This window comes from Gossypium hirsutum, chromosome A10, assembly GCF_007990345.1.
Source record: "Gossypium hirsutum isolate 1008001.06 chromosome A10, Gossypium_hirsutum_v2.1, whole genome shotgun sequence".
Taxonomy (NCBI): domain Eukaryota; kingdom Viridiplantae; phylum Streptophyta; class Magnoliopsida; order Malvales; family Malvaceae; genus Gossypium; species Gossypium hirsutum.
The window spans coordinates 31,470,120-31,526,024 of NC_053433.1; the positions used below are offsets into that span (position 1 = coordinate 31,470,120).

The 55,905-nt window shown below is 37.0% G+C and overlaps 1 non-coding gene across 1 annotated transcript; it reads right to left on the reverse strand.

Annotated features, from left to right (window-relative positions):
- Positions 1–18,859: 18,859 nt before the first annotated feature.
- On the reverse strand, positions 18,860–18,966 carry LOC121208879 (small nucleolar RNA R71). The gene has a single exon (XR_005904003.1). It is a non-coding gene; the product is annotated as a small nucleolar RNA R71 (small nucleolar RNA).
- Between the last annotated feature and the right edge of the window lie 36,939 nt (positions 18,967–55,905).

Consider the following 55,905-nt stretch of genomic DNA (forward strand, 5'->3'; position numbering starts at 1 on the left):
GCGTTTGGCTTGGCTGTGTGACCTAACTCAATGAGTTACACGGGTGAGGAAACGGGCTAGGACACGACTGTGTGTCCCTATTTCAATTGTTACACGGCTTGAGACATGGGCGTGTGTCTCAGCCATGTGAGTCGCATGGCCTGGACAAATGGCCGTGTGACCCCTGCAGTCCAAATTTCTAACTTTTTCTTAAACTTTTCAAATAATTCTAATTTAGTCTTGAATCATTTCTAAGGTATTTCTAGGGCTCGATTAAAGGATGACATGTATGTAAATGATTATTTTATAAAGTTTTTATGAAAATGTATGAAATGTATGTTTAAATGTTTTGTTTGTACGGTAATGCTCTATAACCCTATTCCGGCGATGGATACAGGTTAGGGGTGTTATAAATCTTCGCATGGAAATTTAAGTTACATATGACTACATTTAGCAGCGAATTGTATCCACTAATGAAACTTAAATTGTTTGGTGTTAAGGATCTGCCAAAAGATCTTATACAATTGTATTGGTGTATCCATGTGTAAGTTGTTTTTATTACTAAGTTTTGTAATAGCCCAGCTAAAATTTCACTTCTTGAAAACTTTGTTCGAAAGTCTATTATTTATCCTTGGAACTTACTAGGTTTGTTTTGAACTTACTTAGTTTTCTATATCACTTTAGGACCTATACAGAAATTGGAATTTGAAGGGATTCAACCAATCAGCGAACTCTTTTGTGAGCCATTCTTCGTTATGCTATAACATATATATCAATTCGGGGTGGCCTGTGGTTTTATTTTCTTGTTTTGGATCATGTAAAAGTAGATTTGAACTTCTTTAATCCAATCGTCAATGTATAATAAATTATGGCTATACGCCAATTTACCAAGTCTTAATTTATGCGAGTTAAATTTGCTCTTATTTTCTTCGATCTATGCTTCATTTCTTTTAATCTGCTAAGTGACCAATTGAACGTATGCTTTCAAATTTTTCTTTGATTTTGGTTTAAAAATGCTACTCCCCCAAATGTTTTAAGATTGATTTATTAAAATCGTATTGATTTACTTAATTACCAAAACCAATGTCTTGTTCATTACGAAATGATTTTTGTTTTTTGGTAACACCACCATTTGGCGATTAGGCGCCGATGTGAGGTATTATAGTTTTATTGGTATCAAAGCTTCAATTTAGCCGATTTTCGGAAGACTAAATTTAGTAGCAGGCCTCGATATACATGTTTCAAGTTTCTAGCTAGTCCTTTATTGAAATGCTATGTTGAGGTTGTGTTTTGTAGTTAATCTTGATCTGGATGTTGTCAAATTCTTGAGCTACCATCGATGAAGAAATAAAGAGCAATACTCCTTCACAATCTAGAGGTCTTGACCCCTCAACGAGTAGGGGAGCTATAAGTGCTGAACCTCGTGAAGCCTTGTTGGGGATGATGGGGCAGTGGTTTGACTGATTTGTAAATACTGCTCCCTCCTCCATAGCTCAAAGACCTGTTGAAGTGGCACAACCAGTGGCTCCTACACCTCCTACTCCAATGGTGAACCTATCTCGAGGAGATCTTGTAAAAGATATTTGGAAAAGTAGAGCTAAAGAGTTCCATGGAAGAAAATATGATGATCCTGTTGTGGTGGAGAGCTAACTCTCAAGAGTTTGCCGGGTAATGGAAGAAATGTAATGCACCCCATCCGACAACCTCTATGATGCTGTCTATTTGTTTGAAGAAGAGGCTTACTAGTGGTGGCACACTGTGATAAGCATCACCTTCCGATAGAAGGTGAATTGTGAAATCTTTCTAAAAATTTTTTATGAGAAGTACATTAATCGACTCTTCATTGAACAAATGAAGAAGGAGTTTTTAGAACTCAGGTAAGGGAAGATGATAGTCTTGGAGTATAAATGCAAATTCATTAGGTTGAGCAAGTATACCCAAAAGATGGTATTGATAGATGATGACCTTTTGTTTAGGTTTGAATGAGGCTTAAATAAAGAGCTTAGAGTGTTGTTGTGGGGCAACTGGCTCCATTTTGACGACTGGATTTAGGAGGCTTAAAAATGTAAAGAGCTTTTCTCAAGCACCTCTTAGAGTTTTTCAGACTGTTGAATTCCAACGAGATCTAAGTGTTCGTCGAGCCACTTCTATGGCGAGCATTGGGGGTTTCAAGAAGGCAAAGACTCTTATTTGCAACATCTGTAGGTGGAGTCATGTTGGGACTTCTTAGAAAGTGGCGGGTATATGTTATGATTGCAGATCGCTTGATCATTTTGTGAGAGATTACCCAAACAAATGTGGTGGAAATTCCGCAAAGCCCAACCTGAAAGGAAATCGGGAATAATCATGAACTCGTTTTTTAGATCAGGACTACCATGAATCCTAGTTCAAAGTCCATAAATAGAGCCTAGGTAATGTGAGCCAAAGAAGATGCAGAGGCTCTAGATGTGATAACTGTAATTTTACTTTATTTGGCATTGGTATTCATGCATTGATTGATCTGGGTTCAACTTATTCATATATTTGCACTAGGTTTGTAGATGCCAAGAGTTTCAAAGTAGTCCTTACCAAGACAAGTGTGATGGTTACCAACCCTCTAGGTCATAGTATTGTTGTTAATAGAGTAATTCAGGACTGTCTGCTAGAATTTGGCAGACACATATTTTTGGCAGATTTGTTATTGTTGAGTTTTCATGAGTTTGATGCCATTTTAGGCTTGGATTAGTTGGCTAGACTTGATACGATTATTGATTTCCATGAAAAAGGTTTGTGATTGGTAGCTAAAACAAAATGCTTATTTCTGGAGTAAGATGCGACATTAGAAACCATGTGATTTTTGTTATCACATCTCAGAGACTGATTTAAGAGGCGAGGATGCCTACTTGGTTTACATTATAGACCCAACAATAGTAAAGAAGGATATCGATCGAGTCCTAGTTGCAAGTGAATTCCAGACGTGTTTCCAGAAGAATTATTAGATGTTCTACTTGATAAGGTTGTGGAGTTTTCAATTGAATTCGCACCCAATACTACTCCTATTTCATGTGCTCCCTATTGAATAACGCCTCTTGAAGTGATAGATTTGAAGTGTAACAGCCTGGTTTTAGCTTAAATCAAAATAGTGGTTTCAGGACTACAAATTTGATGTCGTAAAATTATTTTAATATTATTTTTGGTGTTTATGGCATGAAATTAGATATGTGTGAAAGTTTCGTGTGCTAATTTTATCGTTTAAGTGGTCAATTTGAGAAAATGATTAAATCGCGTAAAATGCAAAAGTTGCATTCTATTTGATAAAAGTGCCCAACTGCTATGATTTCTTAAATGTGCGGTCCTTATGGTATGATTAGAACATGGTTAATGGAGTTTGTCATAAATGACCAACCATTATGTGTTTTATTAATGTATTAATAAAGGTTATTTTTGTAATTGTAAAATTAAGTTTAATTAAACAAAATCAAAACAAAAGATGATTCATTCATTCATCTTTTAAATCAAAAATAGAAAGAAAATAAGGGATAGGAAGCTTTCATGTATTCAGCACTTGTGTGGCTTAATTGATGTATGTTTCGAGCTCGATTTTTGATGATTTTTACATTTTTGTGATCGTTACTTTGAGTATTAGCTAGCCCGTACCTTAATTTTTGAGTTTGTTAGTGATTTTGGAAAATTCCATTGATGGATCCATGAGTTTTATGATGTTTGATGATGAATTATGAAAGCTTGGTGTTTAATATACATGTTTTGTAAAGTGATTTTGATAAAAATGCAATTAGGGATTAAATTAAGAAAAGTGTAAATTGAGGGGTTAAATTGTGAAATAAATGAAAAATATGGGTTGTTAGGGACTTATAGAGAATTCGGCCAAGCATGGGTCTTATTGAATTTTGAGTAATTTGTGTTTTTATGAAATAGGGACTAAATTGTTAAAATGTGAAAGTTTAGGGCCAAAATGCAAATTGGCTAAAATTATGTGTTTGTGGATTAAATTGAATGAATTGGTGATTAAATGGGTTAATTTTGAATACATATAGATAAAGAAAGAAAGAACTCAGATTTAGATCAGGGAAAATCGAAGGTTATTGTGTAATCGATCCGAGTCGTCAATTCCGAGTACGAGGTAAGTTCGTACGTGATAGATATTGCTACAATTATGTTTTTAATGCTTTAATATTTCATAAATTATATAAATGAGACAATGGTTGTGTACGACGATGAATCAACTATGTTGGCACTCAGTGTGCATTTCGAGATAGCTTCAGCTGTATATAGCATTTAGAGTTCGAATTGGAATAGCTTTGGCTATATATGGCACTAAGTGTGTGATACTGAGATAACTTCAGTTTAATGTGATGGAACTAAGTGTGCAATATCGTTATAGCTTCGACTAATCATTTTTGCACTATGTGTGCGAGTTCCTTGAGTATTGAAAGATTTCTTGATGGATTAACGTATTGAATAAAGAGGTGAAAATATAATAAATAAATATGGGAGAGTACAGGTACGTACGATACCTATGTGGTAGTTAATACTATGTGTATGAAGCTTGATGGATTTGTATATATATGATAAATGGTCATGGATTACAATTGAGTGATGAAATGAGACTTATTAAGTGTTTATTAATTGATAATTTTATGAACTGTCAAGTTTATTTAGTACGAACTTACTAAGCTATGAAGCTTACTGTGTGTTATTTGTCTGTGTTTTATAGAGTATCAAAGCTAACTCAGACTCGGGGATCATCGGAAACATCATCACACTATCGATCTACTCATTGGTACTTTTGAAACTTTGTATATGTGGAATATGGCATGTGGGCTACAGTCATTTTGGTATGTTTTTGAGTCATGATATTAGCCATGAGATTTGGCTTATAATTGTTGGTGTATATGGCCATTTGATTTGGCTTGAATTATATGTTTGATAAGTGATATATGTAATGTATATAAGTTATCATGTGTTTTGGCATGTTTATCATGGTTGTTGATATGGCTAGGTGGATGTTCATTTGATTAATTATTAATTGATGTATTAGTGCTTGAGGAATGGTATATTTTGGCATGATTTGTGGATAAAGAAATGGTATGTTTGAGAAACATGAATTGGGTGATAGAAAGGTGAGAAAATTCATTTAGGAGTTATGCGAGTTTGATAATTGTGGCATGTTGATTTGGTATGTTTTGAATATGGAATTTAGTAGTTGAATTGGTTGATGATAGATAGCATGATATGTGATTGAATTGGCATATTTTGGCTGACTATATATGTGTTGATATGATACCATTTTGATGGCTAGGTGTGCATGAGAAAAAAGGTGGCAAATTAGCTTTACAAATGGCCTATTTTTGTCCATACGAGTAGAGACACGGCGTGTGTCTCAGCCGTGTGTGACACACGGTCATGCTGCACGGCCGTGTGTCCCTGGGGTACCCTTTCAAATTAAGTCATTATACCCTATAGTTTTGACACTGCCTAGACACACGGACATGTCTATTGGCCGTGTGTGACACACGGGCTGGCACATGGGCATGTGGCCAGCCGTGTGACCAAGTCAATAACCTCCCTAATTTTCCCACGTCCTGGCACACGGGCGTGTCCTCGACCATGTGATGCAAGTTAGTATGTATGTCCTGTTTTCACATGGTTTGTAACACAGACGTGTTTGGTAGCCGTGTGAGGCACACGGCCTGTTCACATGGGCATGTGACCCTTAAATGTTGTATTTTATTTTAAGTTTCCCAACGTTTGCATATGTGATCGGTTTAGTCCCTAACCTTCTTTAAAGCATGATTTAAGGTCTCGTAGACCTATTTAAGGGACATTGTGTATGTGATTGAATGTTATTTGATAATGAATGTTTATTAAGTTGTGAAATGTTAGTTAAATTTTGTGTTTGATCGATAATACCTCTTAACCCTAATCTGGTGATGGATATGGGTTAGGGCTATTACATGAAGACTCAACTTCAAGAGTTGTTAGAAAAGGGTTTCATCAAACCCAGTGTCTCTTCACGGGGTGCGTCAATATTGTTTGTGAAGAAGAAGGATAGGACACTCCAATTGTGCATAGATTATCGTCAGTTGAATAAGGTAACCATCAAGAATAAGTATCCACTACCAAGGATCAAAGACTGTTTGATCAACTGAAAGGTGCTAAGGTATTTTCCAAGATTGTTCTTCGATCCAGATATTATCAAGACAACATTAAGGGCGACGATGTTCCAATGAACATATTCCGCACTCGTTACGAGCATTATGAGTTCTTGGTAATGCCTTTTGGCTTGACTAATACTCTTGTGGTACTTATGGATTTGGTGAATAGGTTTTTTTATCCCTATTTGGATTGATTTGTGGTTGACTTCATTGATGATATTTGGTCTACTACAAGAGTTAAGCTAAGCATAAAGAACACCTGTAGATGGTATTAAATGTTCTTAGAGAGAATCAACTTTTTGCCAAATTCAGCAAGTGTGAGTTTTGGTTATGCAATATGGAAAGGTCATCACTTATTTGTCATGTCAACTTAAACCACATGAAAAGAACTATCAAACACATGATCTAGAATTGGCCGCCCTTGTGCTTATACTAAAAATTTGGAGGCAGCACTTGTATGGGGAGAAGTGTCATATGTTCTCAGACCATAAGAGTCTAAAGTATTTGCTTACTCAAAAAGATTTGAACCTACGATAGTGACATTGGATGAATTAATAAAGGACTATGAGTTGATGATTTAATACCATCGAGGAAAAAGAAATGTGGTGGTGGATCCGCTGAGTAGAAAATATGTTGCAGCATTGGCTTCTTTGAGCACCAACTTCACCTGGGGGATGGCGAATCACTTCTTGTGTAACTGATGGTACGACCTATCTTTCTTTCCCAGATTGGAGTCATAATCAAAGGGTACAACATGTGGTGAGATTAAATAGCAGATAGAGTCTAGTGATTCGAAAAGTTTTTGCCTTAGTGAGGGAGGCTAACTACAATTTATGGGGAGATTGTACATTCCTCAAGGGGATGAATTAGGATAAAAAATTATAAAAGAGGCTCATTAGGGACCATTTTCACTTCATCCAGGAAGAATCAAGATGTATCGTGATCTGAAAATTCTATATTGGTGGCCGGGGATGAAAAGGGAAATATCTGAGTTCATAGCGAAATGTCTAACTTGCCAGAGAGTGAAAGTGGTGCACTAGGTTCATTCAGGAAAGCTTTACCCATCGGAAATTCCAGAATAGAAATGGGACAAGGTTACTGTGGATTTTGTTTCTGGTTTACCTCTCAGTGTGACAGGTGATCGTGGATAGGCTTACCAAATCGGTTCACTTTATAGCTATTCGTATGAACTATTCCTCAGAAAAACCCGCGGAGATTTATATCTCACAGATAGTTTGCCTGCATGGCATCACTCATATATCATATTTGACCAATATCCGAGGTTCACATCTAGGTTTTGGAAGCAACTACAAGAATCCTTGGGAACAAAACTTTGTTTCAACATAGCCTTCCATCCACAAATGGATGGTCAGTTTGAGAGAGTGATACAAGTCTCAGAAGACATGCTTAAGAGCTATGTGATTGATTTCAAAATAAACTGGGAAAGATATATGCCATTGGTTGAATTCACCTACAATAATAACCGTAATGCTTACCTCGACATGTCTCTAGTTGAGGCTTTGTATAGAAGGAAGTGTAGGTCTCCAATATGCTAGATGGAGCTTAGTGAAAGAAAACTAGTTGGCACCAATATAGTTCGTGAGATAGAAGGAAAAGTTCTAATTGTTAGGAATCAATTGAAGGTTGCTTAGGATTGCAAAAAGTCTTATGCAAGTCATAAGAGGAAGGATGTTTCCTATGAGGTTGGCAATAAATTTTTTCTTAGAGTCTCACCCTAGAAGAGGGTTATCCATTTTGGATTGAAGGGCAAGCTTAGTCTGCGATTTATCGGACCTGATGGGGTCTTAGAGTGGGTGGGGCTTGTAGTGTATCGTCTAGTGCTACTGCCAGGGTTGTTAAAGGTCCACACCATTTTCCATGTATGATGTTGAGGAAATATCATTTAGATTCGGACCATGTGGTGCAACTGGAAACCTTAGAAGTAGGGTCGGATCTATCTTATAAAGAAGAACCTATCCAACTTTTGGATAAGGAAGTGAAAGATCTAAGGAACAAAATGATTCCTTTGGTGAAGGTCCTTTGGGGAAATCATAAAGTAGAAGAGGCCATATGTGAAAGAAAAGGCGTTACAAAAGAGCAATACCCTTATCTTTTCGTAGGTAAGAAATTTCGAGGACAAAATTTTCTAAGGGTGGGTGAGTTGTCACACCCCAAGTCTTACAATTCATATTTTTGACTAGTTGATGCGGTGGCATAATCTTGTAAGTTAGTCCGTCTAATAAGCAAGATTAGACCGATTTTGGGTGGAATCATTTGGCGAATTATTTCACTTTGATTCACCATCTAATAGACTTTTGTTTATCTAGTATTAGCAAAATCAACCTTGCATTTAATGCCCCAAACCTGATCTGATGAATCAGATCCAAATCTAGGGTGTTACTACTCAAGTACATATGTAACTCATTCAATTATACAAATTTAGATTTTATTACAATTGTTTAATTATAAATTTCTCTAAGAAAAAACATAAGTGTGAATAATATGAGAATTCAATTGGTATACACAGAGAATTTATTTACAACTATGATTGAATTGCTATCCTAGTCTATTGTAATTGTTTCATGTAAAAGACTTCTAGAAAATAACTCAGACTCGAACATGCCAACAAACTTGCTTTGTATGCATAATAGCCTGATACACCACTCCTTTAGTATAGCCTTGGCATCATCGCTCCTGGTGAAAACCCAAATCAATCTACCTGTAATGTAACACATAGGAGTAAGTTCATGAGAACTTAGTGAGATAAGTACCAATTACCTGAATGGTTTTTACACGTTGTATCTGGAAATTCAATTAACTGTCTCATTGTTCTTTATTCTTCAACTTGTCTCTGGAAAATACGTCCCTAAAGTTCCACTCTTCATACCATAGATGTCACATCTAATTCTGGAATCATGCCTTTCACAACTAATTTTGGAATCATGCCTTACCCTCCAAATCTTCGATACATAACTCACTTTATTCACTCTGCACTTTAGTGATTCCTTAACCATCCCCATTCCAAAGACCCATACAAACATAATACTGTTATTCTTATATTCATACCCTAAGCCATCATTTCTTCACAATCCATGAATGATTTTGTACATAGGTAGAATAAACATTCTTAATTATACGATTTGATCATTATTGGAAGACACCCTTTTTTCCTCTAATAATTATAGACAAATAACCTTCTTCAGTTTACCAAATGTAGCCCTTACTCAGATTTGTTCTTCAAGTGTAACTCGCCTATACTTTGAGTTCTCCACATGCTCTAGCACATTCCAGTTTCTCTATTCTTATCATAAGATCATGCAAGATCTGCCCCAACAACTCATATGGAGCTCACCATAAAGAAAACTCATTAGATTATCTTATCAAAAGTATAACATGGTATGCTAGAAGGGTTTTTTCCTTCAAAGTTTGTTATGCCTACCACTCTTTCACAGTTTTCCATAAATAATATCTCTTTAGAGTTCACCGGGAATTCCAATTCTTTTTTTTAGGGTCCGCTATAGTGGCATTTCTCTTAAATGGTTGCCATAAGGGCACATTCTTCTATGTGCGCCACAAAGGCAATCCTTTCTTTATTTGATACAAGGGCTTTCCTTTCCTTAAATCACAAGAAAGGCTTCCATTTCATAGATATCCATAAAGGCTTCCTTTTTTGGTGTGTTCACAATAGGGATTTGCCTAGACTCACATTTCGTGAGGTTTGCCCATCATCGTCCTAGGTCGCGCAGAGAACCCTATTAGGTAATAACCTTCCTTTAGTTATTTTCAACAATGCCATAGCCCACCAGCTCTGGTCTTACACAGTATGGTCTTCCTATATGATGACATAGCCCAGCTATGGTCTTACACGATATGGTGCCATGACCATGGGGTTTCCTTTCAAAGATCGTGTTTAAAGTCTCGATGGACTCCTTTTAGACTCCAACTCAGTAAATAGACACAAACACTTAACAGACCTTTCATGTATTAGCACCAAACTTGACATACATCTCATATTACACATTCTAGACATGTTCTTATAGTCATATCTTCTACTCTAGATTCCTTATCACATACTCTATACTTATCAAATTCTTACAAATTATGCATGCAAATGTAATCCAACATTCATATCTCAACATGCTCATCATACCGTTCTTTTATAATATCAGTTCGTGGTTCATACGATTCTTCACAGGAGTATCTAGAATAAACGAGTATACACATGAGTCAGCTTTAGGACTTATTTGAAAACTTCAGATAGTTACATGGACTTTAGATCCAACACTCAATCAAGGACTGTAGCAATCATTGCCTTATAAAATAGATAATCACCATTAAAACCCATACAAATAACCTTTACAATCATTTCAAACCTAGATGGCCCCCATACAAGGCCTCACTTCTCTATTCACTCTTACAGATCTACTTAGAGCCAGAGAGCTTACCTTAGCATGGAAATATTACTGATAAATCTAGGGTCTCTGATCCAACTTAAAAGGATACTTCTGATTCCCCTAGCATTAGATTTCATTATTTTGAATAAGGGAAGAAGATGACTCTTGTTAATCAAACTGAAAGACCTATTAAAATAGTCTAAGTCTTTATTGGAACTTGACAAATGTCACATCACTACTGAATTGTCTTATCAAAGTTCACAACTTCCAAGAAACCTAATTGAGTATTTCCCTTTATCTTTAACTATCCTAGTTCACGTTCGATTAGCTCTTAACCAGCTTACCTTGTAATGTAACTTGCATAGCTCTATTGGAAAACAATGCACCATACCTTTGACATGGACTCAACCCTTAATACTGATTCACTTGACAACATATTTATTCCAACAAACCATAACAACCTTGCATGGAGCCCTCATCATCTTAAAGACATAATAGTATCCCCCCACTCTATATGCTAGAAAAGGGGCACTTGGGCGAATACCACTCCACTAATCATACTGCTAAAAGACTACGCCAGACTTGTACCCACCAGAGTTGGGGCGTTAAAATGCATGTGTGTGATATCAAACTAAAATGATAAAAACAATATATTCATGAATGGTTGTGAATGGACACTCTTGGCACATAAGCTCCATATCTTGAATAGTGGAAGGGGAGAAATGGTGGAAACTATTGAGATGTGATGGAATATATGTATCGAGATTATGATATGAAATGAGATTTACCTCTGGTAAGGAATGTAAATGAAAACCACAAATGAAGAATGCCCCGACCTTGCGGAGAAACATGTAAGTGTTCGAATTAACAAGGAGGACTTGTGGAGGTTTGGTTGGATATATGAAATATTTTTTCATTTGATCATTACTATGATCTTCCGAGTGATTTGTGGGTCAAAATCTAATGCAAGGAAGGGGTCCACGAACAATATATGTAAAGCATGTAAGTGTTGCGTAAGTTAATGCACGTAAATAGTGATTAGATGAATGGTTATCCGCATGTTTTGTTCTAACATTGTATAGTATCCGCTTATGAACTAACTTGGTTGTGGTATAAAATTGATGTGTTTGGTGAATTGGAATAACTAACATACGAATGGAAATTTAAGTTATGGATGACTGCATTTAGCGATGGATAGTATCCGCCACTGAACCTTAGATTGTTTGGTGTTAAGGATCCGTCAACAAATCTTATACATATGTATTGGTGTATCCGTGTATAAGTTGTTGGTATTACTAAGTTTAGTAAAAGCCTAGATAAAATTTCACTTCTTGAAATTTTTTTTCAAAATTCTATTATTTATCCTCAAAACTCACTAAGTTCGTTATGAACTTACTTAGTTTCCCTTATCATTTCAGGACCTATAGAGAAAGTGGACCTTGAAGGGACTCAACAAGCCAGCGAACTCTTTTGTGAGCCATTTTTTGTTCTATTGTAATATGTATATTGAGTCAAGGTGGCCTGTGGTCTTTGTCACATCCCAAATGTAACACCCCTTACCCGTATTCGATGCCGGAATAGGGTACGAGGCAGTACGGGCTTAAACACAAGCATTCATACAAAATCGAGACATGAATTTCTTTCCAAATTTAAAACTTTTCATTATAGTCATATCGTCCCTATTATGGGCCTACGAGGCCAAAACATACATAGCAAGTGATTCGGGACTAAATCGAGAACCTTCAAAACTTTTACAATACTTAGAAAAGTTTTCATGTTTTGGAGAGTTACACGCCCGCGTGGGTAGGCCGCGTGATCACACACACCCGTGTGGCTTGGGACACGCCCATGTCCTCAGTCTGTGTAACTCTCTGATTATGACGTCATCAACAAAATTAGGTCACACGGTCACAGTACATGCTCATGTGCTTAGGCCGTGTGGCGAATTGAGTTCTCGAAATTAAGTGCAGACTTCACACGGCCGGGGCACACGCCCATGTCCCAAGGCAAGTGTCCTCCACACGGCTGAGACACATGATCGTGTCTCTGCTCGTGTGTTTACTACTGGGCATTCTGTTTTGCATTAATTAGGGTACAGGGGACACACGGCCGGGCCACACGCCTATGAGGTGGACCGTGTGCCACACAAGGCCTAGACACATGCTCGTGTGTCTACTCGTGTGGACAATTATTGAGGCTATTTTCCAAGCCAATTGCCACCTTTAATTGCAGATACTCAAACATGACTTCAATAACACCCCCACTTGACATAAATTTCATGTGCTTAAACCTTTATGAATATAGCTCATGCATAAAAACTTCTCATCATATTGTACTTGATTAGACTCCATATCATGGAAAACCAAGTTTACCAACACACACATATACAAATAAATAATATTCCCTAGATTGCATGCATGCATTATCATATTAACTTATTCACACACCAAACTACTACCATAGGCCATATCATAATGGCATTGGCACATACATGCATAATTGAATTGGCTTACAACCTTATATTCATGACGAGCCACATCTCATGGCCTTATACAAAATAAATCAAATATCATCATAAGCCAATACATTTGGCTAAATCAATATGACATATAACAAAAAGACCAAGTCCTTATACATGCCATACTCAAAATACTTAAATTCATTATACTTCAAAAGATTAGTTTGATAGTGTGAATCGAGCTCCGACATCCTTCGATCCTTAGCTAGCTTGACGATACTATAAGAAAAATGGAAAAGAAAGGGAGTAAGCTTAAAGCTTAGTAAGTTTGCATGTAAATATTAACAACATTAACCATGCATCATTATAAACAAAACTTAATATAATTTATCACAATGTCATCAAGTATCATAGATATACTTTAACTCATGTCATTTACATAGTGAACAATAAACTCAAGATCATAATTCATTCATTCACTTCTTACTGAAGTTTTATCATTTCGTAATCTCAATAACTTCAAGCTTGGCGTACATACTGTACCCTTTCAACATGATCATATCTCGTCATTTCTTTGACCAATCCTTAGACTACTCATTGAACCACTTGGAATACTATGGATACTCGAAATTTTCATACACACAATAAGATACCAATGGCATGTCTTAGACATGGTCTTACATGGTATCTCACATCGATGCCATATCCCAGATATGGTCTTATACGAAATCTCATTTCGATGCCATGTCCCAGACGTGGTCTTACACGAAATCTCATATTAATGCCATATCCTAGATATGGTCTTACAAGATGACACATACTGATGCCGACGCCATATCCCAGATATGGTCTTACACGGGATCTCATCAACCCAAATGTCAAGATATTTGTACCCTAAGTATTCCTAAGGTTCAACCGGCTTTCGTCATCTCAAATCCTTGTCAGACAACATCAAAAATATTCACCAATACAAATACACAATTCATGCAACCTTAAATGTTAAATACATAAATAAATGCTGTATCAATTACACACAAACTTACCTCGGTACAAAATATGGACAATTAATTCGATTTAGTCCAAGATCTTGCTCTTTCCCCAATCTAGGCCCGGATTCCGTTTTTCTTGATCTATAATAGAAAATCACTTATTTAATGATCACATTATTTAATAGCAGCCCATAAATCATATTTTGGAAAAATTAACATTTTGCCCTTAAACTTTCACATATTTACAAATTAGTCCCTAGGCTCGTAAAATGAAATGTACTCTTTTTCTTTATTACCCAAGCCTAGCTGAACCTAACACATACTCATAACAGCCCACATTTTCCTTAAATTCATATTTTTACTACTCATTTTTACAACTTTTACAAAAAGGTCCTTTTAGGGGTTTTCATGAAAAAATCACTTAGTAAAAGATGTTTATCATGCATCAAACTTTCATATTCCTCCATTAAACACCAAAATACATGCATGACAAACATGGGTCAGTTTTTGAACATGAACCCTAGCTGAAAATAATGGTAGAAATAGCTAGATCAAGCTTCAAGGATCTCAAAAACATAAAGAACATAAAAAACGGGGCTAGGATGTACTTACTTTCAAGCTTGAAAAGTTGAAGAAAAACCCTAGCTATGGTCCTTAGAAATTTTGGCACACCCTTGAAGAAGATTGACAAGATTTTCATTTCATTTTCCCTTTTAATTCTTTTATTTACCAAATGACAAAAATGCCCTTAAGGCCTTTCTTTAAAATTTTACCCATGCATGCCCATTTTTGTCCATAAAAATAGAAATTGGGCAAATTGCTATTTAAGGACCTCTAATTAATAATCTAAAGCCATTTCATACTTAAAGCTTCTAGAATCTCTAATTTTGGAACTTTTGCAATTTAGTCCTAAAATTCAAATTGGACACTTATTCACAAAATTTCTTAATGAAACTTTTACAAAATCATGAAATCATGCCATAGACCTCAAAATAATCATAAAATAAATATTTCTACTTTGGATTTGTGGTCTCTAAACCACTATTCCGACTAGGCCCAAAATCGAAATGTTACAACTCTTCCCTTTAGGTATTTTCGTCCTTAAAAATCTTACCGGTAAAAAGATTTGGGTTTTGGCTTCTCGTTGATTCCTCGGGTTCTCATGTGGTCTTCAACCCCATGTTGTTTCCATAACACTTTTACAAGGGCAATACTTTTATTTCTTAATTGTTTGACCTCCCAAGCTAAAATTTTAACCGGTTCCTCACCATAAGTCATATTCGGTCGTATTTCCACCTTTGTAGGTGAAATCACGTATGAAGGGTCAGAAAGGAAACAATGTAACATAGACACATGGAACACATCGTGAATCTTTTTCAACTAGGATGGTAGGGCTAACTGATAAACAACCGGCCCTATTCTTTCGGTGATCTCATACGGTCCTATAAAACGAGGACTCAACTTTCCTTTTCTACCAAATCTCAAAACCTTTTTCCACGGAGACACTTTCAAGAATACCTTATCATCGACTTGAAACTCAATCTCTTTCCATTTCAAAACCATATAGGATTTCTGTCTATCTGAAGCAGCTTTCAAACAATCACGAATTATCTTCACTTTCTCTTCAATTTCTTTGACCAAGTCAACCCCGTGAATCTAATTTTCTCTGAGTTCAGTCAAACACACAGGTGTCCGATAGTTACGCCCATATAATGCCTCATAGGGCACCATTTTCAAACTCTTCTGATAACTGTTGTTGTAGGCAAACTCTACCAACGGTAAGTACTTTTCCCAACTGCCTTGAAATTCAAGAACACAACACTGGAGCATGTATTCAAGTATCTGTATTACTCTCTCTACCTGACCATCAATTTGTGGATGGAAAGCAGTACTAAAATTCAACTTTGTACCTAAAGCTTCTTGTAGCTTTTTCCAAAACCGTGATATGAATCTCAGATCCCTATCCAAAATAATCGACAAAGGTACTCCATAAAGTCTCACAATTTCAGAAACAAACAGCTCGGCTAGCTTATTGAGTGTGTAGTCAGTACATACAGGAATAAAGTGAGTCGATTTCATTAATAGATCAACTACGACCCAAACAACATCTTTCTTTCTCGGTGACAACAACAATCCCATCATAAAATCCATAGTAATCCAGTCCCATTTCCATTCGAGAACCATCTTAGGCTGAAGTAAACCCAAAGGTACTTGGTGCTCAGCTTTCACTTTCTGACAAATTAAACATTTCAAAACAAACTCTGAGATGTATCTTTTCATACCCGGCCACCAATTCAATCTCCTCAAGTCATTATACATCTTGGTACTACCCGGATGGATTGATATACAACTACTATGTGCCTCGCGAAGAATTTTCCCAATAAGCTCGTCATCTCTTTGGAATATCAAACAACCATCGGAACCAATTCAAAAATTTGATTTAACACTCGACTCATATTGAGCTCTCTTGGTTTGCAAATCATTGTCACCTTTTTGTTGTTCACAGATCTCTTGGAGAAACGCTGGTCTAGCTTTCAACTCTGCTAGCATTAAACCATCATCAGACACAGTCAACTGAGTATTGATAGCTCTCAAGGAAAATAAGGATTTCCTACTCAAGGTATCGACAACCACGTTCGCCTTACCCAGATGATAGTCAACTACCAACTCATAATCTTTTATCAACTAGTCAATTACCAACTCATAATCTTTTATCAACTCTAGCCACCTCCGTTGCTAAAAATTCAAATATTTTTGTGTCATCAAGTACTTTAGACTTTTGTGATCGGAGAATACCCAACACTTCTTGATAAACTGTAATTTATACATATTTTTATCCCATGTTTAGCACATTTATGGATGGTTTCTCCTTAGATTTGGTAAATTCGATGCTCCTAATTCTTTAATTTCATGTTTTATACTTAGGTGAGCACAGGAGAGTAAAAAGAGCGAGAAACGGGCAGAAAACAGTGAAAATGGACCCACATGGGAAATCAACATGGCCTGGACTTTCTCACACGGGTAAGCCACACGGTCGTGTCCATTTGGCAGGATCGAAGCACGACTTACACAGGTAGACTAGACGCCCGTGCCGATTTAACAGCCTTGACCACGGGCTGGAGCAATCGCACACGGGCATGTCCATGTCGAGCCCAAGTATAGTCTTATTCGGAAAAGGCCACTTTTAAGGGCTCTTAGGCATTCTAAAGTCTATTTAAACACCTGAGGAGGCACTTAGAAGGGAGACACGGAGTAGGAGGCAAGGAATTACTCAAGGGAAGCCGATTGATCCATCTCAGAAGCGGGATTCATCGTCAAGACTGAAGATCTCCCTTCAATTTTCATTTAGGGGTTTTGGGTTTTCTTGATGTTTTGCATTCATTATTCTTCTGATATGTTTTCTTTTATAATTATGAACTAAACCCCCTAAATACCTAAGGGGAATGAAACTTAAGACGGATCTTGTTATTATTATCTGAATTGTATGATAAATATTTGACTTGTTCTGAATTATGTGTTCTTAATTCTTGTCTTAATATTCCAGGATATTGATTCAAGTTAATGCGCTTATTCAGAGAAGCAAAAGTCCCTATCTAAGAGTAAATTTGTCATAATTAAACGGAGTTGATTGCACGCCTAGAGATAGGGTGACAAGATTTTGCCAGATTAGGGTGAAACCTAATAAGAGGATCCATAGATCGAGTTAATGCAACACTAGGGCGTTAATTAGAAAGAGATTTCAATTAATCAACCTAGGGTTAGATGTTATTAGTCTTGAGAGAGATAATAATATAACTTAGGGATTTCTACGGTTAAGTCAAATGAATAAATCGTCTGATTTAGAGTCAAATAACAAGTGAAGTCTAGGTGGATTTTTCCTTGGGTATTGTCTTAATCAATCGAGTTTTCCCAAAAGCTTTTCCCTAATTTTCTCTCTGTGCACTCTTAGTTTAGTTAATTAGTTTAGACAAACAAATCCCTTAATTTTTAGGCTAGATAATGAAAAGAAAGTAATTACTAGTACTCTTGATTCCTTTGGGTTCGACAATCTGGTCTTGCTAAAGCTATACTACTGTTCGATAGGTATACTTGCCTTCATCGTGATAATAGTTAGTTTCAAGAACGATTGATTATAAATTTTTAAAACCTATCGCAAAATATCACGTACCAAGTTTTTGGCACCGTTGCCGTGGAACTAAGATATTAGGAACACTCGATTTTTATTACTTTAGCCATTTTACTTTATTTGCAATTTAATTTTTTATTTCTTTTCTAATTTTTCTTTTATTCGCTCCTGGTAGGTTTTTATAGTATATGACTAGAAGAAAACCGTCGGGACCATTACTATTTGATAGTGAGATCGATCGCACAGTTCGCAGAAATCGAAGAGAAATAAAGCAAAGCTTAAGAACACAGAGGAAGAGCAAGAGGACGATATTCACACCATAACCGAGGAGATGGCTGAAAACCAGGAAAATCTGCTACCTCCTATGACTGCTGCTAATCAGGATCCTGCTCCGCGTGCTATGTATGATTATGCTAAACCTATTTAACATGAACTGAATCAAGCATAGTTAGGCCTGCTGTTGCTGCAAATAATTTTGAACTGAAACCTAACACCATTCAAATGATCCAACAGTTTGTTCAGTTTGATGTTTGCAGGACGATGACCCAAACACTCATTTGGCGAATTTCTTAGAGTTTTACGACACTTTTAAAATCAATGGCATTTCTGATGATGCCATTCACCTTTGGTTATTCCCTTTTTCATTGAGGAACAAAGCTAAACAGTGGTTGAACTCGTTACCACGAGGGTCAATCACTGCTTGGGAACAAATGACCGAAAAATTTTTATTAAAATATTTTCTGTCGACTAAAACAACTAAATTACGTAATGATATCTCTTCTTTTATGCAGATGAATTTAGAAACACTCTATGATGCATGGGAGAGATACAAGGACCTTTTAAGAAGATGCCCTCACCATGGGTTACCACTCTGACTATAGGTTCAAACGTTTCACAATGGCCTATGGCCTGAATCCTTCGACTAGACAGATAATTGACGCAGCTGCTGGAGGAACTATCATTATGAATTTATAGAAGAGATGTCACTGAATAATTATCAGTGGCAAGTCATGAGGACAAAGCCAACGAAAACAACTGGCATTTTTAACGTCGATTTAGTCACCATGCTCTCTAATAAGGTAGAACTTTTGAATAGAAAAATTGACGGTTTTCTTAGTTCTTCATAGGTTCACCCAGTAATGCAGTGCGAAGCAAGTGGAGGTGGATCAAGCAATTCAGAATACCCACCTTATGGCTACAACATAGGGAACGAGAAGTTAAATTACATGGGTAATAATCCTCACATGGGTAATAATCCTCAATCTCAAAATAATCCTTATAGTAACAAGTACAATGCAGGTTGGAGGAACCACCCAAATTTTTCATGGGGAGGCCAAGGAAATCAGAGACCACCACCACCTTCAGGCTTCCAACAACCACCGTACCAACAAGAGAAAAAACTGAACCTTGAGGAGATGCTAAAAAATCTCATCTCTGTGTCAGAAACTCGTTTTTAGAATACCGAGATAGCACTTAAGAATCAATAAGCGTCGATTCAAGGGCTCGAAACTCAGATAGGATAGCTCACCAAATTAATATTTGAACGACCACAAGGTAGCCTGCCGAGTAACATGAACCTAACCCAAGGGAACAACTCAACGTAATTACCATTCATAGTTGCACCTGAACCAGAACCGAGGCAAGAGACTGTGGTAAGTAAAGGTAAAGGTGAGGTGGACCACAATGACCAAAAACAGGTAAGTAAAGAGTACAAACCACGTGTACCATACCCAAATGCGACAAGGAAAGACCACTCAGATGAACAATTCGGTAAATTCCTTAAACTTTTAAAGAAATTCAATATTAACTTACCATTTATTGAAGCTCTTTCGCAGATGCCGAACACAGTCAAATTCTTAAAGGAGCTTTTAATAAATAAATGGAAGTTGGATGAGGCGTCGTATGTGGAACTAAATGCGGTTTGCTCAGCCATACTACAAAATAAGCTGGCCAACAAATTAAAAGATCCAGGGAGTTCTACGATTCCTTGTTTAATTGATAGCTTAAATGTTAATAATGCTTTGGTTGATTTAAGGGCTAGTATCAATGTCATGCCTTATAAAATGTTTAAACAACTAGGTCTTGGGAAACCCAAACAAACTAGGATGAGTATTCAATTAGCCGATAAAATAATTAGATTTCCTAAGGGTATTATTGAAGATGTACTCGTTAAAATTGACAAATTTATATTCCCAGTTGATTTCGTTGTTCTAGACATTGAGGAGGACAGTAACGTTCTTTTAATTTTAGGGAGACCCTTTTTAGCAACTGCTAGAACAATAATTGATGTTAGCACAGGTGAACTCACACTTCGTGTGGAAGACGAAACAATCACCCTTCAAGCTCGTAATTCGAGTAACACATTGAAAATTGAAGGTGGTTGTATAAATTATACTATTATAACTGATCATGTGGTGAAACCGTCCTGGCAGGAAACACGTTCAAAGAACACACCTGAGCCATGTTCGAATAACGACAAAGGACCTATCTATGAAGAACGAAGGCTACAAATTGAGGAACTAGATGAATGGCGGACACATAAACCGATGACACATGATAAATCAAAACCACGCCATGACGAGCTCAATATCTCACCAAAACAACTTAAGGTTGGAGACAAAGTACTGCTAGAGGCAGCAGACCCTCGCATTGCCACTTCTGAACCTAACGGAGCAATCCCTCTTACGGTACTCAGTATTTTCCCATATGGTATAGTCGAGGTAATTCATCCCAAATTCGGCACTTTTAAGGTTAACAATACTCGTCTTAAACTTTATGTTGATAAAGCTGATAGCAGGGATGAGGAGTATAAACTCCTCGCACCACCATGACCATGCAACAGAAAGGTAAGTTGAGCTTAGACTATAAAAAAGTGCTTCTCGGGAGGTAACCTGAGCACTAACGATTTTAACCTCTTTAAAATTTTATTTTTTAACATTTAATCACTAACTGAGTCATTGAAACACAGGTTTTCTAATCCATACGGCCGGGCACACAGGTGTGCCTTAGGTCGTGCTCACACCACGAGAGGAGACACGACCGTGCGATACTGCCGTGTGAAAACAGAGCAAAAATGTTTCCCCAACACAGGATCCGCCAAGTTGCCACGGCCGCATGAAATGGGCGTGGGCAATCCTGCCAAATTAAAGCGAGCTTGCGGCACGACCGTGCCCATCGATCGTGGTCGAGCCTGTCAAAATAACATGAGCGTGCGCTTGCATACACGGGCGTGGGAGAAGCAAAAGAAGAATGACACAGCCGTGCAACATGGCCGTGTACACCAATGTGCCCAATTTCGAAAACCACGAAACGCATGGGCTGAAATGAGGGCACATGGGCGTGCCCATGGCCATGTGCCTCAATTTCTTTATAAACACCTATTATTTATTTTATTTTTATCTTTATATTTTGAAATTACTTTTTATTTCCTTTTAATACTATTTTATCTTGAGATTTTATAATTTTTATTCGGCTATTTCTTTACGAGTAATTAGGCTTCTTTATATTTCCTAAAAAGTTCCTGATTCTATCACAGTTATAAAGAGCTCCAAAGCTCATCATCACTTAGGAACTAAAAACTCCACTGGAAAAGGTTCTCCACGACTGCCATGTCCTGCTCGACCACGACCATAGCTACTACCAGATATAATATTCTTTTGGCGCAGGACTTATGGACTAATGAACCTCTACCATCACCGGAGTATCCTCCTCCACTCTCATCATTGTCTTGGCCGATTATTCTCTATAACTCCAATTCAAGGAGTTCATTCATCATCTAGGAAGTTTCACTTCTCTCCCTATCTTATGATTATAGATCTATATTTTTCAATATATCTATCTTTATACATTGAGAACAATGTACATCTTAAGTGTGTGGGGGGTTTATATCATTATCAGGAATCCCTGAATTTTGTCTTGTTCTCATGTGATCTTCCCATAGCACTATTAGAATGAATTTTGATTAAGTTATGATTTTTATTGATATGTCTTGAATTAAAACATAGGCATTTATCCATTGATCGTTTAAACTTTAAGACATTAGGGAATTAAGCATGATAAGTTGATTTTTGAGAATTAAAAATTTTTAGATTGTTTCCCCAAGTTTAGATATTATCTTGAGTTGAAATTTACAAGTTTAAACATCAAAAAGCCATAAATTTTGTGAGATCTTGAGCCTTTAGAGAATATGTTATTTCTTTCATGCTCACTTTTATTATGAGTGTGCCAATATTGATTTGTTATTCTAGAACTTGCTTGATTATGCATGTCAAGACCACACCATTTGATTTGATATGTTGAGATGATAAAGGCACTTAGGTTTAACCCACTCACTCTAGAAAAGCCTCCCTTCATAATTAACCCTTAGTGAACCTCTTTGAGCCTAACAAGCCATTAATTGATTTACCCTCAATATTAACCCATAACCCATTATTGTTGAAATCCCCCACTTTGATCCCTATTTTTGTCGAGATTTGATTTGAATTAATTGCTCAGCTATGTTTTACTCTTCGTTGCAATAATTAAGTTCTATGTTATTTGACTTGTTCTTAAAAAAAATAATACTTACATACATATTAGTAGTAATTCATCGTTTTTGAGCTTGAGTATTAATTCCATATTCTGAGAAGAAACTCACTTGTAGTCAACTGATAATTAGTTATTTTTCCAGTTAGGTGATTTTTTTTCAATTCAATCTCGATTCTAACCTTTTCTTTCAACTTGTGACCACACCCCCTAACCAAAGCCACGTTACAACCCTCTAAATACCTTTTTGATTGATGTATCATCTCAATATATAGTGGTGGAGATTTGATTTTCATGCAAGCCTATGGTAATAACTTTTCATATTGACTAATGAGTGCTTTATTTGATGTCCTTAAACACCTCGAGTGATTTGAGTGAACCTTTAGTGAGGATGTTAAACTCTGTGATATTTTGATCAAAAGTGATTACTTAGATGAGGGGGGACACCTATGTTTTCATGATAAAATGCTCAACTTGGAATGTCTGAAACTTTGATGTACTTTTAGTTGAATTTTCAATGTATGAATACTTATGGATTATTTTGAGATATTATTGATAGGGATTATAAATTGAGAAGAATTTATTTTGATTGTGAGTTGAGGATTTTGCCTAAGGACAAGCAAACGCTTAAGTGTGGGGGTATTTGATAAACCTTAATTTATACATATTTTTATCGCATGCTTAGCACATTTATGGATGGTTTCTCCTTAGATTTGGTGAATTCGATACTCCTAATTCTTTAATTTCATGTTTTATACTTAGGTGAGCACATGAGAGTAAAAAAAATGATAAACCGTAATTTATACATATTTCTATCCCATGCTTAGTACATTTTATGGATGATTTTTCAATTCGATGCTCCTAATGCCTTAATTTCATGTTTTATACTTAGGTGAGCATATGAGAGTGAAAGGAACGAGAAATGGGCCAAAAACGGAGAAAATGAGCCAACGTACAAAATTAACACGGCTGGACTTCCTCACACGGGTAGACCACATGGCCGTGTCCCTTTGGCAAGGTCAAAGCACAATTTACATGGGTAGATCACACGCCCATGCCCATTTAACAGCCTTGACCACAGCCTTAAGCAATCGCACACGGTCGTGTCACACGGGCATGTCCCTGCCGAGCCCAAGCTTAGTCCAATTCGGAAAAGGCCAATTTTGAGGGCTTTTAGGCATTCCAAAGCCTATTTAAACATTTTAGGAGGCACTTAGACGGGGGACGCATAGGAGGAAGCAAGGAATTGCTCAAGGAAAATCGATCGATCCATCTCAGAAGCCGGATTCACCATTAAAACTGAAGATCTCCCTTCAAATTACCTCAGGAGTTTTGGGTTTTCTTATGTTTTGTTATTTTTATTCTTCTAAGATTTTTTTTTAATTATGTGTTCTTAATTCTTGTTTTGATATTCCAGGATATCGATTCAAGTTAAGCTCTTATTCAGAGGAGGAATAAGACCCTGTCTAAGAGTAAATTTGTCATAATTAAGCGAAGTTGGTTGCGCCCCTAGAGATAGGGTGACAAGATTTTGTCAGATTAGGGTGAAACCTAATAAGGGGATCTATAGATCGAGGTAATGCAACCCTAGGGCGTTAACTAGAAAGAGATTTCAATTATTCAAACTAGGGTTAGACGTTGTTAGTCTCGAGAGAGATAATAATATAACTTAGGGATCTTTACAAAACAAGTTGAATGAATAAATCATCTGATTCAGAGTCAAATAACAAGTGAAGTCTAGGTGGATTTTTCCTTAGGTATTGTCTTAATCAATCAAGTTTTCCAAAAAGTATTTTCCCCAAATTTCTTTTCTGTGATTTCTTAGTTTAATTAATTAGTTAGATAAACAAAACTCTTTTATTTTTTTAGGCTAGATAATAAAAGAAAGTTGATACTAGTACTTTTAGTTCCTTTGGGTTCGATAATCCGGTCTTGCTAAAGCTATACTACTGTTCGATAGGTACACTTGCCTTCATCGTGATAATAGCTAGTTTCAAGAATGATTCATTATAAATATTTAAAACCTGTCACGAATATCACGTATTAAAGAGCGAGAAATGGGCCAAAAATGGAGAAAATGGACCCACATGGGAAATCAACACGGCCTGGACTTCCTCACATGGGTAAGCCACACGACCGTGTCCATTTGGTAGGATCGAAGCACGACTTACACGGGTAGACTACACGCCCGTGCCTATTTAACAGCCTTGACCACGGGCTGGAGCAATCGCACACGGGCGTGTCCTTGTCGAGCCCAAGTATAGTCCTATTCGGAAAAGGCCACTTTTGAGGGCTCTTAGGCATCTAAAGTCTATTTAAACACTCGAGGTGGCTCTTAGAAGGGAGACACAGAGTAGGAGGCAAGGAATTACTCAAGGGAAGCCAATTGATCCATCTCAGAAGTGGGATTCATCGTTAAGACTGAATATCTCCCTTCAATTTCCATTTAGGGGTTTTGGGTTTTCTTGATGTTTTGTATTCATTATTCTTCTGAGATGTTTTCTTTTATAATTATGAACTAAACCCCCAAAATACCTAAGGGGAATGAAACTTAAGACGGATCTTGTTATTATTATCTGAATTGTATGATAAATATTTGACTTGTTCTTAATTATGTGTTCTTAATTCTTATCATAATATTCCAGGATATTGATTCAAGTTAATGTGCTTATTCAGAGGAGCAAAAGTCCCTGTCTAAGAGTAAATTTGTCATAATTAAGCGGAGTTGATTGTACGCCTAGAGATAGGGTGACATGTTTTGCCGGATTAGGGTGAAACCTAATAAGGGGATCCATAGATCGAGTTAATGCAACACTAGGGCATTAATTAGAAAGAGATTTCAATTAATCAACCTAAGGTTAGACGTTATTAGTCTCGAGAGAGATAATAATATAACTTAGGGATTTCTACGGATCAAGTCAAATGAATAAATCATCTGATTCAGAGTCAAATAAAAAGTGAAATCTAGGTGGATTTTTCCTTGGTTATTGTCTTAATCAATCGAGTTTTCCCAAAAGCTTTTCCCCAATTTTCTCTTTGTGCACTCTTAGTTTAGTTAATTAGTTTAGATAAACAAATCCCTTAATTTTTAGGCTAGATAATAAAAAGAAAGTAATTACTAGTACTTTCTTGGTTCCTTTGGGTTCGACAATCCAGTCTTGCTAAAGCTATACTATTGTTCGATAGGTACACTTGCCTTCATCGTGATAATAGTTAGTTTCAAGAACGTTTAATTATAAATTTTTAAAACCTTTTGTGAATATCACGTACCACTTCTCACCATACAAGTGATGTCTCCAAATTTTTAAAGCAAATACTATGGCAGCTAGCTCTAGATCATGTGTTAGATAATTTTTCTAGTGTTGTTTCAATTGCCTCGAAGCATAGGCTATCACTTTTCTTTCTTGCATAAGCACACAACCCAATCCATTTAAGGATGCATCACTATAAACTACAAATTCTTTTCCGGGCTCGGGTTGCACTAATATCGCAGCCTCAGTAAAAAATGCTTTTAATTTCTCAAAACTCTGTTGGCACTTTTTTGACCATTTGAACTTGATATCTTTTTGCAACAATTTTGTCTTCGGAGAGGCAATCATAGAAAATCCTTTAACAAACCTTCGGTAATAACCGGCTAAGCCCAAAAAGCTTCTAACCTCAGATACATTCCTTGGTGGTTTCCAATCAATAATGGCCGAAATCTTACTCGGATCAACTCGGATCCCATCACCCAACAGAATATGCCCTAAGAATCTGACTTCTCTAAGCCAGAACTCACTTTTGCTAAATGCCTATCTCTCAAAGTTTGCAAAACAGTCCTCAAATGATCAACATGTTCAGATTCGTTACGAGAATAAATCAAGATATCATCAATAAACACCACAACAAATTTATCCAAATAAGGTTGGAAAATTCAATTCATTAAATCTATGAAAATCGTAGGAGCATTCGTTAGACCAAAAAGCATTATAAAAAATTCATAGTAATCATGCCTCGTCCGAAATGCGGTTTTCGGCATGTTCGAGTCCTTAACTCTCAACTTATAATTACCAGACCTCAAATCTATCTTGGAAAATACTGTGGCTCCCTTCAGTTGATCAAATAAATCATCTATCCTCGGTAAGGGGTACTTATTCTTTATATTCACCTTGTTGAGTTGTCAGTAATCAATACATAGCCTCATCGGACCATCTTTCTTTTTCACAAATAAAATCGGTGCACCTTACGGGGAAAAACTAGGTCTTGCAAAACCTTTATCTGTACCGTCAACTTTTGCAACTGATTTTTTAACTTCGTCAATTCGGTCGGAGCCATTCTGTATAGAGCAATTGAAATAGGTGCAGTACCAGGGACTAACTCAATACCAAACTCAACTTCCCTGATTGGAGGCAATCTAGGTAGTTCTTCCAAAAACACATCCGGATACTCGCATACTACCGGTACTGACTCAATCTTTAACTCTGACTCTTTTGTATTCAACACAAAAGCAAGATAAGCTTCATAACCCTTCCTTACACACTTCTGAGTGGTCATAGAATAAATCATTACAAGCAAGCTATCTGACTCATCTGATTCAACCCAAAGTTCATTCGAACGAACTCGAACGCTCAACCCCCTCCACCCCCACCTATCCCTCAGCCTGTTCCTTAGCACCCCAAGGCATGGATTTTGTAACACCCCTAACCCGTATCCATCGTCGGACTAGGGTAAAGGGGCATTACTGAACATATCTAAACATTTCGCATTCATTTTGCAAACATCATAACATCAAAGTCACACATAATTATAGAGTCCCTTACGAAGGTCAACAAGACCTTAATCATGCTTTAGAAAGGGGTCGAGACTAAACTGATCTCATACAAAATTTTTTGAAACTTAAACATTTTTCAAAGTTATAAAGGTCAGACGCCAGTGTGAACAGGCCGTGTGCCTCACACGGCATTAGACACGCTTGTGTGTCTATGCCGTGGCAAAATAGGGCATACATACTGACTTGTCCACATGGCCACAAGACACGCTCGTGTGCTTTGGCTGTGATCGAAACTAACTTGGGTCACACTGTCAACCACACATCCGTGTGTCTAGCTCGTGTAACCTTCGAAATGGCCACACACGCCCATGTGCCAAGGCTGTGTGCCTCACACGGCCACCAAACATGCCCGTGTGTCTAGGCCATGCTCGAGACTAACTTGAATAACTAAGTTACAGCAGACACACGGTCGAGACACACGCCTGTGTGCTCAACCGTGTGGGGTGAAATTGGGCTTGGTTTAAACCACATTTCCCACCTATCTCAAGCACACCAAATCAACATTTTTTGCATCATTTATGGGCAACCAAATCAACTATTTCATACATATTCCATAACATCCAAATACCATCCAATTCACTACTCAATTTCACAACCTAAATATACCAAAATCATTAAAATCATTAAAACTCACAGAAGTATAATCTCATCATCTTATCACCTATTTCATGCCACAAAATTTACCATTTCAACATTTCACAATTAAACCATCACATAAGCAATATATACATCATATAGCTTACTTAGCAAACACACCATTTAGGCCAACTTAAGAGGGCATACATATCAACATCTTCAAGCCAAAACTCATGGCTAATATTCACAACACCAAACATACCAAAATGACATTAGCCTATACATGTCATATAACATAAATACAACTCTCAAAATGGTACCAAAATAGATGTCCAATAGTGTGATTGAGCCGCTGATGATTCCCGGATCCGAGCTAGCTTTATAACACTATAAAACAGAGAACAATTCACACAGTAAGCTTCATAGCTTAGTAAGTTTGTACCAAATATAATTAATAGTTTATATAATACAAAACATCAACTAATAAACACTTAGTAGTTCTCAATTCATCCATCAATTCTATTCTATCATAAGTAATATGTTCATACAAATTCATCAAGCTTCATACACATAGTATCATCTACCACATAGGTATTGTACATACCTGAACCTTCCCGTATTTATTCATTTTCAATCTCATCTCTCTTTCGAATACATTAACTCATTCGGAAGTCTTTCCATACTTTAAGAATTTGCACACTTAGTGCTTTAATGGTTAGTCGAAGTTATAATGATCTCGCACACTTAGTGACATCTCAAATAACTGAAGCTATCTCAGTATCACACACTTAGTGCCCTATATAGCCATAGCTATTCCAATTCGCACACTTAGTGTTATTTATAGATGAAGTTATTTCAAATTGCACACTTAGTGCCGAACATAATTGATTTATCATCATGCTCAAACCATAGTCAAATATATATACAATTTATGCATTATAACAGTATTAAAACATAACTGTAACATCATTTATCATGTAACACCCTATGACCCTCATCCGTCACTGGAATAGATTCATAAGGTATTACCTATCCGAAGACAAATCAAACTAACCATTCATAATCAATCATGCACAATAAAATATAGTTTCTTTGATCTTTCAACCATGAACAAATTTTAACCAAAATTGAAATAACTAATAAATTTCAAGATATTTGACATATAAGTCCATTGAACCATATACTCATGTTTAGGAATTTAGCAAGCCATTTTCGCATGGCTAGAATATTTACAATTTCAAAATATAACTTGTTACAAAAGAGAGTTAAGTCTATACATGCCATATTTCAAAATATAAACTATCAAAAAGTACCAAAACAGTGACGATAGTGTAGATGACTTTGAACTTGAAATTTCTGAGCTCGTAGCTTTCAAACAAGATCTATAAAATAGGACAACACAAAACATTTACAGTAAGCCATTAAGCTTAGTAAGTCTTAAGTATCTTAAACAACAAAACTTATTTATACACATTATAACATATTCAAAATGCAACACTAATTAGCCGAATATACATAACCACGTTAAATCCATTCCATTAACTTATTATTTCTTCAGAGTTCGAATTACATAATCACACCATCTAAATGACTCGTAGTAATTCATTGATTCGACCTTATAAAGTTAATTCAAATCATTGCATTCACATATAATTTCAATGATCATAATTATATATATAACATATACTTTCATGTACTAAATTCAAGATGGCCGAATATAAATATACACAACCACATTTCATATACTTCTCGTTTCAATTCATACTTTAATTCACATTATCTTCATATGCATAATAATTTATACGTACCTGGACAATTTAATCAATCGAATGAATCTAGATGCCGTATAACATAAACTCATATTCATAAACTTTTATTGTTTCACCGGCAATTAGCCTGCTAGGTATAAACTTGAACTTATCACCGGCACGAGGCCTGCTAGGTATAAACCTGAATTTATCACTAGCACGAGGCCTGCTAGACATTAAGTCTGAAACTCATTCACCGGCATTATGCCTGCTAGGCTCATGGCCCGAAACAATTTCACCAGCTAAAAGCTTGCTGAGCCATAGGCCCGAATAATAATTCGAATATAAATTTCACAAAATCATAACATATACGCTTCTTGTATTTATGCATTTCACACAAGTTAATCACATTAGTCCATGTTGACTTCACTCACGTGTAATCACTTAATAACTATCACACTATTGCTTCTTAATTTACCATTACATATCTTCAATCTCGTGAATATAACTTCCGGCAATATGATCATAACAAATTTCCTTATTTCACTTTCATGCATACTATACGGCTTCATGTATGTATATATATATGCTAAAGGTATAGCTAAATTCTCGTGACATATCATGATTCATTCACAAATAACTTATATTTAAATACTGAAAACTTACCTCGAGTATTTCCGAACAACTACGGGTCGGCTACTCAACTACTTTAGCTTTCCCCTTATTTGAATTTGCCCCTCTATGCTCTTGAGCTTAAATTCAACAATTTTAAACTAATCATTATTTGACTATTCAAGCATTACTTCAAATTATAATATATATACATATTCGACTTGCATATATACAGATCATAGTAAACAAAAGTAAGATACATTATAGGTCATCTTTGACCTTTCTATTTTCATCAATTTGAACCATTCCTTGGCCAAATATTTCATTCGGCATTAAGATACAAACAAGTTAACATTTTCTTTATACACACTCTTAAGACCAAATGCATAATTCATTTATTTTAACATATTTATAACTCGTAACTATACTTAATTCTCACCTATCAATCATCATCGAACGTGTATATGTAAGATACATATAAATCCTTAGTCAACTACCATACATCATTTAACATGATAAATTTCCATTTTCAATATCATAGAAACCTAGGTTGGCCGAATATATATATAATTTCACCTATGCATAAAAATAACTCACATTCCATTACTTACATTATTCAAAATCATACCATTAATGCATAAAGCCGAACTTTAGACATTCAAACATCTATTTTATTTTATTTTTCAAATCACTCAAACGGTAATTACTCATATTCTAACATTTTAATACAATATTTGCTCAAATTATTATTCAAGTTCAACTTCGGCTAACATAATACAGCATTAAATACTATCCAAATATCAAAATTATCATAGCAATCTATCAACTCTATCCAATGCTCAATTCATAACAAAAAATCAAAATTTTGACATGGGCTAAGTAAGGAACTTAGTAACTAACTTAAAATATGCTAAAATTTCAAGAACTAACATGAATTTCTTACCTTATTTCAAGCTTAAGATGACTGAATGGTTTTTGCTCCCTTTTCTTTCTTTACATTCGGCTAAGAAGAAACAAAGATGAACACTTTGTTTTCTTCACCCTTTTTCTATTTTAATTATCATTATTTTATAATATAAAGCCATTTAGTTGCAATAATACTAATAGAAAATACATATATTTTGTATTAAATAACAACATGGCCGACCACTATCTCAAAAGTGGATAATTTGACATGCAAGTCCACTTTTATTTTACCATGTATTAATAGGCCACTACAATTTAACCTAACACATTTTCAAAATTTCTCACATAAGTCCTATTTATTAAATTTCACATACAAATGACAAAATCAAAGCATGAAATTTTCACACATGCACTTCCACATATAATAAGCATAGAATATAACATTTAATTATTTTTGTGACTCGATTTTGTGGTCCCGAAACCACTTCCCAACTAGGGTCAAATTAGGGCTGTCACATATCATGTTCGAACTTACCTCGTACTCAGAATTGATAATTCAGATTGTTTACTCGATAACCTTCGATTTCCTTTGATCTAAATTCGAATTCCTTGTGACAGCCCGATTTAGGGCCTAAACAGAATAGTGGTTTTGAAACCACAAATCTAAGATTGAACTAATTATTTTATAGTTATTTTGAGGTCTATGATGTGGTTGCATGATTGTGTGAAAATTTCGTGAAGAAATTTTATGCCTAAAGTGTCCAATTCGAAATTAGGGACTAAATTGAATAAGTTGCAAAACTTGCATTCTAGAAGCTTTTAGCATGAAATTGCTTTAGAATATTAATTATAAGTCCTTAAATAGAAATTTTGCCAATTTCTATGATTTTGGACAAAAATGAGCTTACATGGATAAAAATTGAAAGTTTAGTAAAAAGGGCATTTTGGTCATTTAGTTAATAAATGAATTAAAAAGGGAAAAATCAAGCAAAAATTTGCTCATCTTCTTCATTAGGCCAAAATTTCAAGGTTTCTCCATAGCTAGGGTTTGTTTCAAGCTTCCAAGCTCCATATTAAGTGATTCCAAGCCCCGTTTTTAATGTTCTTTACGTTTTTGGAGTCCCGGTAACTTGATTAAGTTTATTCTAGCAATAATTTAACCTAGGGTTTATATTTGGAAAAATACCCATGGGTGAAATATGTTTTATGGTAGAATATGAAGCTTTAAATTGTGTTAAACAACTTTTGCTAAGCGATTTTACGTGAAAACGAGTAAAACGACAAAATTGGTAAAAATACCTAATGTTCATAAGTACATGTTAGAGTGTGAATTTGATGTTTCTATAGAATGGAAAAATGATCAACATGTCATAAAACATAAGAAAATAGGATGAAGTTTAATTTCCGAGCCTAGGGGCAAAATTGTAATTTTTTCCATAGGATGTTTTTGGAGTAATTTGAGTAATGTGAGACATTAATAAGTCAAATGTGTTATTATAGATCAAGAAAGACGTGGAATCGACCTTGATCGGGGAAAAGAAAAGATTTCAGACTAAATTGCAACATTTCTATATTTTGCACCGAGGTAAGTTTGTACGTAAATAATTTATCAATTCTTTTTATTTCATTATATTTTTTTATTATATGAAATGTGACTGCCTATATAATGATTATTTATTGTAAATTGAAAATTGAAAAAGGACTATGAATAAATTGTAACATGTTGGAAAGTGAGGAATTTCCCGGTTGAGCCTTCAGAATAGAAACGATACAAATGATCTATTGTAGTACTAAGTGTACTAAGTGCAGTACTAAGTTCAGGCTACTACGTGTACCGGATTATTGGTCGCATGTGTAGTACTAAGTGTAGGCTACTATGCGTACCCGATAACTTCGATCACGTGTGTAGTACTAAGTGCAGCTACTACGTGTATCAGATGGTTAGGTCACGTGTGTAGTACTAAGTCCAGGCTACTACGTGTACCAGATAATTGGTCGCATGTGTAGTACTAAGTGCAGACTACTATGCGTACCAGATAGCTTTGGCTACAAGCGTGAAAATATGTGCAGACAACTGAGTATCAGTTATTATTCCGAAGAGTTCAACGGGAAAATCGATTAAGTAAAAATACATGTGAACATGATTATATGATGAATCAGTGCAGGTATATTTTTAAGAAAATTTTGAGCAATATGCTCATATTTGAGTGAACTTCGATAAGACAAAATGGATTAAGTGAAATTATGTAAGAGTGAATTTTAGTAGTAAAATAGTGTTGGACAGCAGCAGTTGTGTGACTTTCAAAATTCACCAAAAATTGTGTAAGTTTAATTTAATTTCAAATAAATTATATAATTAAATATTAATGAGTCTATTTTCATATAAAAGAAACATTGGGAGCAAAAGAGTTCTATATTATGTGGTATTCTAATTTTTGTGAGACAGTGTCAGAATGAATTCTAGATCCCCTATTCTTACTTGGAAAAATTGTTAAAAATTGTAGACAAATAATTGTGGGTTATAATTTATATTCCTAGAATATTTGATGAATCTACTTTTAGTATAAATAAACAGGAACATTATCCGAGTCTTGTATTATGAGATATTTAATTTGTAGTAAGAAGAGTTTGGAACTGTTAGACAATGAAACAGGGGGAATTTTAATGAATAAACTGTACTAATTGGCTAAACCAAAAGTTCTGAAATTTTTATGGTAAGAAATTATATGAGTCTAGTTTTTGGGAAAATTAATGGATTTAAATTTGGAGTTCTGTAACTCCAGATATAAATGATTTAGTGACAGTGACTCAAGAAAATAGCTTGACTTGAACATGAGATTATGTACTATTATGATTGTTTTATTTTGAGAAATAGGTTGATAAGTTGTATATCACTTACGTACTTACTTACTAAGCTTTACGCTTACTCTCTTTTCTTTCTCTTGTCTTATAGTGTCATTAGGCCAGCTCGAGATTCAGAGATCGTCGGAGATCCATCCGCACTATCAATACTTTTTGGTATTTTGTAAATATTATTTTGGAGTTATGACATGTATAGATGACTTGGTTATTTTTGTTATATGTCATAATTAAATTGGCCTAGAATGTTGGTCTTCAAAATTTAATAGTTCATTTTGTATATGCTCGTTGATGTTAACTAATATTGTTCAGGTTATAGGACATGAAAATGTATGTTTTTTTTTAAAAAAAAATAAAAATTCTGTGTCATGATTTCGTACGTTTGCATGTATTATGTTCCGATAATGTCTCGTACCCTGTTCCGGCTTAGAACACGGGTAAGGGGTGTTACATTCCTCCTTTCTTTATCTATATGTATTCAAAATTAACCCTTACCCTTTTATTCATCAATCATTCAATTCAATCCATATACACATATTTAGGGTATTTTACAAATTAGCCTTCACATTTTCACATTTTATCACTTTAGTCCCTATTTCATAAAATCACAAAATACACATAATTTCTTTATACACATGTTAGGCCGAATATTCACTTAGCTCATATAAGCCCATATATTTCATTTAATTTACATTTTAGTCCCTCAATTTCTCATTTTCAAAATTTAGCCCAAATTACTCAAATTTATCAAAAATCTCAAGACAAAATATAGTAATCTAACACATATCTTTCATTTACTATCATCAATTTTCATAAAACTCATATTATCTGTAACACCCCGTACCCGAGTCCGTCGCCGGAGTCGGACACGAGGGGTTTGCAGACTTAAATCACTTCTTTGCACAATCCATTTTAAATTTTCCAGGTAAGCTGGCTAACTGCGTCACTGTCACCTTAAAAATCATATCTTGAGTTTCACAACTCGAAAATCAGCTTCGTGATTTTTCCTTGAAACTAGACTCATATATGCATCTACAAATTTTTTTCTAGAATTTTTGGTCGGTCCAATTAGTACAGTTTATTAGTCAAAGTCTCTCATGTTACAGGGATCGACTACACTGACCTTTGCGCATTACGACTTGGATATCTCCCTGTACAGGGCTTCAATACTGATTTCGTTTGTTTCTATAGAAACTAGACTCAAAAGGGAATCTATGCATATATGGAATGACTTCTAATTATCTCTGGTTAATTTATAATGAATTTCCAAAGTCGGAACAGGGAATCCAGAAACCATTCTGGCCCTGTCTCACGAGAACCTGAATATCTCTTAACATACTGTCCATATAATCGTTTCGTTACTTTCCTATGAAAATAGATTCATCAAGGTTCGTTTACATAATTTATTCACTATTTAATTCCATTCCTACTATTTTTAGTGATTTTTCACATTCACATTACTGCTGCTGCCAGCATCTGTTTTTTTTAGGGTAAACTTTACCTATTTCATGATCCTCCATGGATCAACTAGAGTTTGTCATACATATTCCAAAAGTGATCAAGAATAACCCTTCCCATGGCTAACCGTTACCAACATTTCCATACCTCTCGACGGACAACATAGAAAACGATTATAATGCTATGATCAAAGTATATTTAAGCCATTTTCGCATGGCTATCCAAATTTACACAAAACCGAAGGGTACATGACCAACAACAAAAGGGTAGTCCTATACATGCCATTTCAAAGTTCAACCAAAATTGTACCAAAAGGGGCTTTGATAGTGTGGGAGACTTCGACTTCCAAAAATCCCGAGTCCGATAGCTGACGAGCCAAAATCTATAAAATAGAGAAACAAAGAAACGGAGTAAGCAATTTATGCTTAGTAAGTTTTGAGCAAGGGATTCCAGCACAACAAAAGTATAGCATCCATATAGCTAAACGGATAATTTCATATGCACAAATTTTCAATATCATACTTACTTCACATTACCAACCCTTATGTTCATACACAAAAGATCAACTTAGCCAAAGGCCGGTAGCTCATTTATCGACTGAGCGAATACAGATTTGTAAGGGATCAACTAATTCAAAGCACACACGAAACATACCTCATCACTGGGATTTTACGAGCGTATTAATTTAAATTTTTACAGCAAGATCGCTCGTTCCCAAATCAAGCATCTTCGGGGTTTAGCCGGATATAACCACTCGCACAAGGCCTTCGGGTCTTAACCCGGATATGGTCACTAGCATAAATGCCTTCGGGACTTAGCCCGGATATAGTCGCTAGCACAAATGCCTTCGGATCTTAGTCCGGATGTAGTCGCTTAGCACAAAAGCCTTCGGATCTTAGTCCGGATGTAGTCGCTTAGCACAAAAGCCTTCGGGGCTTAGCCCGGATATCATTCGAGTAACCATGCACATATATCAATAAATCATGACACATTCATATTTCATTTTCATTACCAAAGCTCAAACACAAGACACTTATCACATTTACAATTTCGGCTCAATAGCCACATATAAGAGCATGATTTTGATTTACTTAAGACATAATCTAATCAAATCATAATTTAAGTCCCATTACTCGAAAACTTACCTCGGATGTTATCGAACGATTCCGATGGCTATTCGACCACTTTTTCCTTCCCTTTATCGGATTTAGTTCCCCTTTGCTCTTGAGCTTAATTTAACAAATAAATTGATTTAATCATTTGAGCATCGAAAAGAGGAACTCAAGGTGCTTGGCCCACATATATTCATTAGACATTAAAGTCACATATGTACGGAATCATGAATCAAACTCAACACATTAATTAATACTCTCCTTAGCCGAATTTTCCAAGTCAAGATAAAGCCTTCAATATGCTTACCTACGGCCGAACAACACATCAACCTATGTACTCATTCATGTGGCCGATTATGCATGTCTATGTTGAGGCCAATTATATACTCAATACCACACAGAAATGGCATACCTTTTACTAACTAATGCATTACATATTATAACTCAATACGCATCCATCATGTACTCCATAACCGAAACACCATCATATGTAAATATATACCTTGAGATATTGTATATGTCATACCAATACGTCATGTGCAAACATATATATATATATATGTGCAAGAGCCGAATCTCAAAGTTGATTATAACTAAACATGAACATAAATCCAAAACACAAATCTTACCTACCATGCAATAAGCATAAATCATACTTATGGATATACCATGGCCGAATACATCACAACACCATACCATTTCAATTTTGGTCATGGTTAAACAAAGAACTTAATGTCTCACTCAAAAATGCTAAAAAGCAAATCCAAGAGTCATCAATCCACCATCACATGTATCATTAACAGGCTTCATATTTAACATGCAATGGCATTAACACAAAATCCACCTAGGCCGAATATCATCCCCATGACATAGCAAAGATTTGAACCATGGGCTAATTAGAACTCAAGCTAGCAACTAAAAACATGCATGAATCTCATGGCACAACCTCAAACATATCTTAATCTAGATACAAGTATGGCCAAACCTCCTCCTAATCCTCTTACAAACCAAACATGAAGCAAGAACTCCTTCCTCCTTCCTTAGAATTTTCGGCCAAAAGAAATGAATTCCTCCTTAGAATTTTCAGCCAAAAGAAATGAAAAAGGATGAACAATTTTTTTTTTCTTTAACTCACGGCAATGGGGGGGGAACACTCACACACATTCTTTCTTTTTTTTTTCCATTTCTTTATTACCCATACTCCTTATTTTATTTTTCCTAACATACCTCACTAACATAACATGTTTGTGACATGTTTCCACTCATAGCATGGCCGGCCACTACTAATTAGGGGGGAAATTTGACATGCAAGTCCTCCCTTTTTATTACATGCACTATTAGATCCTTATAGATTAGCCTATCACATTTCAAAAGTGTCACACAAATCCTACTAACTGAATTCACATGCAATCGACTAAATCGAAGCTTGAAATTTTCACACATTCATAATTACATATTCTAGACAATAAATATCACATTCAAACATTTCGGTGACTCAGTTTAGCGGTCCCGAAACCACTTCCCGACTAGGGTCAATTTTGGGCTGTCACAACTCTCCCCCACTTAAGAAATTTTCGTCCCCGAAAATCTTACTGGTAAATAAGTTTGGGTATCGTTCTTTCATGGCATTCTCGGTTTCCCAAGTAGCTTCTTCGACTCCGTGTTTGAGCCATAACACCTTTACTAACGGAACCCTTTTGTTTCACAACTCTTTCACTTCACGAGCTAGGATACGAATCGGTTCTTCTTCATAACTCAAGTCAGATTGAATTTCAACTTCTGATGGATTAATCACGTGTGACGGATCGGATCTATAACGTCGAAGCATCGAAACATGAAAGACGTCGTGAATCTTTTCAAGTTCAGGGGGCAAAATCAATCTATACGCAACTAGACCAACTCGTTCAGAGATTTCGTACGGCCCAATGAATCTCGGACTCAACTTGCCCTTACGGCCAAATCTGAGTATCTTTTTCCAAGGCGAAACTTTAAGAAACACTTTATCTCCCACCTGATATTCAATGTCTTTTCGTTTCAAATCCGCATACGATTTCTGACGATCTGTGGCTGCCTTCAGACTTTCACGGATTACCTTTACTTTCTGTTCGGCATCTTTAATCAAATCAACTCCGAAAATTTTACTTTCACCGAGCTCGGTCCAAAACAATGGTGTACGGCATTTACGACCGTACGAAGCCTCGTAAGGTGCCATCTTAATACTTGATTGAAAACTATTGTTGTAAGCGAATTCAATCAAAGGTAAATACCGTTCCCATGAACTACTGAACTCGAGGATGCAACATCTCAACATATCCTCAAGTATCTGAATTATCCGCTCGGATTGACCATCGGTTTGGGGGTGAAAAGCAGTGCTAAAATGCAGCTTGGTACCCAAAGCTTCTTGCAATTTCTTCCAAAATCGTGAGGTGAATCTCGAATCTCTATCCGACACGATAGAAATAGGTACCCCGTGTAATCTCACAATCTGAGAAACGTACAATTCAGCTAGTTTATCCAATGAAAAATTCGTACGCACGGGGATAAAGTGAGCCGACTTAGTCAGTCTATCAACAACAACCCAAATCGCATCCTTCTTACTTGCTGACAATGGCAGTCCGAACACAAAGTCCATTGTCACTCGATCCCATTTCCACTCAGGTATTATGATCGGCTGAAGTAATCCTGAAGGCACTTGATGTTCCGCTTTCACTTGTTGACATATTAAACATCTTGAAACAAAGTCAGAGATGTCTCATTTCATACCATGCCACCAAAACCGACGTTTCAAATCGTTGTACATTTTCGTACTCCCCGGGTGAATTGACATTCGGCTACAATGGGCTTCGTTCAGAATCATCGAAATGAGTTCCGAATTCCTTGGAACACACAAATGACTTCTAAACCTCAAACAATCATCATCGTCAATTTGAAACTCCGATTCCTTGTTCGGAACACACTCAGCCCGTTTTGCAACCAATTCATCGTCGACTTTCTGAGCTTCACGAATTTGATGAATCAATAATGGTTCGGCCTTTAATTCAGCTACTAACACATTGTCGAGTAGAACAGACAAGAGTACATTCATCGCTCGTAAAGTAAACAGTGATTTCCGGCTTAAGACGTCTGCAACCACATTAGCCTTTCCCGGGTGATAGTCAATGACAAGCTCATAATCCTTTAACAACTCGAGCCAACATCTTTGTCGCAGATTTTTAAGTCTCTTTGAGTCATCAAATATTTGAGACTTTTGTGATCCGAAAATACATGGCACTTTTCACCAAATGAGTAATGTCGCCATATTTTTAAAGCGAATACGATGGCAGCTAGTTCGAGATCATGGGTCGGATAATTTTTCTCATGTGGCTTTAATTGTCTCGACGCATAGGCCACAACTCGACCTTCTTGCATCAATACGCAACCTAACCCAAGTAGGGACGCATCACTATAAATGACAAACTCTTTGCCTGATTCGGGCTGCACTAGAATTGGAGCTTCGGTCAAATAAGTTTTCAGTTGATCAAAACTTTTCTGACATTTTTCCGTCCATTCGAACTTAACATCTTTTTGAAGTAGCTTCGTCATCGGTGTGGCTATCATCGAGAAACCTTTTACAAACCGTCGGTAGTAACCGGCAAGTCCCAAAAAGCTCCGAACCTCAGTAATATTTCTCGGAGGCTTCCAGTTAAGTATGGCTGAAATTTTGTTCGGGTCAACTCAAATACCCGATGCGGATACCACGTGGCCCAAGAAGCTAACCTCTCTTAACCAGAACTCACACTTACTGAGCTTAGCATATAACTGCTTATCCCGTAAAATTTGCAACACTAATCTCAGGTGCTTAGCATGTTCGGTCTCATCTCTTGAATAGACCAAGATGTCATCAATAAACACAACTACGAACCGATCCAAATACTGTCTGAAGATCCGATTCATCAAGTCTATAAATACCGGCTTCATATTTAGCATGCAATGGCATCAATCCACCATCACATGTATCATTAACAGGCTTCATATTTAGCATGCAATGGCATTAACACAAAATCCACCTAGGCCGAATATCATCCCCATGACATAGCAAAGATTTGAACCATGGGCTAATTGGAACTCAAGTTAGCAACTAAAAACATGCATGAATCTCATGGCACAACCTCAAACATACCTTAATCTAGATACAAGTATGGCCAAACCTCCTCCTAATCCTCTTCCAAACCAAACATGAAGCAAGAACTCCTTCCTCCTTCCTTAGAATTTTCGGCCAAAAGAAATGAATTCCTCCTTCCTTAGAATTTTCGGCCAAAAGAAATGAAAAAGGATGAACAAATTTTTTTTCTTTAACTCACGGCAATGGGGGGGGAACACTCACACACATTCTTTCTTTTTTTTCCATTTCTTTATTACCCATACTCCTTATTTTATTTTTCCTAACATACCTCACTAAAATAACATGTTTGTGACATGTTTCCACTCATAGCATGGCCGGCCACTACTAATTAGGGGGAAATTTGACATGCAAGTCCTCCCTTTTTATTACATGCACTATTAGATCCTTATAGATTAGCCTATCACATTTCAAAAGTGTCACACAAATCCTACTAACTGAATTCACATGCAATCGACTAAATCGAAGCTTGAAATTTTCACACATTCATAATTACATATTCTAGACAATAAATATCACATTCAAACATTTCGGTGACTCGGTTTAGCGGTCCCGAAACCACTTCCCGACTAGGGTCAATTTTGGGCTGTCACATTATCAACAATGACATAACTCAAAATCATCATAAAAATCAGAAATTGAGACTTGGGGTTGATAAAATACCAAGCAATGATTACAAAAACGAAAAAATTATCAAAAATGGAATAAAACTCATACCTTAATCACCAATTTCTTAGCCGAAACCCTAAGAACTCTATTGTCTTTTCTTTTTCTTTGTTTTTCAGCAAGGATGAATGAAAAATGGCCAATTTTATGCTTTTTATTTATTTAATTAAGTTTATATAATCAAATTCCAAAATTACCCTTAATGAACATACATTAAAAATCCACCAACTAAAGACATATTTGTGACAACCCTAATTTGGCCCTAGTTGGAAAGTGGTTTCGGGATCACAAAACCAAGTCACAGAAATAATTAAATGTTATACTCTGTGTTTATTATGTGTGAAAGTGCATGTGTGAAAATTTCATGCTTTGATTTTGTCATTTGAGAGTAAAATTATGAAATAGGACCTATGTGAAAATTTTTGAAAATGCTATAGGCCAATTTGTAGTGGGAAAATAATTTGTAGTGTAAAATGGGAGGATTTGCATGTCAAACTCCCATTTTATGTGTAGTGGCCGGCCATGATGTTGGTGGGAAGCAACATGTTCATTAGATAATAATAATTTAAGACATGAAGTTATGGTACTAATTGATATGTGTCATTTTATGTCATAAAATAAAGACTAAAACTAACAAAATGATGGAAGGGAAAAGTTTGTCCATCCTTGTTCATGGTAGCTGAAAATAGAAGAGAAAGGAGAGGAAAAGAGCTCTTGAATGTTCAGTCAGTTGGGGAAGAAAATCCAAGGTGAGTTCATGGTGCTTTGCTTCTATTTTGATTTTCATGGGTTTTTCTTGTTTCTACCTTAACCGATGAAGCATATTTTTGATTTTTGGTTGTCTTGTGAGCATTCGGTCATGAATGGAAATGAGAGAAATGATTGTTGTTTCATGTTATTTTGATAAAAAATGGAGAATAGATGAAGTTGAGCCAAGTAAATGAGCATGTATGCTAAGAGGGGAAAATCGGCTAACATGTTGTGTGTATTATGGCCGAATGTGAACTTGGATAATATTGAGTAATGTTGTGCTTTAAAATGATGAAAGGAAGATTATGCTTAAGTGAAGTTATAGGTATGTGATGATTGATTTGTGATATGCATGTTTAAATAACATGCAATCAAGGTATGTGTGAAAGAGTGAATTGGTAATAAATCTCCTTGGGACAGCAGCAGTAACGTGATTTTGGAAAATCACCATAAATTGTGGGAGATGAGTTAGAAGCTGAATAAATTATGTAATTAAATCTTAATGAGTCTAGTTTTCTTATAAAATAAACTGTGTAAGCAAAAGAATTGCTGATGATGAGATATTTGAAGTGATGTGGGACAGGATCAGAATGACTTCTAGATCCTCTGTTCTGTTTTTATAAAATCATTATAAATTGTAAAAAAATGGTTATAAGATTAAGTTTATATGCTTAGACTCCTTAATAAGTCTAGTTTCAAATGAAATAAACGAGAACATATTTTGAATTCTGTTCAATGAGAAATTTGATTTGTAGTGAAGAGTTGTCAGATTAGTCAAGTAGTGAAATAAGGAAAACTTTAATAAAAATCTGGTATTGATTGGCCAAACCAAAAATCCTGAAAATGTTATGGGTAAAATATATATGGGTCTATTTTTAGATAAAATTAACGGCACTTGATTTGGAGTTTCGTAGCTCTAGTTATAAATGATTTAGTGACTGTTGCTCAGGAAGACAGCTTGCAGTGAAATTATGATTATGTGGTAAACATTGACAAAAATTTGTTAATGAGTTGCTTATTGATTTCTTATAAGCTTACTATGATCAGTAGGTGTGAAAGTTGAATATATATATATTATATTTTGAAATTGATGCTTGAATAGTCGAATAATGACTAGTTTAAAATCTTTAAATTTTAAGCTCAAGAGCATAGAGGGACAAATTCGGATAAGAGAAAAGAGAAAGTAATCGAATAGCTGTTGTAATCGTTCGGCAACATTTGAGGTAAGTTCTTAAGTGTTTAAGCTTGATTCCTTTTTATATGCCCAAGAGTTAAATTAATATGGTAAAGGGAATGTAAATTTTATTTAGTTAATGTGCCGAATATGTAATGATTTAAGGCTATAAGCCGATTATGGCTATTATGCTTAAGTTGAATTGGATTTGGAAATTTTATGCACTAAATGAATGTTACAATGAATAAACTATGCCGTATATGTGCTGGTGGAGATATCACGATTTGTGATTATTAAATACTTAAAGGAAACCATGATGTGTATAAAATTATTATTATTAGTCCTTTGTGGTAGCCGAATATGGCTTGGCACTAAAGTGATTAAATGTGAACTTCGATGAGGTAAACCATTAAAAGTGTGGTGCTATAAGACTATGGGCTAATACGATATGTGGATTCGTTCCGTAAAGTAAATTATTCAGGTATGCGATATGTACTTAGGCATGTTAAATCGATTGGAATTGAATCATGAATGTGAATTGAGAAGCATAGGTAAAAATGCCTATGACATATATGTGAGTAAGGGTAAAACCATCATAAATTACCGATAAGGATGGGCTATGTGCAAAACCATCTTATAATTGCTAATTTGAAAGGTTGTGTGTGAATCAGTGAGCAATATGTATATATTAGATGAATCGTGGCCTTTTGGTTCTACTTGAACTAAGTTGCGCGATAAATAATTTATGCATATGACTTATAGTCGAATGGTCACTATGGGTTAAGCTTGAATGGTGAAATGGAAATGTGATATGCTGAATGAGATGTGTTAATATATGATTAAATATGCATGATATTTGATGTGTATCCGGGCTTAAAGACCCGCAGGCTTCGTGCTGGTAAAATATCCGGGTTAAATCCCACAGGCTTCGTGCTGGTATTATATCAGGGATAAATCCCACAGGCCTAGTGCTGGTATTATATTCGGGCCTTCGTGCCTAGCAGGCTTCGTGCCGGTGATGTGTATTCGGGCCTTCGTGCCTAGCAGGCTTTATGCCGGTGATGTATATTCGGGCCTTCGTGCCTAGCAGGCTTCGTGCCAGTGATGTGTATTCAGGCCTTCGTGTCTAGTAGGCTTCGTGCCGGTGATGTGTATTCGGGCCTTCGTGCCTAGCAGGCTTCGTGCCGGTGATGTATATTTGGGCCTTCGTGCCTAGCAGGCTTCGTGCCGGTATGTGTATTCGGGCCTTCGTGCCTAGCAAGCGTAATACCGGTGAAATGATATGTTATGTGAATTCGGTGCTCCTTGTAAGATAAGGGTTTAGCCGAATGTTAAAGATGAAATGATAGTGTATTGTATCATGCTTATATGGCCTAATGGCAAGTATAACATGTTGGTAAATATGCAACGTGCTTTTATAATCGAATGATAAGTTTGAAATGAATGTGAGTGAAATGTTATGCATAAGCTATCAAATGTTAAGTGTGGAAATGAGATGAAAGAAAAGTGTTTGAGATGTATAATTATATACGTTCGAATGATGTTAGTACTCAATTGATATGAATATGTTATATGGAACTTGTTGATTTGATTATTCGGGCCTTTGAGCTTAGCAGACTATAATGTCGGTAAGATACTTTTCGGGCTTTCGAGCCTAGTAGGCTATAAAGCCGGTGAAATGATATCGGGCCTCGAGCCTAGTAGGCGAAATGCCGGTGATTTGAGAAAAGCCTATGACTAAGGTACCTCGTGCTATATTGTCAAATGAATCCATTTAATAAGTAAAGTGGGCCAGGTACGCAGTATGTACTCAGATGTGAGTTTGATTTGAAGTGAATCATAAGTGAGTAATGTGATACGTACGTGAATAAATGTTAAAACTATACCTATGATCATGATACACCTAGTCAGGGTGTGAAAGTATGTGAGGGTATTTGATTTAAATATGTTATATGAATTCAGATTAACTGTGATAAGAATGCTGAACGTGCATTATGTGCTTGTGTATATTCGGCCAGATGGCAATATCCCTAGAATTTGGCCTCTTAAGAAATTAAATAATCGAAGTATAATTGTGTTTATTTGTTTGCATTGCTTAAGACTTACTAAGCTTATGAAAGCTTACTCCGTTGTTACATATCTTTGTTTTATAGATTGTTGACTTCAGTTACCTGCTCGGGTTGGAGTTCACCGGAGATATTATCACACTACCGAGCTCACGTTATCGGTGTAAGTAAATCCTAGTATTTCGAGTCTATGGCATGTATAGGGTTTTAATGTTTTGGACCTCGTAAGCTCATATATGGGATAGATTGCATGTGAAAAGAAAAGTTTTAAATTGATTGAAATTTTTCAGCACGGTTTTTGTGTGATTGACTGAGTTTAAGTCAGGTAACACCTCGAACCCTATTCTGGTGAGGGATACGGGTGAGGGGTGTTACAATATTTGTTCATCCATTACGCTAATGGTTTTATAACAGTATAAGGACCCCACATATATAAAGACAATGCAATTTGACACTTTAGCAAATAGAACACATCTTTTGTATTTTCTGTGATTAGGTCCTTTTATCTAATTGAGCACACAAATAATCAAATTTTTATATGAAACTTTCACACATATCAATTCACATTTTATAGGCACAAAAAATAATATTAAAATATTTTTCTGACTCAGATTTGTGGTCCCAAAACCACTATTCTGACTAGGGTCTAAACCGGGCTGTTACAGATTTTATGAGATTGAATAGACCTCCGGTGGATAAAATTCGAAAGCAAGGAGCTGAAGGGTTCCGAGCTAACATCGATGATGATTCAGAATGAGCAGAGTTTTGGCTCGAAAACACCATTCAGGTTTTTGAGGAATTGTCATGCACACTGGAAGAATGCATGAAATGTGTTGTATCACTGCTTACAGATTCGGCTTACCATTGATGGAAGACACTTGTCTTAGTAATACCGATGGAGAGAGTGACATGGGAATTTTTGCAAGAGGAGTTTCAGAAAAAGTATATCAATCAGAGATTTATGGATTAGAAAAGAAAAGAGTTCATTGAGTTTGAAGCAAGGTAGAATGACCGTAACTGAATACGAGTGTGAGTTTGTGAGACTCAGCAAATACGCTCAGGAATGTGTGTCGACTGAAGCCATTATGTGCAAAAGGTTTGAGGACAGTTCAAACGAAGATATTCAGATGTTTGTTAGATTAGTTGAGTGGAGAGAGTTTGTTATACTCATTGAGAGAGCTTGTAAGGCCGAGGAATTGGCCAAAGAGAAGAGAAAGGTCGAGTTTGAGGCTAGGGATTCAAAGAAAAGATCTATGGGTAAGTCATTTTAGTCCACACCAAAGAAGTCTAGGGACTTCAATCCTGGTTCCAATGCTTCTATTGAGTTTTCAAATAAAAATAGAGGTAAACAGTATTTGGGTGCTAAGGCCCAGACCACCTCAATTGCTAATGTTGGTAATGCTCGACCAAGTAGACCGAAATGTCCCCAATATGGTATATGTCACCCGGTTGTAACACCCCTTACCCGTATCCAAAGTCGGGATAGGGTTCGAGGCGTTACCAGACTTAAACATTCACAAACATGCAAAACCGGGCCATAAAATTTCATCCAAATTAAAACTTTTCAAACACATGTAAATCGTCCCTTTTACAGGCCTTCGAGGCCTAAAACATACATTGTGGTGGTTCGAGACTAAATCGAGAACTTTAGAAAGTTTTGGGGAAACTTAGAAAAATTTTCCTGAAAGAGGGTCACACGCCCGTGTGGATAGGGACACACTTCAGGCCGTGTAACTCTCCGTTTATGACGTCAGCAAAACAAATTGAACCAAATGTGTAACACCCCTTACCCGTATCCGAGGCCGGGCTAAGGTGTAACACCCCGAACCCGAGACCGACACCGGAGTCGGACACGAGATGTTAACAAACTTTGAAAAATTTTTCCAGACACTGCCCAGTCTGAGTACTAGTCGCTTCAAAATCATATCTTGAGTTTCACAACTCGAAAATCAGTTTTGTGATTTTTCCCTGAAACTAGACTCATGTCCCCACCTATGTATTTTTTTCTAGAATTTTTGGTCGGGCCAATTAGTACAGTTTATTAGTCAAAGTCTCCCATGTTACAGGGGTCGACTACACTGACCTTTTCCCATTACGACTTGGATATCTCTCTGCACAGAGCTTCAATACTGATGCCGTTTGTTTCTATGGAAACTAGACTCAGAGAGGAATCCATAAATATATGGTATGACCCTAATTATCTCTGGTAAATTTATAGTGAATTTCCAAAGTCGGAACAGGGAATCCTGAAACTGTTCTGGCCCTGTTCCACAAGAACCCGAATATCTCTTACTGTACTGTTCATATGATTGTTTCGTTACTTTCATATGAAAGTAGATTCATCAAGGTTCGATTACATAATTTATTCACTATTTAATTCCACTCCTACGAATTCTTGTGATTTTTCCAATCCACACCACTGCTGCTGTCAGCCTCTGTTTTCAAAGTAAACCTTACCTATTTTCGGGGTTTCATGGACCAACTAGGGCCTTGTCATACATATGCCCACATATGATCATACTTAGCCATTCCAATGGCTGATCATTTGCTCAACACTTCCATTCCAACTATAGTTACATCATGAAACCATCTATACATTCATAAACACGAATGGTCTAATGCCATACTCCACTTCTACAAGCCATTTTCGCATGGCTGTACACTTATACATTTCATAAAGTACTCGAAAAACAACAATGGGTAGTCCTATACATGCCATATCAAAATTCAACCAAAATAGTACCCAAAAGAGCCTTTGATAGTGTGGGCGACTTCGACTTCAAGATCCCGAGTCCGATAGCTGGAGAACCAAAAATCTATAAAACAGAGGAGCAGTGTAACGAGTAAGCAATTTATGCTTAGTAAGTTTTGAGCAAGGAATTCCAGCATAAACAAAGAATAACACACATTTAGCTAAACGGAATATTTCATAATACGCAATTTACCGATACCAAACTTGCTTCACAACATTAACAACCCTTATGTACATACACAATAGACTAACTTAGCCGAAGGCCGGTAGCTCGTTTATCAACTGAGCGAACATTTATTTGTAAGGGCTCGATTAAATTCAACACATACGTAACATATCCCCATATTGGGATGTTTTTCGAGTATTCGCTGGAATTTTACAGCAAGCTCATTCATTACCAAATCACGTACCTTCGGGATTTAACCGGATATAGCTCCTCGTTCAAATGCCTTCGGGACATAGCCCGGTTTTAGTAACTCACACAATGCCTTCGGGACATAACCCGGATTTAATAACTCGCACGAATGCCTTCGGGACTTAACCCGGATTTAGTATCTCGCACAAAGGCCTTCGGGGCTTAACCCGGAATTTGTATCTCGCACAAATGCCTTCGGATCTTAGTCCGGGTATATTCACTTAGCACAAAGCCTTCGGGACTTAGCCCGGACAGCATTCAATTAATCATGCACATCTAACAATAATTCATGGCACATTCATATTTCATTTTCATTTGCGAAACTCAAACACAAGGCACATATCGTCCTTGCACATTCGGCTCAATAGCCACACATAGAGCATGATTTAATCACATCGTAATTTAAGCTCTCTTACTCAAGAACTTACCTCGGGTGTTGTCGAACGATTCCGCTAGCTATTCAACCACTTTTTCCTTCCCTTTATCGGATTTATTTCCCCTTTGCTCTTGGGCTTAATTAAACAAATAAATTGATTTCATCATTTAGGCATCAAAAAGATGAACACAAGGCACTTAGCCCATATTTATACATTAGACATTAAAGTCTCATACATGCAAAAATCATGCATCAACACAACATATTAGCTAATTTCTTTCCCCTTGGCCGAATATGCATGTCTATTTTTGGGGTCGATTTCAACACTTAATACACACATATACACACTAGTAAAGCATCCTCCCCCTTTTCATCAATTTAACACATGCATTGCTCATTAACATGCAAAGTTACATTCGGCCTTAGCACACATCTTGCTAGCCGATTCTTCTCCATTTAGCAACCAATGCACATATGTGCTCACACAAAAATGCTAAAAAGGAGGTTCAAGAATCATCAAGCCATCATCACATGCATCATTAACAGGCTTCATATTTTGCATGCAATGGCATTAACACAACCTCCACCTAGGCCGAATCTTAACTCATCCTCATGCCTCATCACCACAACATCAAACACCAACCAAGAATGATGCATCCATGGTCAAGTGCCAATTCCATCACATAGCAAGATTTAGACCATGGGCTAGGTAGAACTCAAGCTAACAACTAAAACATGCATGCATCTCATGGAACATCATCAAACATACCTTAGCCTAGCTACATGCATGGCCGAATCTCTTCACCTTTCTTCTTCTTTCCTCCTTAAAATTTTTGGCCAAGGATGAACCAAAGGATGAGAAAATTTTTTTCTTTGTTTTTCTTTCTAATTTAGGCTAAATGAAGGTGAGAAAAGGATGAACAAAGATCTTCTCCTCTCTTTTCTTTAGCTCACGGCAATGGGGGGGGAAAGAATCAACTACACACTTTTTTTTTGTGTATTCATCATACTCCTTTTCATTATTTAATTTCCATGCCTATTATTTTATTTTTTTCCACCCATGATGCACCAACAAAACATGTCTATGACATGTCTTGGCCATCAAACTTGGTCTACCATGCTTGTCATGGCCGGCCACTACTAGTAGAGGGGGGGAATTTGACATGCAAGTCCCCCCTTTGTCCACATGCACTAATAGGTCCTCACACATTGACCTATCACATTTTAGAATTTTCTCACATAAGTCCTATTGACTAAATTCACATGAAATCAACCAAATTGAAGCTTGAAATTTTCACACATTCATAATTACATATTCTAGACAATAAGTATCACATTCAAACATTTCGGTGACTCGGTTTAGCGGTCCCGAAACCACTTCCCGACTAGGGTCAACTTTGGGCTGCACAACTCTCCCCCACTTAAGAAATTTTCGTCCCCGAAAATCTTACCGGTAAATAGGTTTGGGTATCGTTCTTTATCGAGCTCTCGGTCTCCCAAGTAGCTTCCTCGATCCCGTGTTTGAGCCATAACACCTTTACTAGCGGAACTCTTTTGTTTCGCAACTCCTTCACTTCACGAGCTAGGATACACATCGGTTCTTCCTCATAGCTCATGTCGACTTGAATTTCAACCTCTGATGGGCTAATTATATGCGATGGATCAGATCGATAGCGTCGAAGCATCGAAACATGAAAGACGTCATGAATCTTTTCAAGCTCCGAGGGCAAAATCAATCTATACGCAACCGGACCAACTCGTTCGGAGATTTCGTACGGCCCAATGAATCTTGGGCTCAACTTGCCCTTACGGCCGAACCTGAGTATCTTTTTCCAAGGTGAAACCTTAAGGAACACTTTGTCTCCCACCTGATACTCGATGTCTTTTCATTTCAAATCTGCGTACGACTTCTGACGATCCGTGGCTACCTTCAGACTTTCACGGATTACCTTTACTTTCTGTTCAGCATCTTTAATCAAATCAACTCCGAAAATTTTACGTTCACCGAGCTCGGTCCAAAAAATGGTGTACGGCATTTACGACCGTACAAAGCCTCGTAAGGTGCCATCTTAATACTTGATTGAAAACTATTGTTGTAAGCGAATTCAATCAAAGGTAAATACCGTTCCCATGAACTACTGAACTCGAGGATGCAACATCTCAACATATCCTCAAGTATCTGAATTATCCGCTCGGATTGACCATCGATTTGGGGGTGAAAAGCAGTGCTAAAATGCAGCTTGGTACCCAGAGCTTCTTGCAATTTCTTCCAAAATCGTGAGGTGAATCTCGGATCTCTATCCGACACGATAGAAACAGGTACCCCGTGTAATCTCATAATTTGATAAACGTACAATTCAGCTAGTTTATCCAATGAAAAATCCGTACGTACGGGGATGAAATGAGCCGACTTAGTCAGTCTATCAACAACAACCCATATCGCATCCTTCTTACTTGCTGACAAGGGCATCCGGACACAAAGTCCATTGTGACTCGATCCCATTTCCACTCGGGTATCATGATCGGCTGGAGTAATCCTGAAGGCACTTGATGTTCCGCTTTCACTTGTTGACATATAAACATCTCGAAACAAAGTCGGAGATGTCCCGTTTCATACCATGCCACCAAAATTGACGTTTCAAATCGTTGTACATTTTCGTACTCCCCGGGTGAATTGACATTCGGCTACAATGGGCTTCGTTCAGAATCATCGAAATGAGTTCCGAATTCCTTGGAACACACAAACGATTTCTGAACCTCAAACAATCATCATCATCAATTTGAAACTCCGATTCCTCGTTCGGAAAACACTTAGCCCGTTTTGCAACCAATTCATCATCGACTTTCTGAGCTTCACGAATTTGGTGAGTCAATAATGGTTTAGCTTTTAATTCAGCTACTAACACATTGTCTGGTAGAACAGACAAATGCACGTTCATCGCTCGTAAAGTAAACAATGACTTCCGGCTTAAGGCGTCCGCAACCACGTTAGCCTTTCCCGGGTGGTAATCAATGACAAGCTCGTAATCTTTCAACAACTCAAGCCAACGTCTTTGTCGCAGATTCAAGTCTCGTTGAGTCATCAAATATTTGAGACTTTTGTGATCCGAAAATACATGGCACTTCTCACCAAACAGATAATGTCGCCATATTTTTAAAGCAAACACGATGGCAGCTAGTTCGAGATCATGGGTCGGATAATTCCTCTCGTGTGGCTTCAATTGTCTCGACGCATAGGCCACGACTCGACCTTCTTGCATCAATACGCAACCCAACCCAAGTAGGGATGCGTCACTATAAATGACAAACTCTTTACCTGATTCGGGTTGCACCAAAATTGGAGCTTCAGTCAAATGAGTTTTCAGTTGGTCGAAACTTTTCTGACATTTCTCCGTCCACTCGAACTTAACATCCTTTTGAAGTAGCTTCGTCATTGGTGTGGCTATCATCGAGAAACCTTTCACAAATCGTCGGTAATAACCGGTGAGCCCCAAAAGCTCCGAACTTCAGTAATATTTCTCGGAGGTTTCCAGTCAAGTATGGCTGAAATTTTGTTCGGGTCAACTCGAATACCCGACGCGGATACCACATGACCCAAGAAGCTAACCTCTCTTAACCAGAACTCACACTTACTGAACTTAGCATATAACTGCTTATCCCGCAAAATTTGCAGCACTAGCCTCAGATGCTCAGCATGTTCGGTCTCATCTCTTGAATAGACCAAAATGTCATCAATGAACACAACTACGAACCGATCCAAATACGGTCTGAAGATCCGATTCATCAAATCCATAAATACTGCAGGGGCATTAGTGAGCCCAAACGGCATCACTAAGAATTCGTAGTGACCATATCTCGTTCTGAAGGCAGTTTTAGGAATATCTGAATCTCGAATTCGCAACTGATAATAGCCCGATCTCAAATCTATTTTTGAGAACACTGAGGCTCCCTTCAGTTGGTCGAACAATCATCGATGCGCGGCAACGATATTTGTTCTTTATCGTCACTTTATTCAGCTGACGATAGTCAATGCACAACCTCATGGTTCCGTCCTTCTTTTTCACGAACAATACTGGTGCACCCCAAGGTGAGAAACTTGGTCGAGCGAAACCTCTATCCGTCAGTTCTTGCAACTGAGCTTTCAACTCCTTTAACTCGGTTGGTGCCATACATACGGAGCTATCGAAATCGGCGTAGTCCCAGGTACAAGCTCAATACCAAACTCTACCTCCCGAACAGGTGGTAAACCCGGTAATTCTTCCGGAAAAACATCCGGTATTCACAAACCACCGGCACAGATTCGGGTTTCTTTTCTAATTCTTTGCATCAAGTACATACGCAAGGTATGCTTCGCACCCTTTTCTTACATATTTCTGTGCCAACATTGCTGATATTACAGCTGGCATCCCCTCCAAGTCCGCAGACTCAATTCGGACTACTTCGTTATTTGCGCACCTCAAATCAATAGTCTTGCCTTGCAATTCACAATCGCATCATGCGCGGTCAACCAATCCAAACCAAGGATAACATCAAATTCATCAAACGGCAAAAGCATCAAGTCCGCCGGAAAACAGGAACCTCGAATTTCCAGGGGACATTTCTCACACACTTTGTCGACAAGCACGTAATGACCCAAGGGATTTGACACCCGAATTACAACTCAGTAGACTCAATAGGTAAAGTCTTACTGGATGCTAAGGTTTCACATATGTAAGAATGAGTAGAACCGGGGTCAATCAAAGCAATTACATTAGTATCAAAGAGAGTGAATGTACCGGTAATAACATCAGGCGAAGAAGCATCCTCGCGGGCACGTATAGCATAAGCTCTAGCAGGCGCACGAGCTTCGGATCTGGTTATATCATCTCTAGATCCTCTCTGACCACCACTAGCATTGCCCGTATTTCCAGATGGTCTACCTCGAGCAGTGGTAGCACCCGGTTTCCCACTCTGATTTCATTCTGTTCAAACAACCTCGGGCAATCTTTAATGAAGTGGTCAACTGATCCGCACTTGTAACAGGAGCGGTCAGGGAATCTACAACTCCCCGAATGCCATTTACCGCAATATCGACATTTCGTTCTATCTCGACGTTCATTCCCAACACTGGCGACCGAAGTGCCTCGTGTACCCACAGGGGTCGATCACGATCTCGTCTAAAAGGCCCGAAGTGCCTCTAAACTGGCCCGCATCATCTCGAAATCTCTTCGATGTCTGTTGAAGAGACCTTCCCGAGGATCTTTACGAAACTCTCCAGTTCCCTCATCAACTCTTTGCTTTTCTTTTCTAGTCTTCGGCTTTACAAGCTCGTTCAACAAGTACCACGAACTCTCGTATTTCAAGAACGCCAACGAACATTTTTATATCTTCATTCAGCCATCCTCGAAGCTTTACACATAATAGCTTCGGACGAAACACATTCCCGAGCGTATTTGCTAAGTCTAACAATTTTCGCTCGTAATCAGTAACCGACATGGAGCCTTGCTTAAGCTCAAAATTCCTTCGTTTTTATCAACAAATCTCTGACTGATATACTTTTTCCGAAACTCAGTTTGGAAAAACTCCCAAGTTACTTGCTCTCGGGGCACAACAGAAGTCAGAGTACTCCACCAATAGTAGGCAGAATCACGTAGCAAGGAGATAGCACACTTTAGGCATTCATCGGGTGTACAAGATAGCTCATCGAGTACCCGGATAGTGTTGTCCAGCCAAAATTCAGCTTGCTCGGCATCATCGCTATCCATAGCCTTAAATTCAGTAGCCCCATGTTTTCGGATTCTGTCAACTGGGGGCTTATTTGACCTTATTTGGTCCATTACCGGTGGTATTGTAGGTGCGGGGTAGTATTTGTCGGGAATGGAGGTTGTGGAACAGCCATATTAGTTCGAATGTATTGGTTGAACCAATCATTCATCACGCTATAGAATGCTTGTCTAGCTTCATCATTCGGATTACTAGCATTAGGTTGAGAGTCTGCCGGCACTGTCCCTTGTGCGGGAGCAGGCGCTACACTCTCAGATCATCAGCTACCTCTCGGTCACGATCGGGATCCATTACTATAAACACATTTACAATTGTCAGAAATCACCACACTATCAAGTAATCACATAAAATGGCATGTATAGCTAGACCCAACACATTACGGTAGTCCTAGAATCGACTAAACCGTAGCTCTGATACCAATTTAATGTAACACCCCGAACCCGAGACCGACACCGGAGTCGGACACGAGATGTTAACAAACTTTGAAAAATTTTTCCAGACACTGCCCAGTCTGAGTACTAGTCGCTTCAAAAATCATATCTTGAGTTTCACAACTCGAAATCAGTTTTGTGATTTTTCCCTGAAACTAGACTCATGTCCCACCTATTATTTTTTCTAGAATTTTTGGTCGGGCCAATTAGTACAGTTTATTAGTCAAAGTCTCCATGTTACAGGGGTCGACTACACTGACCTTTTCCCATTACGACTTGGATATCTCTCTGCACAGAGCTTCATACTGATGCCGTTGTTTCTATGGAAACTAGACTCAGAGAGGAATCCATACATATATGGTATGACCCCTAATTATCTCTGGTCAATTTATAGTGATTTCCAAAGTCGGAACAGGGAATCCAGAAACTGTTCTGGCCCTGTTCCACAAGAACCGAATATCTCTTACTGTACTGTTCATATGATTGTTTCATTACTTTCATATGAAAGTAGATTCATCAAGGTTCGATTACATATTTATTCACTATTTAATTCCACTCCTACGAATTCTTGTGATTTTTCCAATCCACACCATGCTGCTGTCAGCCTCTGTTTTCAAAGTAAATTACCTATTTTCGGGGTTCATGAC